The 71,060-nt window shown below is 42.2% G+C and overlaps 2 protein-coding genes across 2 annotated transcripts; both read left to right on the top strand.

Moving 5' to 3' along the window:
- The first annotated feature begins 24,898 nt into the window (after positions 1-24,898).
- Positions 24,899-31,279, top strand: LOC124037990 (retinal rod rhodopsin-sensitive cGMP 3',5'-cyclic phosphodiesterase subunit delta-like). The gene is made up of 5 exons (XM_046353318.1): positions 24,899-25,198; positions 29,197-29,285; positions 30,098-30,223; positions 30,345-30,450; positions 30,725-31,279. The coding sequence occupies exons 1-5, from the start codon at positions 25,131-25,133 to the stop codon at positions 30,804-30,806; spliced, it is 471 nt and encodes a 156-aa protein (XP_046209274.1). The 5' UTR covers positions 24,899-25,130; the 3' UTR covers positions 30,807-31,279.
- Positions 31,280-32,583: 1,304 nt separating this feature from the next.
- LOC124037988 (prohibitin-2-like) lies at positions 32,584-45,361 on the top strand. The gene is made up of 10 exons (XM_046353317.1): positions 32,584-32,756; positions 35,082-35,214; positions 35,312-35,396; positions 35,528-35,607; positions 35,789-35,973; positions 42,633-42,762; positions 42,918-43,021; positions 43,179-43,256; positions 43,608-43,684; positions 44,702-45,361. Exons 1-10 carry the CDS (start codon positions 32,736-32,738, stop codon positions 44,721-44,723), a joined length of 915 nt encoding a protein of 304 aa, XP_046209273.1. The 5' UTR covers positions 32,584-32,735; the 3' UTR covers positions 44,724-45,361.
- The last annotated feature ends 25,699 nt before the right edge of the window (positions 45,362-71,060 follow it).

Here is a 71,060-nt window from a genome sequence, read left to right as displayed (position 1 = left end):
ACCTATAGAAAGAAGTATGAGACACCATACCCAGACACAAGGATGGCTAACTTGAAATTCCTTCTGTCATTACAGATTTAGGTCAAATGGCTTTAAGTTAATTCGCATCTCAATTATGGAGCAATCTTCAGAATACCCTACAGTTGCATGCATTAGTGCCTTTCGGGCAAATTTGGTTGTTTTTTATTTTGCTCAGGTGTATCCTGTTTCCATTGATCATCCTTGAGATGTTTCTAAAAACTTGATTGGTCCACCTGTGGTAAATGCAATTGATTGGACATGATTTGGAAAGGCACACAACTGTCATAAAGTCCCACAGTTGACAGTGCATGTCAGAGAAAAAAACCAAGCCATGAGGTCAAAGGAATTGTCTGTATGGCTCCGAGACAGGATTGTGTTGAGGCACAGATCTGGGGAAGGGTACAAAAACATTTCTGCAACATTGAAAGTCCCCAAGAACAGAATGGCCTCCATCATTCTTAAATCGAAGAAGTTTGGAACCACCAAGACCCCTCCTAGAGCTTGTCGCCTGGCCAAACTGAGCAATCGCGGGAAAAGGGCCTTGGTGACCAAGAACTCGATGGTCACTCTGACAGAGCTCTAGAGTTCCTCTGTGGAGATGAGAGAACCTTCCAGAAGGACTACCATCTCTGCAGAACTCCACCAATCAGGCCATTATGGTAGAGCGGCCAGACGGAAGCCACTCTTCAGTAAAAGGCACATGACAGCCCGCTTGGAGTTTGCCAAATGGCACCTAAAGGACTCCCAGACCATGAGTAACAAGATTCTCTGGTCTGATGAAACCAAGATTCAACTCTTTGGTCTGAATGCCAAGCATCACATTTGGAAGAACCCTGGCACCATCCCTACGGTGAAGCATGGTGGTGGTAACATCATGCTGTGGGGATGTTTTTCAGCATCAGGGACTGTGAGACTAGTCACTATCGAGGCAAAGATGACAGGAGGAAAGTACAGAGAGATCCTTGATGAAAACCTGCTCCAGAGCGCTCAGGGCCACAGACTGGAGTGAAGGTTCACCAAAAGAACAACGACCCTAAGCACACAGCCAAGACAACGCAGCAGTGGTTTCGGAACATGTTTCTGAATGTACTTGGGTGGCCCAGCCAGAGCCTGGACTTAAACCTGATCGAACATATGTTAAGAGACCTGAAAATAGTTGTGCAGCAACACTCCCCCTCCAACCTGACAGAGGTTGAGTGGATCTGCAGAGAAGAATCGGAGAAACTCCCCAAATACAGGTGTGCCAAGTTTGTAGTGTCATGCACAAGAAGACTTGAGGCTGTAATCGCTGCCAAAGGTGCTTCAACAAAGTACTTAGTAAAGGGTCCGAATACTTATGTCAATGTAAAACATTTCTAAAAAACAGTTTTTGCTTTGTCATTATGGGGTATTGTGTGTAGATTGATGAGGGAAAAAACATTTAATACATTTTAGAATGCTGTAACTTAACAAAATGTGGAAAAAGTCAAGGGGTCTGAATACTTTCTGAAACCACTGGATTTACTATTTATTGATTGCATTTCGTATTTGATGTGTGTCTTTTTGTATTCTGCAGGGCTCATTTGTAAAAGACACCTGGGTCTCAATATGACTCCCTAATAAACTTTTTAACAATGTTGTGTTAATGCAGGAGTTTTTTTCTCTCTCCATAAATGAACGGAATGCAATGCTTTGACCTACATGTCATCAAAGAGGACCAGCCTACTTTCTGATAGAGAATGGAGTGATGAGTGCTAAAGTGGTCGTCTGTGATAATGATGTACTATGGTAAACTGCATGTAAAGGCTTTAAATATAGATGACGTCGTCATAGTCTAGGATCAGTAGAACGTTGACTGAATTATCTGCTGTAGTGACTTTACTTTCGTTAATCTGATGACTGTTATTTAACGAATCGACAAACTGTTTAATTGTTACCCGATTAAATGAATCATGTAACAATTAACTCATTAGGATTTGTGGCACCACAAGAGCGGTTGTTTAAAGAGTTACCATCTCTCGAATGAAACTCTAAAGGTATTTACCTATAACATCCATAAAACAGTCAGCATATTAATCATAACCTCTTATCATATCATCATTCTGAACAGTCGTAACCTCATGCATCTGAAAAAAATAACAGCCTTACTCATGATTCAGTGCTACACAAATGGATTTACCTATTTATTTACTAGCTAACTGAGAAAACGGGATAACATACACACGAAGTACATGAGAAAACGGTTCCTAGCGGACTGTATACGGCGGCTTGATGCACAGAAAATGAAGAGGGGTGGGGGAGAGAGAGAAAGTAAAAAGGACACTTATCTTTGATACATTTTAGAACTATTCTAACATTAATCAAATACTTTGCACATGAACCGCCGCCCGTTTGTAGAAAGAAATCATGAATATACTTACGTGTGAGTGCCATTCGCCATTTATCTCTGTTGGAACTAGCCCTCCTTCGGAAGAGTATTGGTTTGGTGTTTCAGAGGCACGCTTGTAAGGCTTTTATTGTCTAAAAAGGGGTCCTCCCTTTCCCGTCTTCTTACGGTTGTTCACTCTGGACGATGCTCCTAGGCTTCTTCAGGCTAGGGTCTATTTTTCTCCACTTCCTGTCTGACTGACGTGCCTAAAGTAAACAGAAGCCAGGATATGCATTTAATTGGTACCAATGGTCTTTAAAATACTTTGAAGTTTGCAGAAATGTAAAAAATAATGTATGAGATATGGTAGGAGAAAATCCCCACAAAATTGTTTTGAGGCCATGCTCTTACAATGGAAACTATAGGGACATATCCAAATCCAGCTCCCAGATTGCAATTCCTATGGCTTCCACTAGATGTCAACAGTCTTAGTTCAAGGTTTCATGCTTCTTTCTTCCCAAACAAGGAAAAATGTTGAGTTTTCGTACTGGGACTCAGTCGAAGAGGACGCACACCTGCTAATATCGTTTTCCTATTGAACATACTTCTTTCCGTATGAAATATTATAGTTTAATTACATTTTAGGGTAGCTGAGGATTAAATAGAAAGATAGTTTGACTTGTTTTAACAAAGTTTAGCTGTCGCTTTTTAAATTCCTTTCTCTGCATGTTGAACGAGTGGATTACTCAAATCGATGGTGCCAACTAAACAGACTTTTTGGGATATAAAGAAGGATTTTATCTCACAAAACGACACTACATGTTATAGCTGGGACCCTTTGGATTGCAAATCAGAGGAAGATTTTCAAAAAGTAAGTGAATATTTAATCGCTATTTGTGATTTTATGAAGCCTGTGCCTGTGGAAAAATATGTTACGTGGGGCGCCATCCTCAAACAATCGCATGGCATGCTTTCGCTGTAAAACCTATTGTAAATAGGATACTGCAGTTAGATTAACAAGAATTTAAGCTTTTAACCGATATAAGACACTTGTATGTACCTAAATGTTTAATATCCATAATTTTTATGATTATTTATTTGAATTGTGGACCCTCCAATTTCACCGGAAGTTGTCGACAGGTGTCCCACTGGCCTAGCCCGAAGAAGTTTTAATGGTTAGCCAACCGTGTTAACGGTTGCCATCGGTGATGAGAGTAGGAGTATACAGTGATTTGAGACTCGTAGTAGGATGGGATGGTTTGAAGAGTAGTAGGATGGTCTCACTTAAATTCACCTTTCTCAATATCTGACTTAAGACCGCTAATCAACTGTACCAGTGAATGTCTGGGAGATGAGCTTCTCGCCTACAACAGGGTTCAGGATTCAGACCACTTCACACGCACAGCTTCTACCTGTCCAATGTTCTGGTCTCCTATGTTACTTCTTAAATAGTCCTTTTATGCACTCTGGTCGAAAGGATGTTTCCATCAGGCTGACATGCTCTCTGACCTCACTCGGGGCGTGGCTACTTACTGTGCAAAGGATAAGATTGCAAGTTCTCTTATGACTCCTAAAATCACAATCCTCAGAAATGTAAAAAATAATGTATGTATGATTATTTATTTGAATTGTGGAGACATATCAAATCAGCTCCCAGATTGCAATTCCATGCTTCCCACTGAGTCAAGAAGTTTAATGGTTTCAATGCTTCTTTCTTCCCCAAGGAAAAATGGAGACTGAAGATAGTAGGATTTCACTTAAAAGTTTAATGTACCATTTCTAGGGAGATGAATAGGAAAGATCTGTTTTCTTGTTTCCATCTCTGACATGCTCTCTGACCTCACCGTTAGCAAAAAATAATTTCATAATTTTTAATATTATATGCACAATGTTGTCGTGACTCTACTTTCATTCATCTGATGACTGATATTTATTTAATCCACTAACTATGCTTAATTTTTACCCAATTAAATTAATCATGTAACAATTAACTCATTAGGATTTGAGGCACAACGGAAGAAGTTGTTTAGAGAGTTACCATCTCCCAAATTAAACTCTATACGGTCTTTAGCTATTTCATCATAAACAGTCATCTTATTAATCATTACCTCTTATAAAAATAATCATTTTGACTAGTCATAACCTTCTTGGATCTGCAAAAACCCCAGCCTTGCTTATTATGCAGTACTACACAAATTTGTTAAATGATTTATGTACCAGCTAACTAAATACTAACACAGAATACACACACACACACACACACACACACACACACACACACACACACACACACACACACACACACACACACACACACACACACACACACACACACACACACACACACACACACACACACACACACACACACACACACACACTTACATGAGACAAAGGTCCCTAGTGGACTGACAATTTTGCTGCTTACACTCAACCAATGAAGAGAGGGATAGAGAAAAAGGGACACTTATTCTGGACACATTCTATAACTATTCTCCCATTAATCATACACTTTTCACACGAACCCGCCGCATGTTTGCAGTAAGAAATCATGAATGTATTTATGTGTGAAATGCCTTCGTTTGTTGTTTATCTCTGTCGGAACCAAGAATTCTTGGAAAAGGTTTTGGTGAGGTCTCCTGTGGGTATACGGCTCTGATTGTCCACAAGAGGTCACAATGTCCTTCTTCTTAGTTGTCTGGTCTCTATGGGTGTTCATTCCTCAGAACAGCTACTTAGCTGTACCAGTGATTGTCTGAGGTGAGCTTCTAGCCTCTTCCTCCTCGTGTCGACATTCAGGATTCAGACCACAATGGACATGAGCTGCAGCTCTTCGTCTCTCTGGTCCAAAGGAAGGTGAGTTAATTTCTTTACCTCGTGTTGAGGTTCAAAGCATCAACCATTCTGAATGTGCAGCTCTCCGCTTCACGTTTCCTGGTCTAATGTTAATTTCGCCAGCAATGTTTTTTATGCACTCTGGCCAAAGGGGATGACTCTGTCCGTCTGACACGCTCTCTGACCTTACTCGGGGCTTGGCTACTTACTTATGCTGTCACATCCTGACCTTAGTTCCTTTTTTATGTCTCTATTTTAGTTTGGTCAGGGCGTGAGTTACATTTACATTTACATTTAAGTCATTTAGCAGACGCTCTTATCCAGAGCGACTTACAAATTGGTGCATTCACCTTATGACATCCAGTGGAACAGCCACTTTACAATAGTGCATCTAAATCTTTTAAGGGGGGGGGGTGAGAAGGATTACTTTATCCTATCCTAGGTATTCCTTAAAGAGGTGGGGTTTCAGGTGTCTCCGGAAGGTGGTGATTGACTCCGCTGTCCTGGCGTCGTGAGGGAGTTTGTTCCACCATTGGGGAGCCAGAGCAGGGAACAGTTTTGACTGGGCTGAGCGGGAACTGTACTTCCTCAGTGGTAGGGAGGCGAGCAGGCCAGAGGTGGATGAACGCAGTGCCCTTATTTGGGTGTAGGGCCTGATCAGAGCCTGGAGGTACTGAGGTGCCGTTCCCCTCACAGCTCCGTAGGCAAGCACCATGGTCTTGTAGCGGATGCGTTGGGTTGGGGTGGGCATTCTATGTTTTTGTTCTATGTTTTGTATTTCTGTGTTTGGCCTGGTATGGTTCCCAATCAGAGGCAGCTGTCCATCATTGTCGCTGATTGAGAACCATACTTAGGCCGCCTGTTTTCCCACTATGGGTTATGAGTTATTTTCTGTTTAGTGTTTTTGGTGCACCTTACAGAACTGTTTCTTTTGTTGGTTTGTTGTTTTTGTTCCAGTATTCATCTTTATTAAAAGTATTATGAATATGCACCACGCTGCACTTTGGTCCTCTTCTCCTTCTCTCAACGACAATCTATTTGCACAATTTATTTGTCTTATACCTCCTAAAATCCTAAAATCACATTCATGTCTTTACAAAAATACTTTCATACGCTTTTATATCCTATCCTATCCTATCCTATGCACAACGTATTGGATGGAAACTTGACAGATAAAGGGGTATCCATTCCAAGTTATTTTGTTTATACCATTTGTAATGACATCACAAAATAAAAAAACATATGACATTAGTTTTCTATAGCTCCCCACTGACCATTCCAAACATTCTTATGTTAGAAATATTGTTCAAATATTCACTTTTGAACGTGTAAGAGTTTCGTTGGGTCAGCCTGTTAACAAAGACATTCCTTTTGTTCATACTGGAGGGGAGAAAGAGTCCCCTTCTACTGTAATGTACAACAGGGTGTGAACTGTCAACCATCCAGCAGCTCCATCCTCCTCTGTGGGGGAGAGAGGCCTGGTTACTGTCACTGCCCCCCTCCAAGCTGATCTGACCCATTCTGATCAGTGTTGCCAACTCCTCAGTAAGGAAAGTAGCTATTGGCTGTCCTAAAAGTCGCTAAATGACGTCAGTCATAGAGTAAAAACACCCTAAATATGTTTCAAACTACAAATGAGCAAGCTGCAGAGTTGCACACACAGCGAATAAGAACCAGATATTTGAGGCCATACTCCTTCAGCACTTTATGGACCCCATTGTTAATCCCCGTCATAACAGAGGCATTGTCAGTCCCTATCCCCAGGAGTTTCTCTTTTTTAAGACAACACTCCGAGGAAAGCCACAAACAACAGCACGGACTATAGATTTGGCATCTCCTCCCTCCAACTCAACAAGCCCCAGAAATGTTGATACAATTGTCTGAGGGACTGCTGCGCGAGGACATGGCCGCCTGTGAGTGCTTTGGGACGAGGGTGGGGCCCACAGCAGCACCCTCTGCTTTTTGAGAAGAGTAAGAACGATACTTGCTTTCACGTCAGAGCCAAAAGTCTCCAATAACACCAGAAAAAGTCACTAGATTTGTCGCTAGTCGATTTAAAAAATAATGTGTTGCTGGAAGGGTCTGAATACTCGCTAAATATAGCGTCAAAGTCGCTAAGTTGGCAACACTGATTCTGATCCTCACAGAACAATCATGACATTGCTTTCTACTATTAAGCGAGAGGAATGAACTATTTCTATAGAAGAAGACTACGTAATTGCTACAATGCTAACCTCCCCTGTTATTGGCAATGGTGAGAAGTTAACATGTCTTGGGGGTATGAGCTTTGACCCTTTAACTTTCTCACTCATTTATTATCACGATTCATTCAGGATTATCCATAATCATGTTAGCATCCATATTCATGTAGAAGTAGTGTTTAAAAACATATTCTATTCTATTTGAATGAAGTGATCGAGTTCCGGTTCCTGTGGCATGCAATGAAACACGTTGCTTTTTTGTGGATTTCTTTTGCAAATGACTATGAATTAACAGACTTATTTCCTAAAACTTGCCAATACCAAACATGGTAACACTTTACTTAAAACCCAGCATCACAACACATTATGACACGGTCATCACCATGTCCTAATATGTCTTAACAGCTGACATAACCTGTCATAATATGGTCATAACACTGTCACGACATATTTAGACTTATATTGCATTAGTTTATAGCTGGTTATGACACCTACATACAGTGCCTTGCAAAGTATTCATCCTCCTTGGCGTTTTTTCCTATTTTGTTGCATTACAACCTGTAATTTAAATTACATTTTTCTTTGGATATCATGTAATGGACATACACAAAATAGTCCAAATTGGTGAAGTGAAATGAAAAAAATAACTAAATAAAAAATTAAACAAAAAAGCCCAGAAAAGTGGTGCGTGCATATGTATTCACCCCCTTTGCTATGACGCCCCTAAATAAGATCTAGTGCAACCAATTACCTTCACATAATTAGTTAAATAAAGTCCACCTGTGTGCAATCTAAGTGTCACATGATCTCAGTATGTATACACATGTTCTGAAAGGACCCAGAGTCTGCAACACCACCAAGCAAGCTGCACCGTGAAGACCAAGGAGCTCTCCAAACAGGTCAGGGACAAAGTTGTGGAGAAGTACAGATCAGGGTTGGGTTATAAAAAAATATCCAAAACTTTGAGCATTCCACGGAGCACCATTATTAAAAAATGGAAAGAATATGGCACCACAACAAACCTGCCAAGAGAGGGCCGCCCACCAAAACTCACGGACCAAGCAAGGAGGGCATGAAATCAGACAGGCAACAAAGAGACCAAAGATAACCCTGAAGGTGTCATGCAGGTGAAAGAGGACCCAAAAGCGACTTAACAGAAACAGAGTTTATTCAAGTCCAAACAGGGAATAACAGAAATCCTCTAGTCTGTAGAGGGGAATAACAGGAGAAGCGGCCACAGACTGCAGGTCGCTTCGGGTAGGCGCAGGCCGTAGTTGACAGAGACACCTGCTCACACGCAGCATCTGATGAAGGCAAAAAACACGACAGGACAGGGCGATACACAATCACAGCAAAAACACGACAGGACAGGGCGATACACAATCACAGCACGGTGAATTCTAAACAAGGAACCGACAGGACAGGAACGGAACACAAAGGAATAAATAGGGACTCCAATCAGGGGAAAGGATCGGGAACAGGTGTGGGAAGACTAGATGATGATTAGGGGAATAGGAACAGCTGGGAGCAGGAACGGAACGATAGAGAGAAGAGAGAGCGAGAGAGTGAGAGAGGGAGGGGGAGAGAGAGGGATAGAAAGAGGGAAAGAACCAGAAAAATAAGACCAGCAGAGGGAAACGAATAGAATGGGGAGCACAGGGACAAGACATGATAATAAATGACAAACATGACAGTATTGCTACAATGCCCCCACTCACCGAGCGCCTCCTGGCGCACTCGAGGAGGAATCCTGGCGGCAACGGAGGAAATCATCGATGAGTGAACGGTCCAGCACGTCCCGAGACGGAACCCAACTCCTCTCCTCAGGACCGTAACCCTCCCAATCCACTATGACACGGTCATCACCAATCCACATATTTAGACTTAATTGCATTAGTATTGGTGACCCCGTCCCCGAGAACGCATGTCCATGATCTTATGTACCTTGTAAATAGGTGCGCTCTCGACAAGGACGGGAGGGGGGAGGGAAGACGAACGGGGTGCGAAGAAAAGGCTTAACACAGGAGACATGGAAGACAGGATGGACGCTGCACCGTGAAGACGAAGATGTCAGGTCAGGGAAGAAGCAGTCGCACAGTTGACAGGATTGACAAACCTGGGAGACACGGAACGGACCAATGAATGAAATCAGACGGAGTCAACTTACGAGAAGCTGTCGAAGAGGAAGGTTGTGGAGAGTGGAAAGCCACACTCTCTGGCCGCAACAATACCTTGGACTCTTAATCCTGCGTTTATTGGCGGCTCTCACCGTCTGTGCCCTGTAACGGCAAAGTGCAGACCTCACCCTCCTCCAGGTGGCTCACAACGTTGGACAAACGCTTGAGCGGAGGGAACGCTGGACTCGGCAAGCTGGGATGAGAACAGAGGAGGCTGGTAACCCAGACTACTCTGAAACGGAGATAACCCGGTAGCAGACGAAGGAAGCGTGGGAAGACTAAATGATGATGAGCGTATTCTGCCCAGGGGAGCTGTTCTGCCCAAGACGAGGGTTTCTGAAAGAAAGGCAGAGGGCGTAGCATATGCGACCAATCATGTCTGATTGGCAAACCTCTCTGCTTGACCGTTAGACTGGGGATGAAACCCGGAAGAGAGACTGACGGACGCACCAATCAAACGACAGAACTCCCTCCAAAACTGTGACGTGAATTGCGGGCCTCTGTCTGAAACGGCGTCTAACGGAAGGCCATGAATTCTGAATACATTCTCAATAATGATTTGTGCCGTCTCCTTAGCGGAAGGAAGTTTAGCGAGGGAATGAAATGTGCCGCCTTAGAGAACCTATCGACAACCGTAATAATCACAGTCTTCCCCGCAGACAAAGGCAGACCGGTAATGAAGTCTAAGGCGATGTGAGACCATGGTCGAGAAGGAATGGGGAGCGGTCTGAGACGACCGGCAGGAGGAGAGTTACCCGACTTAGTCTGCGCGCAGTCCGAACAAGCAGCCACGAAACGGCGCGTGTCACGCTCCTGAGTCGGCCACCAAAAGCGCTGGCGAATAGACGCAAGAGTGCCTCGAACACCGGGATGACCAGCTAACTTGGCAGAGTGAGCCCACTGAAGAACAGCCAGACGAGTGGAAACAGGAACGAAAAGGAGGTTACTAGGACAAGCGCGCGGCGACGCAGTGTGCGTGAGTGCTTGCTTAACCTGTCCTTCAATTCCCCAGACTGTTAACCCGACAACACGCCCATAAGGAAGAATCCCCTCGAGATCAGTAGAAGCCACAGAAGAACTAAACAGACGGGATAAGGCATCAGGCTTGGTGTTCTTGCTACCCGGACGGTAAGAAATCACAAACTCGAAACGAGCGAAAAACAACGCCCAACGAGCTTGACGGGCATTAAGTCGTTTGGCAGAACGGATGTACTCAAGGTTCTTATGGTCTGTCCAAACGACAAAAGGAACGGTCGCCCCTCCAACCACTGTCGCCATTCGCCTAGGGCTAAGCGGATGGCGAGCAGTTCACGGTTACCCACATCATAGTTGCGCTCAGATGGCGACAGGCGATGAGAAAAATAAGCGCAAGGATGAACCTTATCGTCAGACTGGAAGCGCTGGGATAGAATGGCTCCCACGCCTACCTCTGAAGCGTCAACCTCGACAATGAATTGTCTAGTGACGTCAGGAGTAACGAGGATAGGAGCGGACGTAAAACGTTCTTTTAGAAGATCAAAAGCTCCCTGGGCGGAACCGGACCACTTAAAACACGTCTTGACAGAAGTAAGAGCTGTGAGAGGGGCAGCAACTTGACCGAAATTACGAATGAAACGCCGATAGAAATTAGCGAAACCTAAAAAGCGCTGCAACTCGACACGTGACCTTGGAACGGGCCAATCACTGACAGCTTGGACCTTAGCGGAATCCATCTGAATGCCTTCAGCGGAAATAACGGAACCGAGAAAAGTAACGGAGGAGACATGAAAAGAGCACTTCTCAGCCTTTACGTAGAGACAATTCTCTAAAAGGCGCTGTAGAACACGTCGAACGTGCTGAACATGAATCTCGAGTGACGGAGAAAAAATCAGGATATCGTCAAGATAGACAAAAACAAAATGTTCAGCATGTCTCTCAGAACATCATTAACTAATGCCTGAAAAACAGCTGGCGCATTGGCGAGACCGAACGGCAGAACCCGGTACTCAAAATGCCCTAACGGAGTGTTAAACGCCGTTTTCCACTCGTCCCCCTCTCTGATGCGCACGAGATGGTAAGCGTTACGAAGGTCCAACTTAGTAAAGCACCTGGCTCCCTGCAGAATCTCGAAGGCTGATGACATAAGGGGAAGCGGATAACGATTCTTAACCGTTATGTCATTCAGCCCTCGATAATCCACGCAGGGGCGCAGAGTACCGTCCTTCTTCTTAACAAAAAGAACCCCGCCCGGCCGGAGAAGAAGAAGGCACTATGGTACCGGCGTCAAGAGACACAGACAAATAATCCTCGAGAGCCTTACGTTCGGGAGCCGACAGAGAGTATAGTCTACCTCGAGGAGGAGTGGTCCCCGGAAGGAGATCAATACTACAATCATACGACCGGTGAGGAGGAAGGGAGTTGGCTCGGGACCGACTGAAGACCGTGCGCAGATCATGATATTCCTCCGGCACTCCTGTCAAATCGCCAGGTTCCTCCTGAGAAGTAGGGACAGAAGAAACGGGAGGGATGGCAGACATTAAACACTTCACATGACAAGAAACGTTCCAGGATAGGATAGAATTACTAGACCAATTAATAGAAGGATTATGACATACTAGCCAGGGATGACCCAAAACAACAGGTGTAAACGGTGAACGGAAAATCAAAAAAGAAATAGTCTCACTGTGGTTACCAGATACTGTGAGGGTTAAAGGTAGTGTCTCAAATTTGATACTGGGAAGATGACTACCATCTAAGGCAAACATGGGCGTAGGCTTGTCTAACGGTCTGAAAGGAATGTTATGTTTCCGAACCCATGCTTCGTCCATGAAACAACCCTCAGCCCCAGAGTCAATCAAGGCACTGCATGTAGCACCCGAACCGGTCCAGCGTAGATGGACCGACAATAGTAGTAAAAGATCTAGATGAAGAGACCTGAGTAGTAGCGCTCACCAGTAGCCCTCCGCTTACTGATGGGCTCTGGCCTCTTACTGGACATGAATTAACAAAATGTCCAGCAACTCCGCAATAGAGGCACAGGCGGTTGGTGATCCTCCGTTCCCTCTCCTTAGTCGAGATGCGAATCCCTCCCAGCTGCATGGGCTCAGTCTCAAAGCCAGAGGAGGGAGATGGTTGTGATGCGGAGCAGGGAAACACCGTTGATGCGAGCTCTCTTCCACGAGCCCGGTGACGAAGATCTACCCGTCGTTCTATGCGGATGGCGAGAGCAATCAAAGAGTCCACATCTGAAGGAACCTCCCGGGAGAGAATCTCATCCTTAACCACTGCGTGGAGTCCCTCCAGAAAACGAGCGAGCAGCGCCGGCTCGTTCCACTCACTAGAGGCAGCAAGAGTGCGAAACTCAATAGAATAATCCGTTATGGACCGTTCACCTTGGCATAATGAAGCCAGGGCCCTAGAAGCCTCCCTACCAAAAACTGAACGGTCAAAAACCCGAATCATCTCCTCTTTAAAGTTCTGGAACTTGTTAGAGCAATCAGCCCTTGCCTCCCAGATAGCTGTGCCCCATTCTCGAGCCCGGCCAGTAAGGAGTGAAATGACGTAAGCAACCCGAGCTCTCTCTCTAGAGTATGTGTTGGGTTGGAGAGAGAACACAATCTCACACTGCGTGAGAAAGGAGCGGCACTCAGTGGGCTGCCCGGAGTAGCAAGGTGGGTTATTAACCCTAGGTTCTGGAGACTCGGCAGGCCAGGAAGTAACAGGTGGCACGAGACGTAGACTCTGGAACTGTCCAGAGAGGTCGGAAACCTGAGCGGCCAGGTTCTCCACGGCATGGCGAGCAGCAGACAATTCCTGCTCGTGTCTGCCGAGCATAGCTCCTTGGATCTTGACGGCAGTGTAACGAGCGTCTGAAGTCGCTGGGTCCATTCCTTGGTCGGTTCCTTCTGTCATGCAGGTGAAAGAGGACCCAAAAGCGACTTAACAGAAACAGAGTTTATTTTAGTCCAAACAGGGAATAACAGAAATCCTCTAGACTTGTAGAGGGAAATAACTGGAGAAGCGGCCACAGACTGCAGGTCGCCGGGTAGGCGCAGGCCGTAGTCGACAGAGACACCTGCTCACACGCAGCATCTGATGAAGGCAAAAAAAACACGACAGGACAGGGCGATACACAATCACAGCAAAAACACGACAGGACAGGGCGAAACGCAATCACAGCATGGTGAATACAAACAAGGAACCGACGGGACAGGAACGGAACACAAAGGAATAAATAGGGACTCTAATCAGGGGAAAGGATCGGGAACAGGTGTGGGAAGACTAAATGATGATTAGGGGAATAGGAACAGCTGGGAGCAGGAACGGAACGATAGAGAGAAGAGAGAGCGAGAGAGTGAGAGAGGGAGGGGGAACCTAATAAGACCAGAGAGGGATAGAAGGAGGGAAAGAACCAAATAAGACCAGCAGAGGGAAACGAATAGCATGGGGAGCACAGGGACAAGACATGATAATAAATGACAAACATGACAGTCAGATGAGACAAAAATGTAGCTTTGGCCATCAAGGAAAACGCTATGTCTGGCGCAAACCCAACACCTCTCATCACCCCGAGAACCCCATCCTGTGGGGCTGTTTTTCATGCTGTGGGGCTGTTTTTCCATCGGCTGGGACTGGGAAACTGGTCAGAATTAAAGGAATGATGGATGGTGCTTAAATACAGAGAAATTCTTGAGGGAAACCTGTTTCAGTCTTCAAGAAATTTGAGACTGGGACTGAGGTTCACCTTCCAGCGGAACAATGACCCTAGGCATACTGCTATAGCAACACTCAGGTTATTTTAAGGGGAAACATTTAAATGTCTTGGAATGGCCAAGTTAAAGCCCAGACCTCAATCCAATTAAGAATCTGTGGTATGACTGCTGTACACCAGTGGAACCCATCCAACTTGAAGGAGCTGGAGTAGTTTTTTCTTGAAGAATGGGCAAAAATCAGAGTGGCTAGATGTGCCAAGCTTATAGAGACATACCCCAAGAGATTTGTAGCTTTAATTGCTGCAAAAGGTGGCTCTACAAAGTATTGACTTTGGGGGTGTGAATAGTTATGCACGCTCAAATTGATTTTTTTTGTCTTATTTCTTGTTGTTTGTTTCACAATAAAAAATATTTGCCATCTTTCTAAGTGGTAGGCATATTGGGTAAATCAAATGTTACAAACCCCCAAAAATATATTTTAATTCCAGGTTGTAAAACAACAAAATAGGAAAAATGCCAAGGGGGTGAATACTTTCGCCAGCCACTGTACGTTTTATATTCGTCACTGGAAATACACATTTTGCAGAGAGTTGTTCCATGGGGCGGCAGGTAGCCTAGTGGTTCAAGTGTTGGACTTGTAATCGAAAGGTTGCAAGATTGAATCCCGAGCTGACAAGGTAAAAATCTATCGTTCTGCCCCTGAACAAGGCAGTTAAACCACTGTTCCTAGGCCGTCATTGAATTAAGAATGTGTTGTTAATTGACTTGCCTAGTTAAATAAAGGTAAAGTAAAAAAATAAAATGTAATGCTAGTTTGCAACATTAATGAAAATGGCAGAATATCTCAAGGAAATACGTGATTCTGTTTTGTCAGAAGTGTGCTCTTATAGACAAAATCGACATTCATTAATATATTTTGATGGGGATTTAATCGGCGATTTCTCAGCCACTTTCACTATAGACTGTAAAATGATTCGGCATTCACTGTTGCACCTATGACACTATTCTAGTGACTGTTATTGGAGCTCTGCCCAAGCATGAAATGTAATTGGTTTGACTTGAAGCGGATCTCCACTCCAATTTAGCTATTTTTCTGCAATGAACTTCCCCAGGCTTACCTGTATTAGCCTGGTTCTCGACAAGGCTATCTTAGTAGAAACCCAGCCAAATTGTATCCCAGGGGGATACTATACGCATTTGTTTAGTAAAAAGACAGGTGCTGATGATAATACTGCCATTGTCATCAAGGCAGAGGCAGAGGACATGTATGTCCATGTATGCCCATGTATCTGATGCCATCTGGACCAAAAAAGTATGGCATGTCATTCAAATAACATTTGATTTGTGTCACGAATCCCGTTTCCTGAGTCTGTTTTTTTTTTTGCCTGTGTTCTGTCCTGGAGTGTTTTTTTCCCGGCGTCCTGGAACGCACCCTGTCTGGTTGCCGGGCAATGTTGCCAGTTGGGAGTTCTGATTACCCGCACCTGTATCCCATCAGCTATCTGCACACCTGGTCCTGATCATCATCTCTCCTCTTCATAAGCCCGGACCTGACATCCATTCCCTGCCGGATCGTTAGCCATGAACAGTATGTTGTGCCATAGTATCAGCCTCAAGTTTGATAGAATTTGTTTTGTTGTTTTTTACGTATTGCTTGCCTTAAACTTACCTCCGTTTGTTTTGTCTTCAGTTACTCACCCGGATCATTTACCCCATTCCCGCCTGGTCGTCGGAGGATTCCGCTACCCCATTGGATCCACCTATTTACTCCCATCAACTCACCACCGCTGCCCGCTACGCCACCTGGATATATCTACCCATTCACATTCACTTGTAAATAAATACTCACCTTCTTCCTACTCTCCTTGTCCGGGTCTGTTTCTGGGTTCGATTTTGAAAGAACGTGACATTTGTCACATACACATGGTTAGAATGTAACGAAATGCTTGTGCTTCTAGTTCCGACAGTGCAGTAATATCTAACCAGTAATCTAACAATTCCCCAACAACTACCTAATACATCCAAATCTAAAGGGGTGAATGAGAATATGTACATGTAAGTATATGGATGAGCGATGGCCGAGCGGCATAGGCAAGGTGCAATAGATGGTATAAAATACAGTTTTTACATGTGATATGAGTAATGTAAGATATGTAAACATTATTAAAGTGGCATTATTTAGAGTGCATTGTATAAAGTGACTAGTGATCCATTTATTAAAGTGGCCGGAGATTGGGTCTCAATGTAGGCAGCAGCCTCTCTGAGTTAGTGATTCCTGTTTAGCAGTCTGATGGCCTTGAGTTGTTTTTCAGTCTCTAGGTCCCAGCTTTGATGCACCTGTACTGACCTCGCCTTCTGGATGGCAGCTGTGTGAACAGGCAGTGGCTCGGGTGGTTGATGTCTTTGATCTTTTTGGCCTTCCTGTGACACCAGGTGCTGTAGGTGTCATGGAGGTTAGGTAGTTTGCCCCCGGTGATGCGTTGTGCAGACCACATCACCTTCTGGAGAGCCTTGTGGTTGAGGGAGGTGCAGTTGCCGTACCAGGCTGTGATACAGCCCGACAGGATGCTCTCGATTGTGCATATACATGGACTACAAATAAGACAAAGGGGTGCTGTTTTGCTCGCTCGGATGCTTTCTCTGGTGTGAGAGTTTTCAGCCTAATGCTAATTGAAGGGAAGTTTGCAGGGGCACAGTGCACTGTTCGGAGGCTGGAATTATTTTGGATGAACGTGCAAAGGTAACATTCTTTAAGTGATTTGTTTGACAAACAGATGAAAATATCATGACTGATTGTGTTCACGGCAAATGAAAAGATTATACATTTAAGTTGAATTACATCTTTACTATAAAACCTATTAAAACATTTTGTGCATGCGCTTGCATAGGAGGGGTGCGGGGAGGAGGGGGTCTCAGACTGACCTCTATGTGGGGCTTCCAAGTCCACTGTCCATCTAGGCTACTCGGAGCACACAGGGAACAACTGTGGCAGGGCAAACACTTTTTTGTGTGTTTTTTTGTTGAATTTTTACCCCTTTTTTCTCCCCAATTTCATGGTATCCCATTGTTGTAGTAGCTACTATCTTGTCTCATCGCTACAACTCCCGTACGGGCTCGGGAGAGACTAAGGTTGAAAGTCATGCGTTCTCCGATACACAACCCAACAAGCCGCACTGCTTCTTAACACAGCGCACATCCAACCAGGAAGCCAGCCGCACCAATGTGCCGGAGGAAACACTGTGTACCTGGCAACCTTGGTTAGCGCGCACTGCGCCCATCCCACCACGGGAGTCGCTGGTGAGCGATGAGACAAGGACATCCCTACCGGCCAAGCCCTCCCTAACCCGTGTCGCCCCACGGACCTCCCGGTCGTGGCCGGTTACGACAGAGCTTGGGCACGAACCCAGAGTCTGATGGCACAGCTGGCGCTGCAGTACAGCGCCCTTAACCACTACGCCACCCGGGAGGGGCAAACACTTTCATGCAGGAATCAGGATGCTACTCTTGGACCAAATCTTGGTTTAGCTGCCCTCAACATAGAAAGTTCTGAGTGAAATGACCAGATAGAATTTGCATCTCCCATGGATGCGACCACATCCAAGCGAGGAAGTATTATTTCCACCCTTCCAGTTTGTCTACCAGCTCACATTTGTTGCCTACTATATGTTTAGGCCTAGAGCTTATTTGCAGTGTTGACGACAATTTTTCTGTGAAAATCACTATTGGCTGCTTGATTTGTCGATAGAAGTGGATAGGTGACACTCTGCCGTTGCCGAGACGATGTCACAGCAACAATTTTCTGTTTTGTGGCAAAGCTGCAGTCTCCACATACCGTTTTCGTCCCTCTCTCCTGCCACACAGCGCTCCCCCTTGTGCTTTTTTAAACAATTTTTTATTTAAATAGCCAAGTCGGATAAGAACAAATTCTTATTTAAAATGACGGCCTGACCAGGACGAAACAGAGCCAATTGCCTTATGGGACTCCCAATCACAGCCGGTTGTGATACATCCTGGATTCGAACCAGGGTGTCTGTAGTGACGCCTCAAGCACTGAGACCAAGCCTTAGACCACTGTGGGGGCAGTTGCCCTATGCTAAATTGGCAACACTGTTTATCTGACACATATACCTTGGTGTATTTGACAGCATTATTTGAAATTATTTGAAGGGTTAGTTTAAGAGTTGGGGAAAACAGCGCAGCGGGTCACCATGAGATGCTGTTGAAGATTTTACTCACTGGCCCGTCATAGATGATACTGGCCTGCCAAAATGTACAGGATTGCTGCATGTTGCAATATTAATATTATATTAATTAGCTATGAGTAAATTATTTTCCGTTTATAATGGTTGCATCTTGAAATAATCCTATAAACTTTACACTTAAAATGAATAGACAATCTGTCACGACATCCACTGAAGGTGGCTCCTCTTCCTGTTCGAGTGGCGCTCGGCGGTCGTCGTCACCGGTCTGCCACCGATTCCTATTTCCTTTTCTGCTTTTATTTTCTGTTCTGTGTGTGGATGCTTGTGTTTGGTTATTTGTTGGACTGTTTTGGTCTCTTTAAAAAAATAAAAATAAAACTTTTCTCCCCAATTTCGGGGTATTCAATTGTTAATAATTACTATCTTGTCTCATCGCTACAACTCCCGTATGGGCTCGGGAGAAACGAAGGCCGAAAGCCATGCATCCTCCGAAACACAACCCAACCAAGCCGCACTGCTTCTTAACACAGCGCGCATCCAACCCGGAAGCCAGCCACACCAATGTGTCGGAGGAAACACTGTGCGCCTGGGCCGGACGAGGCTAGGCCAATTGTGCGTTGCCCCACGGACCTCCTGGTCACAGCCGGCTGCGACAGAGCCTGGGCGCGAACCCAGAGTTATCATTATTTGCCATTATTTTCCATTCACATAACCGTTGAATCAATCAATTATTGTGGGCTAAACTTTTTAGAACTAAGCAATAGCTATTTATATTATCCATCTCCAATCTATAGTCCCACTGGGGACTGAAATTGCCTCTTACAGTTTAAAATCGGAATATAATTTAAGATTAGCACCACCCCATCTTTACAGATGGTAAATCATTGGTAATGAATAATTCGTTTTAATGCAATTCCCCTCTCCTGAAATAAAAATGTGCTTATCTGTTAAGCTTTATGGTCTCAATATTCTCAACTCTGGTTGTTTCATCTAACATGTCCACGTCTCTTTTAGTGTGTGGCGGGCTGGTTAACACTGGGATAAACAGATTAAAGTTAACGGTAGAACTAACAGAATAACTGGCTTATGGAAGCACTTCTCTAAGCGAGAGAGGTATATTATATATTTCTATATAAGCTATTCATGCTACCTTTTATTTTCTTGATCCTAATGATATAGATATAGGCCTAGGTGTAAAACAGCTGAGGTGATAGAGCAACGACCCTGGAATAAAAATCTAAATGTGTGTGGGTGGAGAGAGGGTTGGTTTTATAGGCTTGCTCGCTCTGGATTGTCAGTACTGCATGTAATTCTTGGCTATCGTGCCACGGCGGTGTCAAAGTCGATTGTAAGTTAATCTTAGGTATTCCTTTTTGGGCAGTGTGATGCCTAAGACATTTTTACTTGCAGTCATTAGAGGTCGTTCGAATCTATGTTCCTTTTTCCTTCCTTTTTTTGTTGGAATACAACAGGATATAATGAGAACTATATGAAATAGGTCTTGCATGTAATGGACATATATTAGGTTGTTTTCTCTTCATTTTATCAAAAGATTTAGAACAATTCAATCCAATTTACTGAGCAGGCTGGGCTGACATGCTTATAGACTTGCTAGGACTTTCTAAATATGAGCATGCATTAATAATATTGTCCTGTTATTTTTTCTATTAATATTATCTATTGTTACTATTGATTTTTTTCTGACTGTTTTCCATGTTGTTTGGTTAGTTCTCTTAAAAAGCACCCTCACAGATATTTATGTTATCATGGGACTGCCCATATTTCCCTCTGGCCCATGGCCTATGCCAATTGGCGGCCAAGGTTTTTCCTTAGGACGCAAAGGTGCGTCATGAGTCGGGGAGATGGTCTGATGGTCTTAGTGACAACAGACCTAGATATGGGGGGCAGTTTTTGTGGGTGGAATATTAGGACAATTGGAGGTTTACAAAGTTGCAGCTACAGTATGCTTAACAGTGCAAATATTATGGTACAGCTATATGGACACTTAATCATCATGGTGCTTTTTAATGGTAAGTTTACAAACATTGGTTGTGGTAAGTATAATTGAAACTTGGGTATCATTATGCTAAGTGGGGAAATAAGTATAGCCAGTTATAATTGTAATGGCTCACAAGATCATAAAAAAATAAGATATATTTTTACATGGCTAAAAGTGAAAGAATATAGTATCTATTGTTTACAGGAAACTAAAGGTAATTGGATGGAAAACTGAAAAATACACGTTTTTTTTAAATCTTCAACATAGAAATGATACCAAAAAGACTTTACAGAAACTCGTTACAAATGATTCACCAAATTATATTTTGAAAGAGGAGGCAAAATATATCAGGCATATGTTTTCTTTTCAGTCTCCTCCACTTCCACTGAATGATGTTAACTGTAAGGATTTATTTCCTAATAATAAGAATAATAACACTGTAAAATTAACAGAATTACAGAAAGACCTGTGTGAAGGCGAACTTACAGAAGAGAAACTTTGAGGAAATAAAATATTTTCAGTCTGGGAAAAACACCATGGTTTGACAGTATACCAGTAGAAGTACACTACCATTCAAAGTTTGGGGTCACTTAGAAATGTCCTTGTTTTGGAAAGAAAAGCAATTTTTTTTGTCCATTAAAATAACATTGAATTGATCAGAAATACAGTGTAGGTAGACATTGTTATTAATGTTGTAAATGACTATTGTAGCTGATTTTTTAATGGAATGTCTACATGAGCGTACAGAGGCCCATTATCAGCAACCATCACTCCTGTGTCCTGTCTCGAACTGTGATTAAATTATATGACATGCTATTTTATCAAATTGAACGTTTAATTGATTACGTGATTGAATTAAACCATGCAACAATTAAACCATTAATAACCTGGGGCACCACAGAAGCATTCATTTATATAGAGCGGTTATCTCCCGAATCCACTCTCTTAAAGATCTTTTATATGAATAGATCGGTCTCATTATGATTGTCGTAAGTACTTGGTTTCTGCATGAACCCTAGCTAATAAGTTCAATCAGCAATACACAAATTGGCTTAATTTTATTAACCTTTGTTTAACTAGGCAAGTCAGTTAAGAACCAATTCTTACTTTCAATGCCGGCCTAGGAACAGTGGGTTAACTGCCTGTTCAGGGGCAGAACGACAGATTTGTACCTTGTCAGGCCGGGGATTTGAACCTTCCAGTTACTAGTCCAACGCTCTAACCACTAGGCTACCCTGCCACTATTTACTAAATACCTACACAGAATTACACACACACACACACATACACATACACATACACATATATATATATATATATATATATATATATATATATATATATATATATGTAATTCTTTAAATATATATACACACACACACACACACACACACACACACACACACACACACACACACACACACACACACACACACACACACACACACACACACACACACACACACACACACACACACACACACACACACACACACAGAGGATAGATCACACATCGATTACTAATCATGTCATGAAAAGCCCCTAGTGGGCTAACCCGGTATGACCGCTGGTTACGCAAAGGAAGGGGGTTGGGTTTGAATGAAAGAGCGTGAAGACTAAGAGACATAGGGATTGGGTCTATTGGACCTTGAGAAGCTATGCAACCGTAAATACAGAATCTTATGCATTCCAATAACCGCACATTTGTACAAGAAAAATGCAAGATATATATATTTACTCTGAGCTGCACTTCGATAGATGGGTCGAAGATGGAAGACCGGTTTACACAGCAGAGATCGCCATTGTCCTTTGAAGAAACTTTCTGGTCATGGTGTTGTAGAGCAGATACGTAAAAGTACCATGTTGTTCTTCAGAGATTCTGTTCCTTCCTAGGCCACGTACATTTACAGCTGCAGCTGATAACTCGATGTCTAGGATGTATCACTTCTTTAGTGAATAATCGTTCAAAGTTCATACCAAGTTGCAAGCTCGTGCTGTATTGTCTGGTCTAGTTGATATTCACCATTCCAGCCAGGTGATCATCACCTCCACGTTGAAATTCACCCTTATAAACGTATGGATACCAGACCTCACGTCGTTGGGAACTGAATTCGACTTCCGTCAACAGGTTTTTGTACTGGGGGAGAGAAGGGCGTATTTCATAGTTCTCAACCAATGTCTGTTCACTTGGGCGTGGCCACTGAGTCGGCCTACGTTTTACTATGAAACAATTATCTTATTTAGGAGGCAAAAATGACATCTAATATTTTCACAAATATGGCATCTTCATTAAATAGTACATGCAAAACACCAGTCTTAACGTCAACAGTGAAAAGGCGACTCCAGGATGCTGGCCTTCTAGGCAGAGTTGCAAAGAAAAAGACATATCTCAGACTGGCCAATAGAAGAAAAGTTTAAGATGGGAAACAGAACACAGACACTGGACAGAGGAACTCTGTTGAGGACTTGTGAAGCGTCTGTTTCTCAAACTAGACACTCTAATGTACTTGTCCTCTTGCTCAGTTGTGCACCGGAGTCTCCCACTCTTTCTATTCTGGTTAGAGCCAGTTTGTACTGTTCTTTGAAGGGAGCAGTACACAGCATTGTACGAGATCTTCAGTTTCTTGGCATTTCTCAGAACAAGAATAGACTGACACGTTTCAGAAGAATGTACTTGGTTTCTGCCCATTTTGAGCCTGTAATCGAACCCACAAATGATGATGCTTCAGATAGTCAGCTAGTCTAAAGAAGGACAAAATGGGTTTCCAATGATCAATTAGCCTTTTAAAATGATAAACTTGGATTAGCTAACACAGCGTTTCATTGGAACACAGGAGGGATGGTTGCTGATAATGGGCCTCTGTAGATATTCCATAAAAAAATATGCCGTTTCCAGCTATAATAGTCATTTACAATATCAACCATGTCTATACTGTGTTTCTGACCAATTTGATGTTATTTTAAAGGACTAAAAAATGTGCTTTTCTTTCAAAAACAAGGACATTTCTAAGTGACCCCAAACTTTTAAATGGTAGTGTATTCAAACAAATGTATAGATCGTTAAGCATGATGGTCAAATGTATTTACATCCACTGGTATTTCCATCAATTAGCATTATTTTGCAATGGGATGTTTTTTTCTCCCGTTCATTTTGGCGTCAACAGTTTTATTTATAATCTTTTCAAACGGCAACTGCCGGCTAACGGAAACCCTGGTGTGCATGTGTGCCCACGTGCATGTGTGTGTGTGCCTGCCTGACTTCCTTCCTGCATGTGTGTCATCTCTCCCATTGCTCTGAGTCCAGTTCGTTGCCAGTCTCTCCCCCCGTGGTATACTCTGTCTCGTACTGTGACTTCCCGCTGTTGGCTGAGGGCTTATTTACCCCTCCCCCTCCCCCTGTCTCCTCAGAGGGGCTGAAACTGTCCCCCTGGGAGGGCTGGTGTGAGGGAAGGCTAATCAGATGTAATACCTGAAGCACAACAATAAGATTCAATATAAACTCAACATGTCATATATAGACTCTGAATACTGTATTTCTTGAACATGTGAATAGGTCTAGACAATAGAGACCCATCCACTTAGCTAGATGTGGCTGGGGGGTGTTTATAGCCTCTCTTTCACTACACCCATCAATTTAGAGAAGTGTGTCTGAGTAAGCCTCAACTATGAATGCTAAAATATTTGCATCTGGAATTTGTCTTTCAGCATCAGTAGAACATGCCTGACTCTCCTCTACCAGTCATACAAGGAAAATGGTCTAATGCAGTGGTCAGCAACCCATTGATCGCGATTGACTTGTCGATCTCCAAGGGACCTTCTCTGACTCATACTCCAGTCCAGTTGGTGGCTGTAAGGCACCTTAAAGTTGGTTGCCAGACGCCATATAAAATCCACAGAAGAAGAAGGTTACCAAAGATGTTTATATATCTAATCCAAGATAGACCACAGCCTCATAGTGGGCAGAACATACAAGGGGTTGGGCAGAGCCAAGCACGAGCTAGCGAAATCCTATTGGCACGTTGTAGAATGTATTTGCATAACTACATTCGCCCCTTCCACTCCTAAACAACGCATTGTTTTACTTTAGCAAAGGGTAAAGTCTACAAAACAGTCCACTCTGTTCGTAACATATTCTAGAAATGGGAACAGAAAACATGATTGAGATAAATGTTTAATCGAATCGAAAATTAGCAGAATGTCGGCCAAAATCCGTCTTCCTCTATCTTCTCCCACTGCCTTGCCACTGGTCTTCCTTTCATAACCATATTTGGTGGTGAGTGGAATTGCCTACCGGATGCTTCAGATTTATACGGTGAAAGATCTGTCTCATTGTTCTATCTGTGAGGTTACTGGTGGAGGAGAGTTGAGGCGTGTCCCCTCAGCTAACTCCCTCCCTAGAAGCCTCATTTCATTTGTTGTTTTGTGTGGTGCTCTGCTACCGCGTAAAGTGTTCGGACAAATTTGCTGTCAATCTCCGACCAAACTCCACGTATGGTGGGTTGATTAAGGGATCAGTAGGAGTTACCAGTGAGATTAAACTGGGATCTACGGCAAATTAATGCGATATCGCCAGAGTCCTCGGACTTCATGCCATTTTTAGGTGCATTTACGTTAGTTTGGTAGCTAGCTAGACTATCAGCCACTCAAGAAACTGAAGATGTCCGACTCCGACATAATGTCTTCAACTGAAGACAGAGCCAAGGAGATTTTGAAGGGTTTTAAACTGTATCCTTTTCAATTAATGGTTTGCCTGGTTGCTCACCTATCTAAATTAGCTGCTGTAGCTAGCTAGCCAGGTGGTGTTGCTTGCTGGGTCTTGCTGCTTGTCACACGTTAAACTAGTTAGTGAACCTAGCTAACTAATATTGTCAGTCTGACGTTAGCGGGGTTGCTAGTGTCTTCCTGGGCCATCCTGCTTCTAACGTTAGCTGGTTTGCTGGCAAGTTACCTAGCTAGATAACCGGCCTAGCTAGCTAGACACTGCAGCTGTAACGTTAAGTGGTACATAACTTTGGATAAATTGACTTACTTCGCTAGTTAGTCAAATTGGACCAGGAGGTAGTGGAATATGCACACAGGTTAGGTGTTAGCTAAATGGGTGCCGTAGCTAGTTAGCTGGCTGGTTCTGACTTGAATTTAACTTGGGTAGCCGTTTGCTGATGCTCCCTGTATCTGTCCATGCATACAGAACAGTATTGCTAATTGTCTTACTGTGCCTATTACTTGTACAGGAGAATGCTTTAATATATTTAAACAGCCTGTACAGTGGCTAAAATCCCCAAAATATTATTGAAAATAAGTCTCTGACTGGAAGGGTGATCTATACTGAGCCTGTTGGACATGTTGGCAGGGCAGAGTGGGAAATCTGACAGTTTACCTCCTGCAATCACCATTTTAGCTCAACATGCATTTTTAATCATACCATATTAATCATACCATATAGTTAGACCATAGTGGAGCTTATTTTCATCTCCTAGCTCGGGTGGAAGCCCTCTGGTTTACATAACACAAGCCACTGGTCCCAAAATAGGCACAGTAATGCGGACTAGAATAATCACACCTGCGTTGCCTCCACCGGCTTAACATGGACTGAAGGCCCATTATTTAAATCTGCTCTGTACTTTACACATTTTTTGGTAGTACTAAGGGTATATTCAGTTGAATAGGTAAGAATCCTGACTGTTGTGACAGGCTGTGGATCTGTGTGACCTTCCTTGGGCAGGCTTCATTTTCTAGGCTGGTAATTCTTAAATCCTTGATTTGCAAGGATGGGGATTTGCTGCCTTATAGTCCTCCTCCTAACAGGTCTGGTGACTGAGGGTAGCGTGTTACCTCTGCTTGGAGCCCTGGCTGCATACACATACTCATTTCAGGACCTTTGTGAAGAAGTTAGGCCTATGCACTTACGGGTGGCTGGTAGCCTAGTGGTTAGATCGTTGGGCCAGTGATTGAAAGGTTGCTAGTTTGAATCCCCGAGCTGTCAAGGTAAAAATATGTTCTGCCCCTCCCTGTACAAGGCAGTTAACTCACTGTTCCTAGGCCATCATTGTAAATAAGAATTTGTTCTTCACTGACTTGCCTGGTTAAATAAAAAAAAACACATGTTGTTTAAGTTGATCCTCCTGAGACCAAGCAATCAATTGTATTCTGAGGAATTGTCAGTCTTTGAACTAAAAACAAAAACTATAGTTGGGTAACCAGCATCAGGTTAATTGTGACTATAATGTCACGAAGGAAATCTGGATGCTGCCATTTCTAAGGTTTTTCAGCAAATTATTCTAGAAGTTGTGTATTTATTTGAACTGTGTTGATCAGTGGTGGGCTGATCAAAGTTGTCAATCACTGTGTGCCATATAGTGACTATTTGGTTGAGTTTACAGGAACTCTTCCCTGGCATGACCAGCTTTTTGACCTGTATGTCTAATGCAATAATGATCATTATAGAAAGTTCAAGAAGTTGCTTCACAGCGGGGAGTATTCAAAGAAAGCACAGGTCCTGCTACAACTCAGCTTCAGCACCTATTTGCTTGTTTGGATACTGATAATGGTATCATAGTTGCTTTCAGTTAGTACAGGTTCTAAGGCTAGCATAATAGTCATGTTCCTTCTAAGTATAACCTGAAAGTGTGCTTAATCAGATTCAAAACTTTAATTCCTGGGAACCGCCTTGCTTCCATAGTACGCTAAGGTATTTTATAGGATAACATCAGTAGTCCCTTCATTGCCCTACAATATTTCATTGTATGGAGAAAAAAAAAACTGCACATGAATATAAGTAGCTAGGTTAACTAGACAAACTAGACAAAGTCCATACCATAAAGTAATGTAATCTGTCCCTGGAACAAACTAATCCACAGAACTATGAACACACGGACTAGCTAACCAAACAGTGGTAGTCTGAGTTGACGCTGGGCTCTATTTGCTACTTTAGAAGTTTTTCACTGAGTTGAATAAACCATGTTAAACCATTTTAGCTATACTGCTTACTTGGTGAGATCTAGCCTATTCATTTTCATTTCTCATGTCTATTGCATGTGTATTGGTCATGCATTCACGTGTGTTTTGCATCAAGGAGCTACTCTTTAAAAATGGATGGGGCTTTAGGGAGGCTAGCATGCCCATAAGGGCTAATTAAGAAGCCTGTGAGTGTTGTGGGACCAGGGCCTTGCCCCCCACCCCCCCTGCAGGTCTCCCCTGCTTAGCACCAGGGATGTCTGTATGTGTGATCCAGGAGACATGTCACCCTTTCCGCCACCGGGGCCTAATTGTAGTTGGCTGCAGAATAAATTTAAACTTGACTACCCTATCCAGGCCTATTATGAATTGTCTAGGCCCTAGTCTGACCTTGGAATGTACTGGAAACATTTGGCTTCATTGTTTTTTTGCAGCCAGTTAATGCGCTTAACAAGGAGGCCACTTTTATAATTCACATTGAAAAAATAGCAGCAGCAGCTTGTACTACAGTTAATTCATAAACGGTAAGCTGGGTAGACACTGCTTTGTCTCCCAAACAGTCATTGTCCAGCAGGGCTGACAACTGTTCAGTTAATTTGTCTAGGTAACGGCCAACAGCCACTTCACACAAAGCAGCCTCGTCATTTAGTTTGAAAGAGGGTGCCTTTCCAGGCCTATGTTTTCTAAGGAAGTTTCTATTAAGATGAGAAAGCTGCTTACTGTGGACTCTGATGATCATTCTAGAAGGATGTGGAAGCTGCTTGGAGGGAGGCAACTGAGCTGTTGGTGGGCCCACTGGGCTGCAGTCAGATTTGAAAGGCTTAAGTGGTTCAAAGCGCCACAAGTTTCATCTCACTAAGACGGCCCTGCTCTACAGTAGCTTGCTAGCCAAGCTCAGTGCTGAGGTTGTTTGCGTGGCAACCCCCACCACCTGCTGTTTTAACATTTGACCATCATCCAGTCAAGGCCCCTATTCGTTTGAAAGAGTTTATCCCATGTGGGGAATGACTTGACACTTGTGCTTGACACCCTTTTGCGCCGTGTGTGTTGGGCGAGAGGATGAATAGCAGCACATATGGTTTTGAGACAGCGGGGGGGGGGGTTCAGGTGCTTCTGACATAGTACCCTCTAGTTGACACACAACAGCTAAGTCTTCCATTTGGCTTTTTATTCCCAGAGCTGAGTTTGAAATTATTTGTTCTGTCTGTTAGCACTTGCACCAGCTGGAGTACTGTTACCCACTTGCCTTGGCTTGTACCCACCTATTAGAATAGGTTATCTAGTAGTAGCTAAATAATGGGTGGCTTTAAGCCACTAAAATAGGCCACTCCAATAAAAGAACATGGCGTGAGAGCTGGTGTAAATGACTAGGGCCGCACACGGTGGCGGCTCTTGAAGATTTTTGGAAGAATGCAAATGGGTATACCTGGCTTCCAATTTTGGCTTTAACACATGCCAGTTCCCCTGTACCCCAAAAAATACTCAGTAAACTTAAATGACTAAAACCAGTATGTAGAAAATTATAATCTTTGAGAACTAAAAATCACCCTATTGTTTTTCAGTTGGCTGCCACAATCATAGCTTGATGGGTCAGGGTTTCCTGTTACCTTGTGTGCCACCTTGAGAAACACTGACGTTACTTCATTGATGCACTGAGGGAAATTTGCCACTTGCTATAGACAAAGACAACATATATAGAAGTAACTTAGACAAGGTTACTGCTCTCAAACCTATGACTGTGTAGTATTCCTTGACTCCTGGTCTCCCAGAAACTGGATGAACCTGCGTGATGCTGAGACTGGGAAGGTGCTGTGGCAGGGAACAGAGGACCTGTCTCTTCCTGGGGTTGAACATGAAGGTACTGGATCCTCCTGAGGTTACTGTCTGCTTTCCTCCTGGTGTAGAAAATGTATTATTATTATTAGGCCATATCTTCCTACCACTACCAAGATGACCTCTGTATTTGATTTATTTTAAACATAAATAAATACTGGGATTGATACATACAATAGGCTTTACAGACATCAAATTGGAAATGTGAACAGATTGTAGACAAAATAAATCTTAATTTTAAAGAAGCAAGGCATTCACAGCAACTGACCACTTCATTAATGACTGTTCATGGCGTCAGTCCTGCTTTGTTGACCACGCTATTCTAACCATCTCAGCAGTCTGCCAGTTTGTCCTCAAGAATTTGAACCCTAACCAATGTCAAAATTAGGCTTGTGTGATACCCCGGTATATCTAGAAATACCAACAGAATGCTTTTTTAATACCGTAGGGGGAAAAAGGAGTTAGTGCTACTCCGCTTATAACTAACTATAAGTTGAGTATAACATAAGATGTCAAATGTGTTATATCCAGCTCAGGGTTCCAGCTATGCATTTTGTTTGCTGAGTGGCTTGATGACACCCCCCCCCCCGTATGACTGTAGGAATCTGGATACTGCCCAACCCTAGTCAAAATGATTATTAATTTACCTTTCCACATAATTGTGGAACACATAATCAATGTTGTGTATATAAGAGTCTATAGAGAATGCCAGTAGTGAGAAAGTATATTAGAATCTCTTATGTGAGGTTTAGGTCTTGGTAAACATCAGGCTGTTGTGTTGAGTGCATCTATTCTCTCCTAATTAGTAGTTTGACTGTCCCATTCATTTCCTTGCAGCTCGAGTCCCCAAGAAAATCCTCAAGTGCAAAGCTGTGTCCAGAGAGCTAAATTTCTCTTCGTCAGAAAAACTGGAAAAGTTCCATCTTGAACAGAAGGTTTTCTTCAAAGGCCAATGCTTAGAAGGTACTAGTCTATTTCAATCTATATCAATCTTGTTATTATAAATATACTCCATAAGAATGCAATGTCTGTGCATAGTGAATGCACTCATTACATGTATTTTGTGTCTCTCCTCTACCTGCAGAATGGTTCTTTGAGTTTGGCTTTGTGATTCCCAACTCCACAAACACATGGCAGTCTTTGATAGAGGCAGCGCCAGAGTCTCAGATGATGCCCGCAAATGTTTTAACGTAAGGATAAGCAACAAATAATACATGTTGGGCCTTTTGGTCATTCTCCTACAGTTGGGTTGTGCAATTGTTTGTCAGTAGTATACAATATGCATGCACTAGGCTACAGCTTGAGTAAGTAATTAGGCTACACTGAAATATTCCTTAACCTCACTTTTGTATGCTAAACTTGCAGGAAACTGTCATTTCCTTTATGGGACTGCTTTGCCTTGTACTTTGCAGCTCATGGTCAGTGTTTGCTGATTTGTAACATTTATTTTTCTAACCCTTGCAGTGGGAATGTTGTTATAGAGACCAAGTTCTTTGATGACGACCTTCACGTCAGCACCTCCCGGGTACGACTTTTCTACGTCTGAAGAGGAACACTATTTATTTTTTCAACCCTTGAAGTGGGGAGGACCAGGCATACACTGCTGATTGTTGTTTTTCAGTGGTCACAGGAGGCCATGTTTGAAGGAGTGCATTTGCAATCCACAGTGACAGCAGCACAGAGAAACCAAAATCCAACCAAGGTCACACTGGCTTCTTGTCAGACAAGACTTTTTGTATGTAAATATCTATATATATATATATATATATATGGGCAATGACAATGCTCATGACAGACAACCATGTAAATTATTTTATTTGTACATTTTTTTCCCTTGTCATTCCAGAAATGTAAGCCTAAGATGTACACTGCTCGTCACCTTGCATTTGTAATTTTTGCTCTGTTGATGTGGTTGCTGATGTTCTCATTGTTTGGATTTTTTTTTAGATGTAACTATGTAATATAGACTGTTTACTACATGAATTATGGATTAAAAGATGTCTGAAAGACTAAGCCATAGCTTTTTTTGTAGTTGACTTAACTATCACCGAATGCATGAACTTCGTCATAAGATATTTTGTCTCCTGGGAGTACATACTTGCCAAGTGAGGCACAAGGTACCTGTGTGAAAAAAGAATTAATCTGTTCATATTTTAACTACAGCCACTCAACACTGATAAACCTGTGGGCTGTTGAAGGTAGTCTCAGCAACACTGCAGATCAATATCTGTAAGAGGACATGGGCCTAACCATAAAGCATTTTTTCCCCTTCCCCACAAGGGCTTAATTGCAGACCAATACTGCCCAGGTGGCTGGTCTCAGACAATCCTGCTGGCGTGGTTACATGTGGTCTGCAGTTGTGAAGCCATTTGGCGGTACTGCCAAATTCTCTAAAATGACTGGTTTAGGACAGAGATATTAATTCTCTGGTGGCCATTCCTGCAATTGGCATGCCAATTGCACAGTCCCTCAACTTCAAAAACCTGTGACATTGTGTTGCGTGACAACTTCACATTTTAGTAGCCTTTTTCCCCAGCACAAGGTGCACCTGTGTCATGATCATGTTGTTTCTTGTCAGGTAGATGGATTATCTTGCGAAAATAAAAACGCTCACTAACAGGGATATAAAACAAATTTGTACACACAAAATACACTTACTACATATGGAACATTTCTGGAATATTTCAGCTCATGAAACGTGACCAATTTGCGTTTATAATTTTGTTCAGTAATATCAAATTAAATTTGCATGCGCTGAACACAACCGGTAGTAGACCTTACAGTGAAATGCATACTTACAAGCCCTTAGCCAACAATGCAGTTCAAGAAAATAAAATATTTACTAAATAGTAACACAATTAGGCAAAATACGCGGGTACCGAGTTAATGTGCGGGGTACAAGTTAGTGAGGTAATTTATAACCTATATGTTGGGGTAACGTGACTGCATAGATAAACAGTGAGTAGCAGCAGTGTTAAAACGTCATATCACTTGAGTCTACCTTTAACTTTGAATGTACTCCATTGAACACAAGCCAGTTTCATAAAATACCCACTAGGGCAGCTATATAAGTTCTAGCTGCATTAAACTCCAAATCCCTGAAAGCCTTTCACCTGAATATGCAAAGACAAAGTTGTCTCTGATGACCATAGAGAGAGAGTGGGCTCTTTATAGCCGTGTCATTATAGCGTCTGTGACAGCATGGGCAGCGCCATTGAGGCTATCTGCATTTTGAAGTAGTCAATGTTCTCATTGGCTGATCCCTCATGACCCGGTTGGACATGACTCTGACAGGGTCACCAGGAGGGATCAGCCAATGGAGTTGGAAGTCCCGTCTAGTTGACTACATTAAAATTGTGTAAGGCCTCAATGGCGTTGCCAATGCTAAAACGTCCATTTGGCCACTAGAAGGCTCTATCATTCTCTATGGTGATGACGCGTTCATTGGTCACGACCTTGGATATCTACTGCAAGCATGGCAAATAAAGAGCCGAACGTGAGTATTTCAAATAGCAACCACACTTACTAAAGACAAAGTCAAGACATACCTTATTATTGTGAAATGAGTTTTGTATTCTACACAAACGTGTGTTATTGCCTTATAACGTTAGACTATGATTTTAAGAGGAGGTCGAGGTAGCTAGCTTGGCTAGCAAGCTAACGACGTTAGCTACGCAGGTCGTTATTCTGACTTGCCTAGCCTCACTCAGCAACGCTTAATTATGCCAGCTTTCAAACTATCGCTAGGTCTTTTTTAGATTTCACATGGAAGTGTAGGTTTGCCAATGGCAATTTAGGTAAACCGCTCCCTAACCAACTAGAAAAAGGCCAGTTCTCATGTTGCAAGCTTGGATGACTGATAATAACTAGTCAAATGTTTAGCTAACTAGTTTCTTGATGAATTATGGTTAAATATTGTCGTTTGGAATAATGTGTGTTTCTCTGCCCTGACTTTTCTTTATTTTCTAAATTGTAGAATAATAGTGAATACATCAACGCTTTGAAATAACACATGGAATCATCTAGTAACCAAGATAGTGTTAAACATATCAAAATAAATTTGAGAGTGATCAAGGTAGCCACACTTTACCTTGACGACAGTTTTGCACACTTGGAATTTTCTCAACCAGTTTCACCTCTGTCAAGACCATTGGAGAAGTATTCCAGATGAAGCTGGTTGAGAGAATGCCAAGTGTGTGCAAAGCTGTCAAGGCAAAGGGTGGCTACTTTGAAGCATCTCAAATATAAAATATATTTTGATTTGTTTAACACTTTTTTTGGTAACAACATGATTCTATATGTGTTATTTCATAGTTTTGATGTCTTCACCATTATTCAAAAATGTATAAAATAGTCAAAAAAATGTTGGAAGGAGTAGGTGTGTCCAAACTTTTGACTGGTACTGATTATATTAATACATACACTTTTTAAAGAATGCCATTGCGGCCGCGGTGCAAATTAGAAGTTGACCAAAAACCCACGACCAATACATTCTGACCCGTGACATCGTTTTCGAAGTAGACCAATTTGGCCATGGTAACCCTGTTATCATAAAACATGCAGGTAGCTGAGAAAGCTCAACTCTGCCTCCATATAAGAAAATGGAGTTGCGTGTTCATCAGCTAACATGCAAGTTACTTGCATATCAGTTTGTGTGGAAAACATTGGTTTAAGTGCTGCGTAGACTTGATTAGTTTACATGCTCGTTCATTACTCAAAGACCTGCCCAATCCACAGATTCATAATACTATAAATAGGGATGCACAATATATCGGTGAACATATCATAATCGGACGATATTCGCTAAAAATGCCAACATCAGTATCGGCCCGCTGTCTAGTTTAACACCGACGTTGAAAACCGATTTCAAAGCTACCGTGCATACCTTTTATAACGCAGGTACATGACGTAAAGACGCCACGTAAAATGTTGCGCTACATGTGCAACACAGCATTCCTAACCTAGCCCACAATGTATGCTGTGTGGATCGAGCAGTCAACAAGTCGAGCGGTCATTTGAAAGAATAATTTCAGCGAGACAACAAAAAAGCCGAATTGAGAACAAATTCTTCTTATTATTTTTTTTAACCTTTATTTAACCAGGCAAGTCAGTTAAGAACATATTCTTATTTTCAATGACGGCCTGGGAACAGTGGGTTAACTGCCTGTTAAGGGGCAGAACGACAGATTTGTACCTTGTCAGCTCGGGGGTTTGAACTCACAACCTTCCGGTTACTAGTCCAACGCTCTAACCACTAGGCTACGCTGCCGCCCCATTTACAGTGACAGCCCAGCGTGGTCCGGGCCAATTGTGCGCCACCCTATGGGACTCCCAATCACGCCCGGATGTGAAACAGCCTGGATTCGAACCAGGGACTGTAGTGATGCCTCTTGCACTGAGATGCTCTACCTTAGACCGCTGTGTTCATGTGTGTGTTAACTATAACTGTACTAGAATGCTTAAAAGGCCGCTAAAATGTTAAATATTGGTATTGTTTTGTGTGGGGGGGGCAAGAAAAATATTGGATATTGTATCGGCCAAAAATGTCATATCAGTGCATCACTAACTATAAATGGTCAAGAATATTTGAGATGGAGACAATGACACAGACAGGTCTAGGCCACAGTACCCCTTAAGGCCACTAGATGGGATAATGGTGATCAATTAGCTGGACATCACAACAAGCCCTCAAACACTTAATGTGCAGTGTATTACTGACCTGATGATAAATAAACAGTGGTAAAAGAAGCCTTTTAATATTTTGTGAAAACATAAGCTCTGTCCAATAGCAACAACACATTTTTTTTCCCCGTCTTCCCAGCGGCTCCTGACAAACCTGAGGGACCTAGCCAGTCGTATGTCTGGTGCGGGGGGCAAGGGAGCAGGAATAGGCCTCAAGCTGCTCATTGGGGCTGGAGCTCTGGCCTATGGGGTCAAAGAAGCTACATTCACAGGTGGGCCTAACCTAGCGTCTGGTAGTGAAATGGGTAACACTATTATCACGATAATGAGTGCACCCCTCTAACGTTGTGTGGAATGGTTTGTTCCCAGTGGATGGAGGTCAGAGAGCAATCATCTTCAACAGAATTGGGGGTATGCAGATGGACACAGTGCTGGCTGAAGGACTGCACTTCAGGTAGGCCTACACTCTGACTCTGTCCAGGGGTTTATAATGAAGCCAGGGTTGTCATGATCAGTTGGCTCGACGCAATGCAAAGCTAAATTCACATGACCATATTTAACTGAACTGTTTTTGTTGTTCTTCAGGGTACCATGGATCCAGTACCCCATAATCTATGACATCAGAGCCAGGCCCAGGAAGATTGCTTCACTAACTGGAAGCAAAGGTACATGATTGCTGAAATAGGGGGATTCATTTGAATCCAGTATGGATACATGTAGACCAATACAATACATTACCAATACATTAGCAGATCAGTAAAGATGTGAAGCTTTCAGATCAGTAAAGATGGAAGATGAGGTAAAGGAAGATACAGCCCACACTTCTTTCTCCCTGTCTCTCTGTAGATCTGCAGATGATTAACATTGGACTGCGTGTGCTGTCCCGTCCTGTGGCCGCCAACCTGCCTGCCATGTACCAGCAGCTGGGGAAGGACTATGACGAGAGAGTACTACCCTCCATCGTCAACGAGGTGCTGAAGAGTGTGGTGGCCAAGTTCAATGCCTCGCAGCTCATCACTCAGAGAGCACAGGTATGGCAGAGTGACTCGCACAGGTAGCCTAAATCTCATCATTCAGAGAGTACCGGTACTGCCACAGTCTCAGGATTATATGGTACAAAGGTTGTGTACTAAACCAGTCTCTGCTTTAAAAGTGACTGTCCCTAAAAAGCAACTTCTCGTTTTGAAAATGGCCTATGTGGCGTCGATATGAGTCAGTTTTTTTTCTAGTATCAAAATTGACGACATGGTGTAAGTAGGATAATTTTGGTCATAATTTCAGCCTTGTCCAAAACTGAGATTTGGGAGATAGGAAAACTTGTATGTCATGGATTGAAGGGTACTGTTACAGTATTTCTTGGGTTGTGTTTATTTCAATCCTACCGACAGCTGGCAGCCGCCAAGTAATGATCATGGTCATGGTCAATTTGGTTTGACATTTGATATCCCTATGGGTTGAGGTTAGGTACCATCAGTGAATTACACAATGTACATGGGACAATATTTTCAAATGTCAATTGCTCTAAATTTCAATGAGTAGGTTTACTAATAATTTGATATTAAACTGATTATGGCAGTAGGCAGATTATGTGATATTCATGTAAACACCTTGCTCTGCTTAACTTCATTGGCGTGAGGTCAAAATCGAAGTAAGCATACGCTGATTAAAACACCTTATTTTCTGAGCAGTCTTTTGAATTATTCGGACATGTAAACACCTTTATCTGCGTTCCAGCGGGATGTATTTGATCTGCGCATGTGTTAGCACCAGCCGAGCGAGCCTACCTCTTTAGCACGAGTGAAGTGAGTTCAGAACAACAATGTGTGCGTCAACAATCAGCGCGTCCCCTGAACGATAACGAAGAGGTCGGTGAGAAGCCTGACCATGGAGACGAGGGCAAGAGGGTGATGAAGCGTACTTCATGAGCTGTAACCAAAAAAAACATTGGCATTTGGAAAGTTTGAGGTGGTGGAACAAGTATTGTTAGCATTGTTAATTATCTTGCTTGCTGGATCGAATTCTCCGTTAGCTAGCCAGAGAAATGTTGAGCAACATTAGCCAACTTAACTAATCGAATAATTGACTTTATGGTGTGAAAATTAGATGGCTAATAAAGTCAGGTGCGCTAACGTTAGTAACCTAACCAATTCGCTAAAGTATTAACTGACTCTTTGCCGTTCCTCAAGTTATAAAGCCTTAGTTGAATTAGGTGAAAATGAGACGTTGCTTGTTAAACAAGTGGATTCATGGATGAAGTGTAGCTGGAGCTGGGCCTGGCTTAAGCTGGATGCCACTATAGAGGTGAAAGGAACACCACACACTTTCCTGCTTTCTCACTTTTTCAATACAGTGGATTAAAAGGGGTGTGCCAGGCTCTCTTCCTGAAAGAGATCAATTATGCCAACAAAGGGTATCATATGCTGCTGGCACATTGTAGAACAGATGTCCACAGGCACAATGTGTAGTCTAAAGATATTGCTTTTGTTGTGTTGAATTTGACAGTAACACTTGTGAGTGAGGGGGATTATACTTTCTTTTTTTTAACTTAGTGAATGTTAATTTTTCACCCATGTAGCCTTGTGCTCTTGATCTGTCTACTATAGTGGCCACTATAATAGAGCAAAAATAGAATTCCTTTTTTATTCTATTTCTACTTAAGATATTTTCCCCCCAATATTTCTATTATAAAGGCTTTCATGGCTAACTGCAATATTATTATTATTTTCTTCTCAAGACTTGATTGTTATTTGCAGGCACTCAAGGCAACAAATAACATTGGATTGCTTTCTTTACATTTTTTTTTAGCTGTGAGTTAGGTTCACATTAACCAATGTCATTTGTTTTACACACAGAGACTGATCATGTAGATCATATTCTTTGTTTAATTAGTTAACTTCTTTGGGGTAGGGGGCAGTATTTTCACGTCCGGATGAAAAGCGTGCCCAGAGTAAACTGCCTGCTACTCAGGCCCAGATTCTAGGATATGCATATTATATTAGATAGAAAACACTCTGAAGTTCCTAAAACTGTTTGAATGATGTAGGTAAGTATAACAGAACTCATATGGCAGGCAAAGACCTGAGAAAAAAATCCAACCAGAAAGTGGGAAATCTGAAGGTTTTTAGGTTCAGGTTTTTAACCTGTTAGTCCTACCCACACCGTATTCGGTAGCGTAATCATAGCCTCAAGCTCATTACCATAACGCAACGTTAGCAATTTCTAAAAATCGCAAATGAAATGAAATAAATATGCCTATCCTCAAGCTTATCCTTTTCTTAACAATCCTGTCGTCTCAGATTTTCAAAATATGCTTTAGAACCAGAGAAAATCAATAATTTGTGTAAGAGTGGTGATAGCTAGCTTAGCATTTAGCGTTAGCATTTAGCATGCAACATATTCACAAAAACCAGCAAAGGGATCAAATAAAATAATTTACCTTTGAAGAACTTCAGATGTTTCAATGAGGAGACTCTCAGTTACATAGCAGATGTCCAGTTTTTCCTGAAAGATGCTTGTGTAGGACACAACGTTCCGTTTTGTTACTATGCATTTGGCTACCGAAACTAACCGAAAATTCAGTCACCTACACGTCAAACTTTTTTCCGAATTAACTCCATAATATCGACTGAAACATGGAAAACGTTGTTTGAATCCATCCTCAAGGTGTTTTGTCATATATCTCTTCATTGAAATGCCATTCCTGGAAGCCTGCATTGTTCTCAGATTCGGATGGAAAAATACTGGTAGGTGACTTTTGCGCACCAATTTCCACGCAGACACCGTGCGGGACCCCTGGTAAATGTAGTCTCTTATGGTCAATCTTCCAATGATATGCCTACAAATACGTCACAATGCTGCAGACACCTTGGGGAAACGATAGGAAGTGTCCGTTCATTCCTGTCGCATTCACAGCCATATAAGGCGATCATGGAAAACGTGCCATCAGAAATCCTGTTGATTTCCTGGTCGCTCAAACATCTTGGTTTTGCCTGTAGGTTATGTTTTAAGGCACTCACAGTAAAAATCTTTGCAGTTCTGGAAACGTCAGAGTGTCTTCTTTCCAAAACTATCAATTCCAAGCATAGTCGAGCATCTTTTCGTGACAAAATATTGCGCTAAAAACGGGCACGTCTTTTTATCCAAAAATGAAATACTGCCCCTAGAGTCTTAACCGGTTAAGTCTTAGGCTATCCAATATACAGTGTCTGTGGGGTCATTTTGCACTTCCTAAGGCTTCCACTAGATGTCAACAGTCTTTAGAACCTTGTTTCAGGCTTCGACCCTGAAGTGGGAGAGAATGAGAGCTGACTGAGTCATGGGTCTGCCAGAAGGCCATGTGCTCAGTCAGGCGCACGCCCGTGAGTTAACTCCGTTCCCTTTCATTTCTAAAGACAAAATAATTATCCTTATTAAAGATTTATGATAAAAACATCCTAGAGATTGATTATATTCATCGTTTGACATGTTTCTACGAACTGTAATATAAAGTTTTTGACTTTGTCTGGACCTAGTGCCTGCGCATTTGGATTACTGTACTAAATGCGCAAACAAAAAGGAGGTATTTGGACATAAATTATGGACTTTATCGAACAAAACTAACATTTATTGTGGAACTGGGATTCCTTGGAGTGCATTCTGATGAAGATCATCAAAGGTAAGTGAATATTTATAATGCTATTTCTGACTTTTGTTGACTCCATAACATGGCGGGTATCTGTATTGCTTGTTTTGGTCTCTGACCGCTGTACTCAGATTATTCCATGGTGTGCTTTTTTGAAATCTGACACACACTATCTATATTAAGGAGAATTGTATCTTTAATTCCATGCATAACACTTGTATTGTCATCAACATTTATGTTGAGTATTTCTGTAAATTGACGTGGCTCTCTGCACTTTCACCGGATGTTTGAGGCAAAACATAACACGTCAATGAAAACAGAGATTTTTGGATATAAATATGAACTTTACCGAACAAAACATACACAATACATGTAATGTGAAGTCCTATGAGTGCCATCTGATGAAGATCATCAAAGGTTAGTGATTTAGTTTTATCTCTATTTCTGCTTTTTGTGACTCCTCTCTTTGGCTGGAAAAATGGCTTTTTTTGTGACTAGGTACTGACCTAACATGATCGCATGGTATGCTTTTGTCATAAAGCCTTTTTGAAATCGTACACTGGTGGGATTAACAAGTTTATCTTTAAAATGGTGTATAATACATGTATGTTGAAGGAATTTTAATTATGAGATTTCTGTTTGAATTTGGTGCCCTGCACTTTCACTGGATGTTGGTCAGGTGGGACGTTAGCGTCCCACGTACCCTAGAGATTAAAACCTGTATTTCCCATAGCAGGGATTTTTTTTTGCATGTTTCAGTGCCGTTTTGAGCCCTCTACAGTAGAGGTCGACCAATTTTTAATTGGAATGGCCGATTTTAATTAGGGCCAATTTCAAGTTTTTATAACAATCGGTAATTGCTGTTTTTGGACACCGATCATGGCCGATTACATTGCACTCCACGAGGAGACTGCGTGGCAGGCTGACTACCTGTTATGTGAGTGCAGCAAGGAGCCAAGGTAAGGTGCAAGCTAGCATTTAAAAAAGCATTAAAAAAAACAATCTTAACATAATCACTAGTTAATTACACATGGTTGATATTACTAGTTCATCTAGCTTGTCCTGCATTGCATGTAATCGATGCAGTGCCTGTTAATTTATCATTGAATCATAGCCTACTTCGCCGAATGGGTGATTTAACAAGTGCATTCGTGAAAAAAGCACTATCGGTGCACCATCGTTGCACCAATGTGTACCTAACCATAAACCTCAACACCTTTCTTAAAATCTATACAGAAGTATAGATTTTTAAACCTGCATATTTAGTTAATATTGCCTGCAAACGTGAATTTCTTTTAACTAGGAAAATTGTCACTTCTCTTGAGTTCTGTCCAACGGAGTCAGGGTATATGCAGCAGTTTGGGCCGCATGACTCGATGCGAACTGTGAAGACTATTTCTTTCTCACAAAGACAGCCAACTTCGCCAAGCGGGGGATGATTTAACAAAAGCGCATTTGCGAAAAAAGCATAATCGTATATTTTTAAACCTGCATATTTCGTTAAAATAAATTAATGTTAGCATGCAATGTTAAACTAGGGAAATTGTGTCACTTCTCTTGCGTTCATTGCCACACAGAGTCAGGATATATGCAACAGTTTGGGCCGCCTGGCTCGTTGCGAACTAATATGCCAGAATTTTACGTAATTATGACATAACATTGAAGGTTGTGCAATGTAACAGGAATATGTAGACTTATGGATGCCACCCGTTAGATAAAATACGGAATGGTTCTGTATTTCACTGAAAGAATAAAAGTTTTATTTTCGAAATGATAGTTTCCGGATTTGACCATATTAATGACCTAAGGCTTGTATTTCTGTGTGTTATAATTAAGTCTATGATTTGATAAAGCAGTCTGACTGGGTGGCGGTAGGCAGCAGCAGGCTCTTAAGCATTCATTCAAACAGCACTTTCGTGCATTTGCCAGCAGGTCTTCGTTGTTTATGACTTCAAGCCTATCAACTCCCAAGATTAGGCTGGTGTAAACGATGTGAAATGGCTAGCTAGTTAGCGGGGTGTGCGCTAATAGCGTTTCAAACGTCACTCATTCTGAGACTTGGAGTAGTTGTTCCTCTTGCTCTGCAAGGGCCGCTGCTTTTGTGGAGCGATGGGTAACGATGCTTCGAGGGTGGCTGTTGTCGATGTGTTTCTGGTTCGGGGCGAGGAGAGGGAAGGAAGCTATACTGTTACACTGGCAATACTAAAGTGCCTATAAGAACATCCAATAGTCAAAGGTATATGAAATACAAATGTTATGGAGAAATTCCTATAATAACCTCAACCTAAAACTTCTTACCTTGGAATATTGAAGTCTCATGTTAAAAGGAACCACCAACTTTCATATGTTCTGAGTAAGGAACTTAAACGTTGTCTTTTTTACATGGCACATATTGCACTTTTACTTCTCCAACACTTGTTTTTTGAATTATTTAAACCAAATTGAGCATGTTTCATTATTTATTTGAGGCTAAATAGATTTGATTGATGTATTATATTAAGTTAAAATAAAAGTGTAATTGTCATTATTACATAACTTTTTTTATTTATTTAAATCGGACAGTTTTTAATCGGTATTGGCTTTTTTTTGTCCTCCAATATTCTGTATCGGTATCAAAAAATCATAATCGGTCGACCTCTACTCTACAGTTTGCATCCATGTAAAATATGTGCAATATGTTTTTTTTTTCCATTTCACATTGTGTAATTTATTGACAGTCCCTAACAATCCCCAGAGATGGGATATAAACTGTCAAACTAACTTTGCCATTGTCGCACACCAACCAGCTGAAGCTAATTGGCGAAAGAAGTTGGTTAGCGCAAGCTAGCTAGCCTCGGGGACTTTGGCACGACCTGTTTCGACTGTTTCAAGTTGTCTAGAAGGGACACTCACATTATCCCCCAAAACAACTATTGTTTGGCTTCAGTCATGGACGCTGCATTTCATAATGACCAAGCTGGAAAACCGAGGCCAACTCAGGAAGTTCAGACCCCTTTAAAATGGACTGAAACGTGAACCAACGTTGTTTTTTTGCCCTTTTTCTTGTCTAACTGTATGTGTGCTGTGTAGGTGTCATTGTTGATTCGCCGAGAGCTGTTTGAGAGAGCCAAAGACTTCAACATTATCCTGGATGACGTAGCCATCACAGAGCTGAGCTTCAGCAGAGAGTACACAGCTGCCGTAGAGGCCAAACAAGTTGGTATGTATCTGCCACATATTGTGTGCGCATGTGTTAGGGTGTATATGACTGTCTGTGGATGCATACTTGCCTGTTTTTATATTTTATTCTGTATGTGTGTTAGTAGATTGTGTGTGCACGCATGGAGTTTAAACAAAGCTTGTGTCTCTCCGCAGCCCAGCAGGAGGCACAGAGAGCCCAGTTCTACGTGGAGAAAGCCAAACAAGACCAGAGACACAAGATTATCCAGGCGGAGGGAGAGGCAGAGGCTGCCAAGATGGTAAAACATTAACCTGAACATAACCTTTTGGACGACCTGTCCCCCCGTCTTCACATGACCTTGCACGAACTCAAACACCAGGCTGACTATTCTAGTCAACAATAGTTTTTTATTTACTTTAGTATGTTATATGATTCTGGCTCTGCGTTTGTTGTAGTTGGGACAAGCAGTGACTAAGAATCCTGGATACCTGAAGCTTCGACGAATTAGAGCTGCCCAGGCCATTGCTAAGACGGTGAGTTATTTTATAAAGGACTGGATATCAGTGACTGTCTTGATAATTGTACAGAAATACTTTATTAATTATGTATTGAGGGGATAGTTACTCCTCCCCAGAGACTCTGTGATGTTATTGTCCTAATCAGACATTGTTTCAGTAAGAATGGGGTCAGTCATTTTAGCAGCCTGTTTGTTGTGGCTGTTTGGTTCTCATTGCAATGGTAACCCACAGTGCAGTTAGCTGGTTATATCAGTATCATTAGGGCTGAAGGATGGCTATTTCCCTTATGCTACGAGTTGCTACAAGACTAGTTCTGTGACGCTTTGTTTTCAACTGTGTGTTTTGTGTCTCTGTATTGTCTTTCAGGTGGCAACGTCCCAGAACAAAGTGTACCTTTCCGCAGACAACCTGGTCCTTAACCTTCAGGATGACTCTTTTAACAAGTATGTTTCTCTTAGCTTCACTTTCTCATATCATCATGCCCTAGTCTGGCTCTGTCCTTTCTTGCATGGCTCAACACCGCCCAGGTTTGTTTCAGTTGCCTCAAGCAAGGTTAGAAATGTTGAATGTTCACATCCACAGTTTTGAACACTGTGTAGTGCAGTACAGGTGCTGGGACAAATCAATGGCATTATTAAAAAGGTGCAGGAATGCATTATCACATTTCCCATGGAAAAGTAGGAAGTCCACCAAAATCCCTAAAGATGCCCTAAGTTTTTTGAAGCAGCTCCATATTGGCATTAATGGTAGCTTGAAGAGAACATGATTTTTTTTAGCAAAACCATGTCTAATGACTGCTCTTCTCACATTGCCTCCAGTGTGCATGCTATGTCATTTTTACAGCAAAGGCCTATGGCCACCAGGGGTGTTCATTAAGCACCAAATGGAAGACTATAAATAGAGGGCCACTATCTCTAAGTAAATGCTACTTGTTCTTAAAACATTTTTAAACATTTTGTTATGTTGCACTAATAAACACGACCCTGGTTTTTGCTCTGCATCTCACTGCTTTTGCCTGGTCACTGGAGTGGATATGACCAGTCAGACTGTATCACACTGAAATAGTTCCTGGCTTATGTTAATGCTGCCAAGGATCTTCAATGTCCATATGTAACTGTTCACAGAAACTCAGACAGGACCTGTTGCCAAACAACCTGTCAGTCATTCCTCATACATGTTATATTATACAGTTGAGAATAAGATGGGGGGGAAAACCTGGGAGTACCATATGTTCAGCAAAGCAACCAATCCACCCCGTGCATATTGATGCACTTTTTACTGAAATCTGAAGTCTTGTCAGAGCCTTGGAAAAACCATTCAAAATCGTACTTATTTTTTCCTCTGACGCTATCATCTCTCGTTGTCATCCCTGTACTTTTTAGAGCACTTTGAATATTATATACATTTTTAGTTTTTACAGTATCATTAACACCTACAACCTCCTTTTGCTTGTGTTTCAGTCTATCACTGGGAAAGAAGTAGGCTCTAGCATTCCACCTGTCTGAGGCTCCATCCACAGCTAAGACCAGTTTCTGTCTGTCCAACTGCCTAAATCTCTGATTGTATAACCAAGTGGCTTACCAACTCACTGGAGAAGACTCGGAAGCATCGGATTGCTCTGTAAAGTTGACCTATGGGGCTTGTGCTGTATGCATGACATGGCTAGGGCCAGGCTGAACCTGCAGCGATATAATATCTTCATGGTCAACTCCAGAAACTCCAGAAACTATCTGAAATCAATGTTTGTGGATTCAAACCAAATAGCACTAGCCTATAAGACATAATCAGCTGCTTTGTTATTAATAAGTTGTGCATATGATGCTATAATGATACAGATAAGGAACTCTACTTGTTATGTCTGGCCCTAGATGTGTACATGTGTTTTGAGGACAGCAGGACTCTTGGGGAATCAAATGCATCAGTTTGATTGGACAAATGCTGTACTGGAATGGTGTATTCAAAAAATAAATACTTTTTGAAGATGTGCTTGTAAAATGAAGGTGAAATGATGACTTAGTCTTATTTTTTTATGCAACTGCACTGTTTATGGTTTACTAGTTTGAAGTGGAAAGGAAGGCAGCAGATTGAGACATGACTGAAAAATAAAGGGACAGCACAAATGTCTTGATTTTATTTCACAATGCCTTTTCACATGACCTAATGTGTGGGTGCATGCCGGTACTTTTGTTGTTGAAAAAAACATTAGGCCTATGTAAGGAAAGTACTCTTACAAAATGTCTAGTTTTTTTCTCTCCAGTTTCTGAGAAATGAAATGTTCCCGTGACTTAATTAGACATCTTAGATAACAGTACAGCCTGTTATTGTACTAGAGATCTTTAGCTATACATTTACAATGACAAAGTCTACATGACTGCTCATCTGGATTGAATTTGTTACTGCCGTATGCTTCCCTGGTGACCTATGAGATGGGAATCGAACAGAGTGCATTCGGAAAGTATTCACACCTCTTCCCTTTCTCCACATTGTCTTACGTTACAGCCTTATTCTACAATTGATTCAATTTGTTTTCCCCTCATTCTATACACAATACCCCATAATGACAAAGTGAAAACGGGTTTAAAAAAACAAATGTCCTATATAAATAAGTATTCAGACCCTTTACTGTGAGACTAGACATTTTAATTGCTGTAGGGATGTTTTTCAGCGATGGATTGGGAGACTAGTCAGGATCGAGGGAAAGATGAACGGCGAAAAGTATAGAGATCCTTGCTGAAAACCTGCTCCAGAGCGCTCACGGCCTCAGACTGGGGCGAAGGTTCACCTTCCAACAGGATAACAACCCTAAGCACACAGCCAAGACAATGCAGGAGAGGCTTCGGGACAAGTATCAATGTCCTTGAGTGGCCCGATCGAACATCTCTGGAGAGACCTGAAAAAAGTTGTGCAGCAACGCTCCCTATCCAACCTGACCGAGCTTGATAGGATCTTCAGAGAAGAATGGGAGGGAATTCCTCATATATAGGTGTGCCAACCTTGTCGCGTCATACCCAAGAAGATTGACGGCTGTAATAGCTGCCAAAGGTGCTTCAACAAAGTACTGAGTAAAGGGTCTAAATACTTATGTAAATGTGATATTTCTGTTTTATATATATTTGCAAAAATGTATAAAACCTGTTTTTGCTTTGTCATTATGGAGTATTGTGTGTTGATTGAGGGGGAAATTATTTAATCCATTCTAGAATTAATTTCTGACATAAAATGTGGGAAAAGTCCAGGGGTCTGAATACTTTCCGAATGCACTGTACATGTAGAATATTTTTCTTTCACTTAAACATTTTCTTTCTGCTTCTGAATCTGGACCCCACTGCTCCCCTTCTATGGGCTGCATAGCATCGGCCTCTAGCATCTGGTTGTGCTTATGTGCCCCCACAGGGAGAGAACTCATCTATATTTATTTTTTTGGACAACAAGTCCTCCTGAAGCTTTTATGTTCCAGTAAGAAGATTAGTGGTGCGAGGTGCTTAAGTAAAAATACAAATACTTTGAAGTACTACTTAAGAAGTGTTTTGGTTATCTGTACTTTACTATTTATATTTTTGACAACTTTTACTTCAATACATTCCTAAAGAAAGTTATGTACTTTTTACTCCATGCATTTTCCCTGACACCCAAAAGTACTCGTTACATTTTGAATGCTTATCAGGACAGGAAAATGGTCCAATTCGCACATTTATCAAGAGAACATCCCTGGTCATCCCTACTGCATCTGATCTGGCGGACTCACTAAACACAAATGCTATGTTTTTAAATGATGTCTGAGTGTTGGAGTGTGACCCTGGTTTGCTTAATATACGGAATTTTAAATTATTCCTACTTTTGATACTTAAGTATATTTTAGCAACTACATTTACTTTTGATACTTAAGTATATTTAAAACCAAATACTTGTAGACTTTTACTCAAGTAGCATTTTACTGGGTGACTTTCACTTTTACTTCAGTCATTTTCTATAAAGGTGCCTTTACTTTTACTCAAGTATGAGAATTGAGTAGTTTTCCACCACTGAAGAAGTTGCCCTTAGGCACAGAAGTATACTGAAAAATAGTATATAATTGCGACATGTAAAGTGTTGATCCCATGTTTCATGAGCTGAAATAAACATCCCAGAAATATTTCATATGCGCAAAAAGCTTATTTCTCACAAATTTGTTTACATCACTATTACTGAGCATCTCTTTTGCCAAAATAATCCATCCACCTGCCAGGTGTGGCATAGCAAGAAGCTGATTAAACAGCATGGTCATTACACAGGTGCACCTTGTGCTGGGGACAGTAAAAGCCCACTAAAAAATGTGTAATTTTGTCACAGATGTCTCAAGTTTTGAGGGAGTGTGCAATTGGCATGCTGACTGCAGGATTATCCACCAGAGCTGTTGCCAGAGAATGTAATGTTAATTTCTTTACCATAATCCACATCCAATGTAGTTTTAGCCAGTCTAGGACTTCCACATCCGGCTTCTTCAACTGTGGGATCGTCTGAGACCCGCCTCCCAGACATCTGATGAAACTGAGGAGTATTTCTGTCTGTAATAAAGTCCTTTTGTGGGGAAAAACTCATTCTGATTGGCTGGGACTGGGACTAATCAAGGAAATCATGTTAAATCCATAGATTAGGGCCTAATGAATTTATTTAAATTGACTGATTTCCTTATATTAACATGTAATTGTTGCATGTTGCATTTATATATGTCAAACTTATGGCTCATGAGGGGGCCCACGGATGGTTTGAGTAAGAAATTCAAATGGTCATGATATTTTGGGGAGGGGGAACGAACTTAATATACTTTAAAATTACTAAAACCAAATAGAAACTTTGTTGAAATAATCATGGACCTACATTCATGCTGACTGTGTCCAGCTCGCTAATAATCACTGAAATTAAAGCTAGAAAATCAGGGACCATCAAAAATTCCAAAAACGATTGATAGAGGAATATAATACATTTTCAGTGGGGCCCTCCAGACCGCATGCAGCCCCTGGGGCAAAGTTAGTTTGACTCCCTTGCCATAGAGCAGGTATTGCCATGGGTATGCACAATGCCCTCCTTTTCTCCCCAAATATTAGTAGTTACTATCTTGTCTCATCGCTACAACTCCCGTACAGGCTCGGGAGAGACGAAGGTCGAAAGTCATGCGTCCTCCGAAACACAACCCAACCAAGCTACACTGCTTCTTAACACAGTGCTCATCCAATCCGGAAGCCAGCCGCACCAATGTGTCGGAGGAAACACCCTGCACCTGGCAACCTTGGTTAGCGCACACTGGGCCTGGCCCGCCACAGGAGTCACTGGTGCGCGATAAGACAAGGAGGACCTCCCAGTCACGGCTGGCATCGACAGAGCCTGGGCGCGAACCCAGAGTCTCTGGTGGCACAGCTAGCGCTGCGATGCAGTGCCTTGGACTATTTTTTAACGGAAAACTGGCAATTTCTTTTTTTAACCATCTAGTATTCAGCGAAATAACAACACAATGTCAAATACAGGTAGCCTCGTCAAATAATTAACATCCAAATAAATTAACCGTTACTCACTCGTGGGAAACCTTCACTCTTGCGCAGACATTTAGAAACAAAACATGACAATTTGAAAAATAAGACAGGAGTTTTTTGAGCGAGAATAAAGACAACTTTTGCGTAGTAAGACATGTATAAAAGCAACAGATACTATTAATAAGAAGGGGCTAGAAGCGTCTTATATGTTGAGCTACTGAGTGGCTAGGACAGGCAACCCCCATACTATTGTGGAGGACTTAATTCTTCCTGCTGCCACGGACAATGCTGGGGGAAAAGGCCAAAAAAACTATACAGACATTTACTCCATCAAACAACACTGTTTCACGACGCATCAGTGACATGACAGGATATGTTTTGAAACAATTACTGCTTCGCAAACAAGCCAGTGAATTATATGCGTCTTCTTCTTTTTATTCACATACTTTCTCAATTTGCTTTATGTTTGCCAATCGGTTGTACAGCCAGACCTATTTGCCATCTCTTTTCTTAACCGTTTTTACAGTCATATTGTTAATTGGTTTATGCTTATTAGGAACTGGGATAGGCAATTTCATAATTGTGTCAAGTGCACGGAGCACACTTCCTGGTAATCCGTCTGGCCCAACAGCAGCCTTGCGTATGTTGGCCTGTTTAAAGGTCTCACTCACGTCGGCTACGGAGGTCGTGATCACACAGTCGTCCGAAACAGCTGATGCTCTCATGCATGCCTCAGTGTTGCTTGCCTCAAAGCGAGCATATAAGGGATTTAACTCGTCCGGTAGGCTCGTGTCACTGGGCAGCTCGCGGCTGTGCTTCCCTTTGTAGTCTGTAATAGTTTGCAAGCCCTGACACGTAAGAAGAGCGTCTGAGCCGGCGTAGTATGATTCAATCTTAGCACTGTATTGACGCTTTGCCTGTTTGATGGTTCATCGCAGGGCATAGCAGCATTTCTTGTAAGCTTCTGGGTTAGAGTCCCGCACCTTGAAAGTGGCAGCTCTACCCTTTAGCTCAGTGCGAATGTTGCCTGTAATCCATGGCTTCTGGTTGGGGTATGTACGTACAGTCACTGTGGGGACAACGTCCACGATGCACTTATTGATAAAGCCAGTGACCAATGTGGTGTACTCCTCAATGTCATTGTAAGAATCCCAGAACATGTTCCAGTTTGTGATAGCAAAACAGTCCTGTAGTTTAGCATCTGCTTCATCTGACCACTTTTTTATAGACCGAGTCACTGGTGCTTCCTGCTTTCATTTTTGCTTGTAAGCAGGAATCAGGAGGATAGAGTTGTGGTCGGATTTACCAAATGGAAGGCGAGCTTTGTACGCTTCTCTGTGTGTGGAGTACAGGTGATCTAGCATTATTTCTCTCTGGTTGTAAGTAGAAATTTGGTAGAACTAATTTAAGTTTCCCTGTATTAAAGTCTCCGGCCACTAGGAGCACCGCCTCTGGGTGAGTGGTTTCCTGTTTGCTTATTTCCTTATACAGCTGACTGAGTGTGGTCTTAGTGCCAGCATCTGTCTGTGGTGGTAAATAAACAGCCACGAAAAGTATAGCTGAAAACTTTCTAGGCAATGTACCAAAAAAAGATAAATGTTTATATATTTAAATCTTAAATATTGCCAGGTTGGTTTTCAGAGCTGTTTCATAAGGTGTTCATTATTGTAAATTGTAACATATCCCTTAATGGTATTTGTAAGGTCAATATTATTCATTGTTACATCCTAGAACCTACAACAGATATATTTTCAACCACACGGGTGTACTAATGAGTTGTGATTTTTTTTTTCATAAAGAGGACTACTAAAATAATATTATTTCAGGGTAGATAAGGGAAGGCCAGCTTAAAATGAAAACATACCAACCAGACAAGCCAGTGTATGATTAAACATGTATTTGCATATGAATGGAGTGTAAATGAGCTGACGTTGTTATCTGTAAGATAAGTAACATTGTGTGTGTGTGTGGGGGGGGGGGCATCTAAACTTAGTTTTTTCTTTAGATGCCTGTTTATTCATAAAAAGCAGAAGATAGTTTAAATACCATTAATCGCAATGGTACACTTGTGGTAAACTGGGAACTTGTGGTCAAATCATGACATCAGTGATTTTCAAGTCACTGAAAGATGCCTGAGTTTCTTAATTTGAATTCCGAGTTGGATGACCGTTCAAAACGACTTTTCCCAGTCTTAGCTCATTTTTGTCCCACGTTGTTTTGAAGGCAGTGAAGTTGGAAGTCAGAGATTGCCGAGTTCAAAGTTGTTTTGAATGCGTCACTAGAGACCACTAGGCAACCTCCTATTTTCTGAATAGGGCTTACCTCCAACAAAGAAGCCCTTGTGTCCGTTTTGATTTGAGAAATAGGCATATCTACACAGTAATTGATTGTGGCTGACTGCAAATCAACTAGCCTAATAATTTTTTGTATTGGACGTGATATGCCTATTTTAGCTAAATCGACAAAATGAAATTGATTAGATTACTCTGGCACTGATTTTTTTTTTTTTACAAAATCATGTACATGTAGACGTATAAGGTGTTCATGGTGAGATCTTTAATAATAAACTTACAAGCAAACTGACATGGACGTGACCTGAATGCGTCGGCAGTTTGATGCGTTAGAAAAACACTGTCAATGGAGACAAGTTTATGTTAATACATGGTGGTATTTTATGGCACTAGTAAAAAAAAAAAAAAAAAATGTATGCCATTTAGCAGACGCTTTTATCCAAAGCGACTTACAGTCATGTGTGCATACATTCTACGTATGGGTGGTCCCGGGGATCGAACCCACTACCCTGGCGTTACAAGCGCCATGCTCTACCAACTGAGCTACAGAAGGACCATAGTAAGACATTAGGTGACTTGGTGAGAGGTATCAGTAGCTTCAGGAGGCTTAATTCTGGCCTGAATCACCCCCCCCCCCCCCCATAAGTATCATTGTGCTGGTTTTATTTTTACTTGTAAGGAAGTTGACCTGCGTTCTACATGTAAACTACAGTCAGTGGTCTAGCTATCTAATTTTTTACAATCACCTAGTTAACCACAGATCTTTGAACTAATCATAATAGCTTGAAAGCAGCTTGCAAACAGGGCTTGTCTTATCACACAGCTCCAGCGATGTCTTTTGTTCACATCGGAAAACATCTCTTGTTTAGGTCAGAAAAAAATAAAATGCACAAGTTCTTATCGGAGTGGTGGTTACAATCCGGCACAGAACCATCCTTGCTTGATTTAAGATTAGCTAGTTCACACAAAAAAAAGAGGGATGATGTCAAAGTGTGAGACAGGATGTGTAGCCACATTTGTGGCGTATTAGCATTTTTTTTTTTGGGGGGGGGGGGGGGTAATTACAGGCAAATATATTGAAAGAGGTGTCCTGGCCCAAAAGAGATGCGCGGTTATCAAAACATCACGCCAGGGTAAGCCTCCACAAAACACAAACCTTAAATGAAGTTGTTCTAAAGTCTCTGACGTAAAAAGACTGAATGGGGAAAAACTGATTGGAACCATTTCTGGGTTTACTACTGGGTTTTATGGGTATTATGACTCATACTGTGGTACTCAATTACTTGACGCAGTTTCAATGTGACCAGGTAGTTCCACCCTTTCCCCACCTGATGGCGCCCCTTGCATAACTATGGAACTCTTAGAGCCCTGATATATTCTAGGGGGTTATCTAATCTAATACTGTGATAATTTTCTGACTTCATGGAATCCTATGCTATAATTGAATAATGCAGGAATGCAATGCCCGTTTTTAAGTTTGAACATTTTAGCAACTCATTCATTTATCACAGACATGCTGCTGCAAAGCATGTATTGTGAATGATTATGGTGTGTGCAGTCTGTGCAATGAAGGTTGTGTGTGTGTGTGTGTGTGGCGTGTGTTCGCTTGGATGGTTGTGTTTGTGCTTGTAGAATGACTGCATGGAGAAGGGGTTCAGTAGCAGCATAATCTTTAAACATTGTTTAATTGGTTTCTTTTAACCAAAGGCAGCACCTGTTTCTGTGTGCTGGTTGCCTGTTCCTGTGAGCAAGCAGAAGTACTACTACAGGCAGGTCTTTGGTGCAGTTCTGAATATGCATATTTTTCTCACTGACACTCCCCCATTTCACTCTTTACTCTTGCTCCCCATATTCACTCCCTCCCTATCTCTCTCCCCATCTCTTCACTCCCCTTCTTCTCTTTCTCTCCCTCCCCCTCATACCTCTTTCATTCTCTCTCTCCCTCCCCTTTACTGTTCAGTTGCTCACTAGGCAAAAAAAAAAAGTATGTGTGTTTCCATAGCAACACTGACCTCACGCTGTGACAGGCGATCTGGGCCGGTTGCCATGGTGATCTGCTGTGACATCAAACTTGAGCCTCTTGTTGCCATGGTACCACACCTACTGGCTCAGCAGCAGCTATTTCAGTGCTCCGCTTTGAGCCAAAATTACAATGTTCCAGTTTTTACACAACGCCATATTGTGTTCTCATTCTTTCCATCTCTTCATGTTCAGTAGGCTGTAGTTGTCTACATGCCGGCAAAGAGCTGTGTTATGACTGTGGTGGCTTGTCTCTCATTTATAGGAGTACTTACTACGTACGACCTCAGTAATGTAGATGTAATGGGATTATATGATCACTGTCTGGACTGTATCCTCATTACATCAGTCGCTGCTAGACCGTCTGGGTGTCTGGTAGAGCAAATGAGGGTACATTTGCGCTGTTTGTGTGTTTGTTTGTGTGACTTAGCATCTGGTTGTCTATGGCTAAATCAAAATGTGCTCACATTGCATCCGTGTGCAGTGTCATTGAGATGGGAGCTGCACAGGGCTGCAAGGACATATGCAGGATAATCAGCTCTGGGATGGTTATTCAGAGATGGTACGAGCTCTCGCACATGCTTCCGTCCCCATACTGCCCTTCAACAAACACATCATAGCTCCGCTGCTCTCTGGTCAGTTTTACAATGCGGACTATGTTCCTCTGGATGAACAGATCTGTGTTTTATTTACTAGACCCACAGCAGGTACTGTAGGTAGGGCCATTAAAGACATGGCTTCCCTATCATGTGGCCCATTTGATCCTGAGTGTTTCTATAATTAGAAGCCTTACATTTAGAAATTGCTCATTAAAAAGCATGTGGTGGGTATCCATGGACCTGTTTTAATGGCATTATGTGTGTGTGTGTGTGTGTGTGTGTGTGTGTGTGCGCGTGCTATCGTGTGTATGTGTGTGTGCACCTGTGTTCTCCTGAGTGTGCATGAGTGTGTACAAAAAAATGTGTTCTTAACTTGTGTGGTGTATTGTGTTCATGACTGTTGTTTGTGTGTTTTTGCAGTCTCCACAGAGCACAGTAATCACCTCAGGAGCAGCCAACCTCTCTGACTGTCATCACTCATGCTGCACATCTGTTCTTCATCTCTCTCTCTCTCTCTCTCTCTCTCTCTCTCTCTCTCTCTCTCTCTCTCTCTCTCTCTCTCTCTCTCTCTCTCTCTCAGCCTCCAGTTAGATAGAACAATCAGGGTAGTATTTCTGCATGGTGTACTAAGAGGAGAGAGGAGAACCCAGGCAGGCAGACAGTCAGGAGTATTGTGGCTAGATTGCCCTGCTTTCTGGGCGTGCAGGTCATTAGGATGGTAAATTAGGTTCCATTATGTACTGTATGGTGGTGCCCTGCTTTGCTGACTGGTGGGTTTGTTCAGTTTATTACTCACTCACATGGTCCGAACATCTAGTCTAGTAAGTGATAGATTTGAGTAGATTTATTTAGATCAATTGACAGTAAATTGCCACACCCTGATCTGTTTCACCTGTCTTTGTGCTTGTCTCCACCCCCCTCCAGGTGTCGGCCATCTTCCTCATTAACCCCAGTCTTGTCTTGTCAGGTCTTACCTGCATGTTTCTCATCTCCCTGCATTCTCAAGTTCTTTTTCCCCAGTTCTGACCATTCTGCCTGCCCTGACCCCGAGCCTGCCTGCCGTTCTGTACCTGCCTGACTCTGACCTGTTTACGAACCTCTGCCTGTCCTGACTCTCCCTGCTGTTCTTCTGTAGCTCAGTTGGTAGAGCATGGCGCTTGTAACGCCAGGGTAGTGGGTTCGATCCCCGGGACCACCCATACGTAGAATGTATGCACACATGACTGTAAGTCGCTTTGGATAAAAGCGTCTGCTAAATTGCATATATTATTATTATTACTGTTCTGTATCTTATTGACTCTGCCCTGGATTACGGACGTCTGCCTGCCTTTGACCTGTCTTTTGCCTACCCCCTGTTTGGGTCAAAAAACAACTGTGACTAGCTACAGTTGAAGTCGGAAATTTTTGTTTCATCAGACCAGAGGACATTTCTCCAAAAAGCACGATCTTTGTCTCCATGTGCAGTTGCAAACCGTAGTCTGTTTTTTTTATGGCGGTTTTGGAGCAGTGGCTTCTTCCTTGCTGAGTGGCCTTTCAGGTTATGTCGATATAGGACTCCTTTTACTGTGGATATACAATTTTTTTTCTGAGGTCTTGGCTGATTTCTTTTGATTTTCCCATGATGTCAAGCAAAGAGGCACTGAGTTTGAAGGAAGGCCTTGAAATACATCCACAGGTACACCTCCAATTGACTCAAATTATGTCAATTAGTCTATCAGAAGATTCTAAAGCCATCACGTCATTTTCTGGAATTTTCCAAGCTGTTTAAAGGCACAGTCAACTTAGTGTATGTAAACTTCTGACCCACTGGAATTGTTATACAGTGAATTATAACTTAAACAATCTTTCTGTAAACAATTGTTGGAAAAATGACTTGTGTCATGCACAAAGTAGATGTCCTAACTGACACAAGACATTTGTGGAGTTTTAATGACTCCAAGCTAAGTGTATGTAAACTTCCGACTTCAACTCTATCTGCATCTGGGTCTTATCCTGAGTTCTGATATAAATGATCTAGCAACATTCTCAAAGTTGCGTGTTTAGAGCTCTGTGTGTGAGAAGCCCACCTCAGAGCTCCTCTCTGGCCTCTGTTCTTTTCTTCCTGTTTTGATGTAACTCCACATCCTGTGCTGAGAGAGAGGAAGTGTGCTCCAGGTAATGCCCTCCGGGTGAGGGGCAGAGAACTCTGTAGGAGAGCAATTCTAAGCTGGATGTGGGGTCCAGGGGTTGACTTCAGACGGGGCATAGATAGACTAGGGCCGGGATTCTATCCAATCGTGGGTTATAGGCACTGCAGCTTTTAAAGGCAATGTTCGTGGAGATCCCGTTCACGGTAAACGCTGCATATGCCGGCTCAATCGAAAATTGCTGATTTAAAAACCACAATGCCTATAACCCGCGATCGGATTGAATCCCGGCCTAAATGTCTACACCTCACCAGTCTGTGCTTGTAGAGGACCACCCGGTGGCCTCTGCTTTCGTCCCCCCCATTTCAAGGTCTTAGACCACCGTTTTTAGCTTGAGTTCTCGCTGTTCGATGGGCACACAGTGTATCTCATCAAACCAACTGTCTGCCAAGAGTCTGTTCATACAGACTTCAATTATGAGCCGCATTCAAGGTACTTTGTTGTTGTCGTCGTCGTTGGTTGTTGTTCTTTCATCACTGCTGAACAATGTGCCCTGGGATTATTTCCCGGAAAGTTAATCTTGATGTTCTATGCGAATCTGAAATAAATCCAGCAGGGAGGATGAGGCAAACCGCTGGTGGAGAGAAATATGGCTGTTGATGTGCTGTACCCTTATAATCTCTCTTTGTTCGCCACAAACACTGTTATGGTCCTGACTAGGAATGCTAACAGGCCGTGGATAATATTCCCTGTGCGGTGAAGTTACCCCTAGACATTGATCTATGGTCAATGTTTCTTTTTTCACCCTTATAGTTAAGGTTAGGGATTTGGAGAGGATAAGCTGATCCGAGTTCTGTGCCTAAGGGCAACTGCTAGCTGGTGTACCGCTCTTAGCGGGAGTGAATATCTTGGTCGTGAGGTTGTAGCATGCAGTTTCAACTGAAGAGGGCCGTAGGGTACAATTGTTCCTCGTTCTATCATTTAACTGGAAACTATAAGAGGGATAGAAGACTTGGAGAGTGCTCTTTCAAATAGCTATCTACTGCAGTCACAACAAGCAGATACAGAACAGGCATTTTGTGGATGCTATATTCTATTGTATAGTATTATTCTTAATTATGTCTCAGGCCATTTGAAAATAAAATTGCAGCACAAAAATGTACAGCACAACTACTATCATGTTGGCTGATATGTGTAGATCCAACTAAAGATTGTCTGGTCCCTTTTCTCTGTCCATTCTGTAGTGGTTACAAGGCTTTGCATCCTATATAGACATGACCTCAGTATCATATTGGTCTTGCTCCATCCAGAGCTTACTGTGAATGATAGAATCTGAATTCCTGGAGTGAATGAATCACTTGCAGCCGTATGTTTCTGTCCCTGGTAAGTCACAACAGAGCTTCAGTGTACCTAACACAGAAAATATCTGTCACAGAGAACAGTCATCCTGAAAGAGATGATGTCTGCAGAATATGGGGTGAGAGAGCTGACCTAATGGCATATCAACCTACTGATCATGAAGGAATAAAGGAATGAGTGTCTGGACATATTTAGTAATAAGGATCTATGCTAATGTTGGACAAATCATTGGCAGCTGCATAGAGTTTTTGGATTGTGTGTGACCCAACTAAAGATGAACAGGCTTAAATTACCCATTGGATAAACTAAGCCATGTTTCTTTAGCCGTGACCCAAGAGGGACTGGCCCTAACCAACCAGTGGATCCTGATACGCCAATAGAGAACCACCATGTCAGGGGTATTCAAATCTTACCCTACGAGGTCCGGAGCACTGCTGGTTTTCTGTTCTACCAGATAATGAATTGCACCCACTTGGTCTCCCAGGTCTAAATCAGGCCCTGATAAGAGGGAAATTATTTTAAAAAGCAGTGGAACTGGCTTCAAGGTCCAGATCTGAATTTGAGGGCACTCTGTTATATTATTCTGCAATGCAAGACCTTCTAAGGTCACCCCTATAGGTCAATGGTTTCACATTCCTAAGCCTTCCTGCCCTCTCTATTCCATCCACAATGGTTTCTCCCGCTTGCATTGCGTTCAGGCTGAACTTGTAAATATAGCACACTCCCTCTCTCCATCTTTTCTGTCACTCATGTTCTCGAGCTTCATTTTCCATTCCCATTCCTCTGAATTCTTTCAGATCTCTCTCTCTCCCAGGCCTAATCGCCCAACATCAGTGCCCGACCTTACTAGTGCTCTTGTGGCTGAATGGAAGCAAGTTCCCTCCGGGATGCTGCCTAGAAGGCCAGCATCCCGGAGTCACCTCTTCACTGTTGATGTTGAGACTGGTGCTTTGCGGGTACTATTTAATGAAGCTGCCAGTTGAGGACTTGTGAGGCGTCTGTTTCTCAAACTAAACACACTAAGGTACTTGTACTCTTGCTCAGTTGGTTAGAGCCAGTTTGTGCTGTACTGTGAAGGGAGTAGTACACAGCGTCGTACGAGATCTTCAGTTTCTTAACAATTTCTCGCATGGAATAGCCTTCATTTCTCAGAACAAGAATAGCGCTCAGGACCTCAGACTGGCGTGAAGGTTCACCTTCCAACAGGACAACGACCCTAAGCACTCAGCAATGACAATGCAGGAGTGGCTTTGGGACAATTCTCTGAATGTCATTGAGTGGCATTTAAACCCGATCGATCTCTGGAGAGACCTGAAAATAGCTGTTCAGTGACACTCACCATCCAACCTGACAGAGCTTGAGAGGATCTGCAGAGGAGAATGGGAGAAACTCCCAAAACACAGGTGTTCCAAGCTTGTAGCATCATACCCAAGAAGACTCAAAGCTGTAATTGCTGCCAAAGGTGCTTCAACAAAAGTACTGAGTAAAGGGTCTGAATACCTATGTAAATGTGATATTGCATATATATATATATATATACATTTTAGCAATTGTTTTATTTTGCTTTGTCATTATGGTGTATTGTGTGTAGATTGATGAGAAGAAAAAAAAACAATTAAATCCATTGTAGAATAAGGCTGTAGCAAAACATAGCAAAATGTGGAATATATAGTCCAAAGAATTCTGCCCATCATACTCATTTTTTATTACACTAGGCAAGTCAGTTAAGAACAAATTCTTATTTTCAATGATGGCCTAGGAACAGTGGGTTAACTGCCTATTCAGGGGCAGAATGACAGATTTGTACCTTGTCAGCTCGGGGATTTGAACTTGCAACCTTTCGGTTACTAGTCCAACACTCTAACCACTAGCCTACCCTGCCGCCCCAATATATACAGTTGACGTCGAAAGTTTACATACACTTAGGTTGGAGTCATTAAAACCTGTTTTTCAACCACTCCACAAATTTCTTGTTAAAAAAACTAGACTTTTGGCAAGTCAGTTAGAACATCTACTTTGTGCATGACACAAGTATTTTTTCCAACAATTGTTTACAGACAGATTATTTCACTTATAATTCACTGTATCACAATTCCAGTGGGTCAGAAGTTTACATACACTAAGTTGACTGGGCCTTTAAACAGCTTGGAAATTTAAAGAAAAAATATGTCATGGCTTAAGACGCTTCTGATAGGCTAATTTACATAATTTGAGTCAATTGGAGGTTTACCTGTGGATGTATTTCAAGGCCTACCTTCAAACTCAGTGCCTCTTTGCTTGACATCATGGGAAAATCATAAAAATACAGCGAAGACCTCCAGAATTTTTTTGTAGACAAGTCTGCACTACGATGCAATGCCTTAGACCACTGCGCCATCCGGGAGGCAAGTCTGGTTCATCCTTGGGAGCAAACGCCTGAATGTACCATGTTTATCTGTACAAATAATAGTACGCCAGTATAAACATAATGGACCACGCAGTCGTCATACCGCCGAGGATGGAGATGCGTTCTCTCTCCTAGAGATGAACGTACTTTGGTGCAAAAAGTGCAAATCAATCCCAGAACAACAGCAAAGGACCTTGTGAAGATGCTGGAGGAAACAGGTACAAAAGTATCTACATCCACAGTAAAACAAGTCCAATATCGACATAACCTGAAAGGCCGCTCAGCAAGGAAGAAGCCACTGCTCCAGAACCGCCATAAAAAAGCCAGACTATGGTATGCTACTGCACATGGGGACAAAGATTGTAGTTTTTGGAGAAATGTCCTCTGGTCTGATGAAACAAAAATGACCATTGTTATGTTTTGAGGAAAAATGGGGAGTTTTGCAAGCCGAAGAAAACCATCCCACGGAGTGGCAGCATCATGCTGTGGCGGTGCTTTGCTGTTGAGGGACTGGTGCACTTCACAAATTAGATGACTTCATGAGGAAGGAAAATTATGTGGATATATTGTAGCAACATCTCAAGACATCAGTCAGGAAGTTAAAGCTTGGTTCCAAATGGACAATGACCCCAAGCATACTTCCAAAGTTGTGGCAAAATGACTTACGGTAAGGACATCAAAGTCAAAGTATTGGAGTTACACCAGCTGGCCCAGAATGGGCCAGAATTCACCCAAATAATTGTGGGAAGCTTGTGGAAGGCTACCCGAAACATTTGATCCAAGTTAAACAATTCAAAGGCTATGCTACCAAATACTAATTGAGTGTATGTGCACTTCTGACCCACTGGGAATGTGATTGAAGAAATAAAAGCTTGAAATAAATCAATCTCTCTATTATTCTGACATTTCACATTCTTAAAATAAACTGGTGATCCTAACTGACCTAAAACAGGGAATTTTTTACAAGGATTACATTTCAGGAATTGTGAAAAACTGAGTTTAAATGTTTTCTCTGGAAACAATGTTCATATACTCTTTTAACCTTAATGCTTAGAAAAGCCAATCTTATTTCCACCAACCGTTTCATTTGTTTGACTTCTTTTTAAGCCCTCAGGGTCAATTTAATTGTTAAACGAACACATTATGGGAACTGTAGTATTTTCCCCATGTTGAACACATTTTTAGACATTGATGAAATATAATACGTTTTGTTTTGTTTTACTTGATCATACATTTTAAGTTTGTCCTGAAACTCAATTGTAATCAACAATATTTTATATGCATACAGTGACTTTATATTCATACAATAACAGCAAGTATTCACACCCCTTTACTTTTTCCACATTTTGTTGTGTTATAGCCTGCATTTAACATGGATTAAGTAGATTTTTTTTCACTGGCCTGCAAACTACCTCATAATGTCAAATTGGAGTTATTTTTGAACAATTTACATTTTTACAAATTAATTCAAAATGAAAAGCTGAAATGTCTTGAGTCAACAAGTATTCAACCACTTTGTTATGACAAGACTAAATATGTTCAGGAGAAAAATGTGCTAAACAAGTCAGATAATAAGTTATCTGTGCTATAACAAAAAGAAAGCCTATGATTTCTTAATCCGGCCATGTTGATGGGTGAAAACTGGTATACCAAATCTGTTGGACTCCACTTGGGGAACGAGTCACTCTACAGTACGTGCAATAATAGCATTTAACATGATTTTTGAATAACTACCTTATCTTTGTACCCCACACATACAATTATCTGTAAGGTCCCTCAGGCGAACAATGAATTTCAAACACAGAATCAATCATAAAGACCAGGGAGGTTATCCAATATCTCGCAAAGAAAGGCACCTATTGCTAGATGGGTAAATGTTTTAAAAGTAGACATTGAATATCCCTTTAAGCATGGTGTAGTAATTAATTACTTTGGATGGTGTATCAATACACCCAGCCACTACAAAGATACTGCCGTCCTTCCTAACTAAGTTGCCGGAAAGGAAGGAAACCACTCAGGTAATTCACCTTTAGGCCAATGGTGCCTTTAAAACAGAGTTTAATCAAATCAAATGTTATTGGTCACATATACATGGTTAGCAGATGATATTGCGAGCGACTTGAAATGCTTATGCTTCTAGATCCGACAGTGCAGCAGTATCTAACAGGTAATATCTAACAATTCCACAACAAAACCTAATAACACACAATCTAGTAAAGGAATGGGATAATAATATATAAGTATAAAATATATGGATGAGCAGTGACAGAGCGGCTAAGATGCAATAGATAATAAATAATAAATAGTGAAGGATACAGTACACATTATATACATATGAGATGAGTAATGCGAGATATATAAACATTCTTAAAGTGGCATTATTAAAGTGACTAGTGTTCGGTGGCACTGTATTGTCCTCAAAGCGCGCAAAGAAGTTGTTTAATTTGTCTGGAAGCAAGACTTTGATATCTGCGACGGGTCTGGTTTTCTTTTTGTAATCCGTGATTGTCTGTAGACCCTGCCACATACATTTTGTGTTTGAGCCGTTGAATTGCGACTCCACTTTGCCTCTATACTGACACTTTACTTGTTTCATTGCCTTAATAACTAGACGGTTTGTATTCGGCCATATTTCCAGTCGCCTTGCCATGATTAAATGCGGTGGTACGTGCTCTCAGTTTTGCGCGAATGCTGCCATCAATCCATGGTTTCTGGTTAGGGAAGGTTTTAATAGTCACAGTGAGTACAACATCTCCGAAACACTTCCTTATAAACTCACTCACTGAGTCAGCATATACGTCAATGTTATTATCTGAGGCTACCTGGAACATATCCCAGTCCACGTGATCGAAGCAATCTTGAAGCGTGGAATCTGATTGGTCAAGACCAGCGTTGGATAGATCTAAGCATGGGAACCTCCTGTTTAAGTTTCTGCCCATAGGAGGGGAGCAACAAGATGGAGTCATGGTCATATTTGCCAAAAGGAGGGCGGTGGAGGGCCTTGTATGCATCCGGGAAGTAAGAATAGCAATGATCGAGCCTGTTACTCGCTCGTGTACAGCAATTGATATGCTGATAGAATTTAGGGAGCCTTGTTCTCAAATTTGCTTTGTTAAAATCCCCAGCAACAGTAAATGCAGCCCCAGGATATATGTTTTCCAGTTTGAAGTCCAGTGAAGTTCCTTGAGGGCTGTCTTGGTATCCCCTTGCGGGGGTATAGACACGGCTATGACGATAACCGAGGAGCGTTCTCTTGGGAGATAATACGGTCGGCATTTGATTGTGAGGAATTCTAGGGCATGTGAACAAAAGGACTTGAGTTCCTGTATGTTGTTACAGTTACTCAATGAGTCGTTAATCATGAAACATACTCCCCTGGCCTTCTTAACAATTTTTTTTTCTCTCACCAATCTACACACGATACCCCACAATGACAAAGTGAAAACATGTTTTTATATTTTGTTGCTAATTTATTGAAAATTAAATACAGAAACATCTAATTTATGCATGTATTCAAACCCCTGCGTCATTACTTTGTAGATGCACCTTTGGCAGCAATTACAGCTGTGAGTCTTTCTGGGTAAGTCTTGAAGAGCTTTCCACACCTGGATTGTGCAACATTTGCCCATTATTATTTAACAAATTCTTCAAGCTCTGTCCAATTTTTTGTTAATAATTGCTAGACAACTATTTTCAGGTTTTGCCATAGATTTTCAAATAGATTTAAGTCAAAACTGTAACTCGAGCATTCACTGTCTTCTTGGTAAGCAACTTCAGTGTAGATTTGGCTTCTTGTTTTAGGTTATATTCATACTGTAATATGAATTGCTTTCCCAGTGTCTTGTGGAAAGCAGACTGAACCAGGTTTTCCTCTAGGATTTTGCCTGTGCTTGGCTCCATTCCATTAGTTTTTTATCCTGAAAACCTCCCTAGTCCTTAATGATTACAAGCATACCCATGACATGATACAACCACCATTATAACTGAAAATATGGAGAGTGATACTCAGTAATGTGTTTTATTGGATTTGCCCAAACATAACACTTTGTATTAAGGACAAAAAGTGAATTGCTTTGCCACATTTGTTTCAGTATTACTTTAGTGCCTTGTTGCAAACAGGATGCAAGTTTTGGAATAATTTCAGTCTGTACAGGCTTCCTTCTTTTCACTCTGTCAATTAGGTTAGTATTGTGGAGTTTTCTCCTATCACTGCAATTATACACTGTAACTATTTTAAAGTCACCATTGGCCTCATGGTAAAATCCCTGAGCGGTTTCCTTCCTCTCCAGCAACTGAGTTACAAAGGATGCCTGTACCTTTGTTGTGACTGGGTGTATTGATACACCATCCAAAGTGTAATTAATAACTACACCATGCTGAAAGGGATATTCAATGTTTGCTTTTGATCTACTGATCTACCAATAGGTGCCCTTCTTTGCAAGGCATTGGAAAACCTCCCTGGTCTTTGTGGTTGAATCAGTGTTTAAAATGTACTGATCAACTGAGGGACCTTAAACATAATTGTATGTGTTGGGTACAGAGATGAGTTAGCCATTAAAAAATATATATACACTTTGCGTTGTCGTAATACGCATAATGCATGCCTTCTCTCTCTCTCTCTCTCTCTCTCTCTCTCTCTCTCTCTCTCTCTCTCTCTCTCTCTCTCTCTCTCTCTCTCTCTCTCTCTCTCTCTCTCTCTCTCTCTCTCTCTCTCTCTCTCTCTGTCACACACACACACACACACACACACACACACACACACACACACACACACACACACACACACACACACACACACACACACACACACACACACACACACACACACACACACACACACACACACACACACACACACACACACACACACACACACACACACACACACACACACACGTACACCCTGTGTGACACATATTAATGAGAGTGGATGTGGGTCATCATACTAATACAGAAGGAGTAACGGAGAGAAATCATGTTGATAAGGCTGGAATTTAATTGCTGGTACTGTACAGTCGGTTACAGTAGGTTTATATACATCCAATGTCATCTGCACATACTGTAATGTATGCATATGTGAAAGAAAAAGCGGAAAAAAAATACAAAAAGAAGAGAGGGGTGGAGTAAGAGAGAAGGGGAGGAAGAGAGGCGTCTCCGAGAGGTGATTCCTCATATCAGGACTAAATTAATTTATCACAGAGCCAGCCAATAAGCTATAAGCACCATCCATCACAATAGCCCCCAGTAAAAGTTAAAATGCTTTTCCCTGGTTGCTGCCATATAGTAGTATAGCTACTGTAGCTACAGTACCTTATTCCTCGCAGGGAGAATAGCCAAGGGCAATGCAGGTCAATTAGACAGGCTAAAAGGAGCATTAGATGTGCTGACAAACCCTCTCGGCTGCATTTCTTTCTCCTCCTTATGCCATCCTGTTCACTGCATCATGGTTCACTGCATCATGGTTCACTGCATCAAGCGCTTGTTTTGAGCTTGAACTGAGGGCAGACCTGTCCAGAGTAGTGATAGTTTTATTAGACGTTTTCAGGTTGGGGGCTTTGAAAGACCTTGACATTCCTCTTTAATTGTACTGTGCAGCCCTATGTGTCCTGCTCCAATAGCTTCACTCCCTTCATTACCATTTGAGTGATATTAAATGGCCCCCCCCAAAAAATTGGGGCATCAAGTAATATACATTTTAAACTGTTACTTGTAAAATTGTTTTGTATGTTTTAATTTTAGAGGAGAATGGAGTTTTTTACATTCAGCATCGCTCCGTCAAGGGAAATATAATGTTTTCTTTTCTAACAAAGATACACACTGTATATTTCAGAATGTTATGCATCCCTGGAGATAATCAGAATTGATGTAAACTATACAGTTTTGAAAAGATAGCTTGTCCAAAAACAAGTGGTCTCTTGGCATAACTTAATAAATTGAGCCGCGGGATAGGGTAAGTTAAGCAGCCTACACATTTCTGTACTGACTGAAATATGACCACTACTTTTTTCAAACCATGTTTATCTTTATTTCCCAAACACAACTCAACACAATCACTTTTACCTCATATCCAAGTACGCCTGGGAAGAAAACACTTCAATTTGCTCTTGTCAATGGCTCAACCATTGACCGAACTTTACCCCATGGCAATTAGCTCAACTTACCCCCCCAAAAAACATTTTGACCATATTAGCCCATACAGCTACGAGGATGCAGTTTCATGCTAGGTTTAGGACCTCAATAAAAGCTTACAGTGTATAGAGACCACAACTGATGTATATAACAATCTTAAAATTATCTACTTTGGTTTTAATACAAGAATCATGAAACTTCTAACAAAATCTATTTGACTTGATCTGTTTGTTTCTTTACCTGACTTGCTTACCACTTTTTCCATGTGGTTTCTTCACAGACTCGTATTAAATATATATTACAATCATACATTATGTGTATGGTTTCCTAGAAACAAGGCTGGCTCAACTTACCCCTTTGGCTCAACCGTACTTGCCTCTCCCCTACACCCCATTTGTAAATGTCAGTTATGTTTAACTCCTGAGGTTTTATCTTTACAGGGTGGTGGAAACAAACATGATTCATCAGCTAATCAGCTGCCTGAGAAAATATAGTTGGAAAATAAAATAACCTTTGATGTCAACTTTGCCCAACTATGTTGTTTTGCTTTACAAACAGTCAATCTGGATCAACTTTTAGCGGGTGTCCATCACAATGGAGGCATACAGCAGGTAGCAAAAATAAAAAATGGCCTCAATGTCTGTCATATTGCAAAGGAAAAACAAGTGTTGATGTTTTGTATTATCTCCATTCAATTGATGAAAACAATGAAGGATGGGTGTGAAAAATGACTGCATAGGTCAAAGACTTTTTCTTTTATTTACAAAAGGAAGTTAAGGCTAGATGCACTGTATGATTTCCCTAAACCTTAAACCACTTACAGATTTAGAGAGTCTTTAGAAACAAACGGTTGCTGTCACAATCTATTGTTCAGTGTTCAACCTTTCACATTGGAACATTTAGAAAATTGGTATAGCTGCAGAGCCCTCCCACAAATAACCTTTTCCCACCAATTTTCCTCAGCTGTTATCTGTCATTGTTTCACTACAGGTGTTGCCACAGTGTAATTTAGTAGATATTGGCACTTTATTGCTGAGCTGAGCCATTATCAGGAAGTCTACTTCTTATTGCTATAGTACAGTGCATTAATGAGTTATTCATCCGTCTTGGGTTTGTGCAGCCCTTCCCTTACTGCTCACAAAAAAGCTTTCCCCGACACTTTCTCTCTCTGTGACAAAAGTTCAAACTGTGAATTTCTGTGTTGGTGACACAGTCCTACAGGCCTCACCCTGAGAATCCCTATCTGTCTCCCAGTCCCTCCCTCTCTCCAATCTCTTTCCTTCCTGCCTATTCTCTCTCTCTCTCTCTCTCTCTCTCTCTCTCTCTCTCTCTCTCTCTCTCTCTCTCTCTCTCTCTCTCTCTCTCTCTCTCTCTCTCTCATTTTCACTTCTTCCTTGTGGAGTTTCCTTCTCTCTCTCTCTCTCTCTCTCTCTCTCTCTCTCTCTCTCTCTCTCTCTCTCTCTCTCTCTCTCTCTCTCTCTCTCTCTCTCTCGCCTTCTCACTTCCTCGTGGAGTTTTTCTCTTCTCTCTCTCTCTCTCTCTCTCTCTCTCTCTCTCTCTCTCTCTCTCTCTCTCTCTCTCTCTCTCTCTCTCTCTCTCTCTCTCTCTTTCTCTCTCTCTCTCTCACTCTCTCTCAAAAAGGCCCATGTATGGTCAAGTACTTATACAGGCTGGATGGGAGGAGGAGGGGAGGAAAAGAAGGCTAGCTGTATCGGAGTAGGCCCCTGTGACCAAATTAGCTATAGAACAAGTATTTACTCAAAGGAGGAGTGAGGAAGGCAAAAGATGAAGGAGTGTACTGTAGATGAGAGACAGAGATAGACAAGCTACATCTGTCCTCGTGAGATTCACGTCACATCACAACAATGTCTATACATGTGTGTACAGTAGGATGCATTCAGTTGAATAGGGTTACCTTACTATACAACTATTGTTGACCAACTGTGCTGAAGTGAGTAAACAATAGGCTACCATCACATAACAATACAGTAAACCTACACACATACACACATGCTTTCTTTCATTGTGCCCCGTCCGGTCCCCGGGTCGATAAGGCACGTTTCTCCATTTAGAAAGCCTTCTTTCTCCCCGCTCTATGTTAGAGTAAGCTCATTTTCACAGGAAATCAGCAGTGTCATGGTTTTACTCTTATCAGGAAAACAAGACTTGTTTGGACATGAGTGAAACTACAGCACACATTCCTCTCACTCCCAACCCACTCCCTCTCGCTTTCTTTCTGTCACTCACACACTCTCTATCTCTTTCTCTGTCTACCTCTCTCTCTCTCTCTCTCTCTCTCTCTCTCTCTCTCTCTCTCTCTCTTCATCTCCCTCCCTTTCTCTCTCTGTCTATCTCTTTCATTGCCCAGTACTGGGTTTTTAGGCTGAACTGTAACATTCTGTGTGTAAGTGTGCAAGTGAAACAGCTGCACCTCTTGTTCAGTAGAGTTGATAAAGTTGTAAAGGTCACCTTTGTCATGACTACTGATGGGGTTTCAACCCCTGACAGTGCATAGAGTATTTTTAACACAACTGTAGCACCTTGATAGTTTTACTTAGCAGGACTATTAATAAGCCTGGGAAGGGCATACTTCATAAAGCATGTCCCAGGGTCCTTGTGAGAGATTGAGTTTACCCTGGGACTAAACACCTCCCTCTGCAACTGGATCCTGGACTTCCTGACGGGCTGCCCCCAGGTGGTGAGGGTAGGTAGCAACACATCCGCCACGCTGATCCTCAACACAGGGTCCCCCAGGGGTGCGTGCTCAGTCCCCTCCTGTACTCCCTGTTTACTCATGACTGCATGGCCAGGCACAACTCCAACACCATCATTAAGTTTGCCGATTTTAATTTAATTTATTTTATTTTACCTTTATTTAACCAGGCAAGTCAGTTAAGAACAAATTCTTATTTTCAATGACGGCCTAGGAACAGTGGATTAACTGCCTGTTCAGGGGCAGAACGACAGATTAGTACCATGTCAGCTCGGGGGTTTGAACTTGCAACCTTCCGGTTCCTAGTCCAACTCTCTAACCACTAGGCTACCCTGCCGCCCTCGATGACACAACAGTGGTAGGCCTGATCACCAACAATGAGACAGCCTATAGGGAGGAGGTCAGAGATGTGACCGTGTGGTGCCAGGACAACAACCTCTCCCTCAACGTGATCAAGACAAAGGAGATGACTGTGGACGGCAGGAAAAAGAGGACCGAGCACACCCCCATTCTCATGGACGGGGCTGCAGTGGAGCAGGTTGGGAGCTTCAAGATCCTTGGTGTCCACATCACCAATAAACTAACATGGTCCAAGCACACCAAGACAGTCTTGAAGAGGGCATGACAAAACCTATTCCCCCTCAGGAAACTGAAAAGATTTGGCATGGGTACTTAGATCCTCAAAAGGCTCTACAGCTGCACCATCGACAGCATGGTTGCATCACTACCTGGTATGGCAACTGCTCGACCTGCTCGACCTCCGACCGCAAGGCACTACAGAGGGTAGTGCGAATGGCCCAGTACATCACTGGGGCCAAGCTTTCTGCAATCCAGGACCTCTATACCAGGCGGTGTCAGAGAAAGACCCTAAAAATTGTCAAAGACAATGCATGTTAACATCAGAAGCCTGCCCCCTCAGTTTGTTTTACTCACTGCTTTAGCAGCTCCGCCAACCCTAATGTCCTTGCCGTGTCTGAATCCTGGCTTAGGAAGGCCACCAGAAATTTGGAGATTTCCATCCCCAACAACAACATTTTCCATCAAGATAGAACTGCCAAAGGGGGAGGAGTTGCAATCTACTGCAGAGATAGCCTGCAAAGTTCTGTAATACTTTCTATGCCCAAACAGTTCGAGCTTCTAATTTAAAAAATGAATCTCTCCAGAAATAAGTCACTCACTGTTACCTAAATCCGTAAACATGGGCACCCTCATAGATATTATCCTGACCAACTTGCCCTCCAAATACACCTCTGCTGTTTTCATTCAGGATCTCAGCGATCACTGCCTCATTGCCTGCATCCGCTATGGGTCCGCTGTCAAACGACCACCCCTCGTCACTGTCAAACGCTCCCTAAAACACTTCTGCGAGCAGGCCTTTCTAATCGACCTGGGACTGGGTATCCTGGAAGGATATTGACCTCATCCCATCAGTAGAGGATGCCTGGTCGTTCTTTAAAAGTAATTTCCTCACCATCTTAAATAAGCATGCCCATTTCAAAAAATGTAGAACTAAGAACAGATATAGCCCTTGGTTCACTCCAGACCTGACTGCCCTCGACCAGCACAAAAATATTTTGTTGCAGACTGCACTAGCATTGAATAGCCCCCGCGATAGGCAACTTTTCAGGGAAGTCAGGAACCAATACACGCAGTCAGTTAGGAAAGCAAAGACTAGCTTTTTCAAACAGAAATTTGTATCCTGTAGCTCTAACTCCTAAAATGTTTTGGGACACTGTAAAGTCCATGGAGAATAAGAGCACCTCCTCCCAGCTTCCCACTGCACTGAGGCTAGGAAACACTGTCACCACCGATAAATCCACGATAATTGAGAATTTCAATAAGCATTTCTCTACGGCTGGCCATGCTTTCCTTCTGGCTACCCCAACACCGGCCAACAGCTCCGCAACCCCCGCAGCTACTTGCCCAAGCCCCCCCAGCTTCTCCTTCACCCTAATCCAGATAGCAGATGTTCTGAAAGTGCTGCAAAAACTGGACACCTACAAATCAGCTGGGCTAGACAATCTGGACCCTCTCTTTCTAAAATTGTCCGCCGCTATTGTTGTAATCTCTATTACCGTCTGTTCAAACTCTCTTTCGTATTGTCCGAGATCCCTAAAGATTGGAAAGCTGCCGCGGTCATCCCCCTCTTCAAAGGGCGTGACACTCTAGACCCAAATTGACTATCCTACCGATCCTCCACTTCGGCAATGTAATTTACAAAATAGCCTCCAACACTCTACTCAGCAAACTGGATGCAGTTTGCGCAAGTCTCCTACCTGGCGTAGCCATACTCCCTGTAAGCACCCCCCCCCAATAATTTTTTGGGGCTGCTTATCGGGCTTCCATCCGCATTGCCGTGCTGCCTCCTCATACCAGCGCCTCTCCGCTTTAGCCGCCTCCAGTTCTTCCTTGGGACGGCGATATTCTCCAGGCTGAACCCAGGGTCCTTTTCCATCTAATATCTCCTCCCAAGTCCAGAAGTCCTGAATTCGCTGCTCCTCATGATTAACAGGAAGAGTTGGATCAGGTCTGACTCCTGACTCTGCCACTCCTTCCCTGAGCACTCCCCCAATACATTTTTGGGGGTGACTTTCGGGTTTCTTTCTGCACCGCCGTGTCTTTCTCTTCGACTCCATTCTCCTATAGCCCTCTTCCAGCGAATCCCAGGCGGGCTCCGGCACTCTCTCTGG

Source organism: Oncorhynchus gorbuscha, linkage group LG06 (assembly GCF_021184085.1).
Source record: "Oncorhynchus gorbuscha isolate QuinsamMale2020 ecotype Even-year linkage group LG06, OgorEven_v1.0, whole genome shotgun sequence".
Classification (NCBI taxonomy): Eukaryota; Metazoa; Chordata; class Actinopteri; order Salmoniformes; family Salmonidae; genus Oncorhynchus; species Oncorhynchus gorbuscha.
Note: the sequence above shows the minus strand (reverse complement) of the source record. Positions and strands in the feature narration are given on the sequence as shown.

Coding starts and splice junctions, on each gene's coding strand:
- LOC124037990 (XM_046353318.1), top strand. CDS start 25,131: ATGTCCGACTCCGACATAATGTCTTCAACTGAAGACAGAGCCAAGGAG. Junction 25,199..29,196: donor ATTTTGAAGGGTTTTAAACT/GTATCCTTTTCA, acceptor CTGGTCTCCCAG/AAACTGGATGAACCTGCGTG. Junction 30,451..30,724: donor ATGCCCGCAAATGTTTTAAC/GTAAGGATAAGC, acceptor TAACCCTTGCAG/TGGGAATGTTGTTATAGAGA.
- LOC124037988 (XM_046353317.1), top strand. CDS start 32,736: ATGGCAAATAAAGAGCCGAAC. Junction 35,397..35,527: donor GCTGAAGGACTGCACTTCAG/GTAGGCCTACAC, acceptor GTTGTTCTTCAG/GGTACCATGGATCCAGTACC. Junction 42,763..42,917: donor CGTAGAGGCCAAACAAGTTG/GTATGTATCTGC, acceptor GTCTCTCCGCAG/CCCAGCAGGAGGCACAGAGA.